We start from the raw sequence: 70188 nt of genomic DNA on the forward strand, positions 1-70188 counted from the left end.
TTCTTCACTCTGTCCCCACAGATCCCTGACCCCATAAATTCTACTCCACTATGCCTGGCACACATACGCCCAGGCACGCGCCATGGAGTCTGTCAGTGCTCTTAGTTTCTCCACTTCTGAAATACCAAGCTCTGTTCTCTGACCCCAATTCCTATTCTTCCAGCTCTGTCACTCTGTTACTTTAACTCAATTTTTTACCCCTTGGAAATGCCCAGTTTGGAGAGATCACAGTGTTCTCTTGCTCTAACTGTCTTAATCAGTCTTGGCCTGCATTTGAGGGGAAAGAGAAGAAGGAGTGAAGGAGGTCTTCCTCTTGATAGGCTGTGAGGGCCGTGGCTGCAGCTGGCACTGACCGAGGCCAGGCTGAGAAGGGGGAGGAAGGGAGGGAGTCGGCTGGGTTAGGGGCCCCACAAAGGAGCTGGCCAGGAACAATGGGGAACAAAGGCTGGACATTCTTCCGCTGAGCCTCCAGAGCCTGGCCTTGGCCTTCCGGGAACAGTTCCAGGAAATGTCTGAGATTCCAGATTTGGAAGGAAGAGACCTGTAAACAGGAGCTGGGCTCTGAGAGGGGAGAGCAGCATCTCTCTAGGCAGGGGGTGGGGAGCAGCGGGGTGAGCACTGACATTGCAGGCTCACAAGCGGAAAGGTATGTAATGCAGAACGCTGGGAGACGCCAAGGCGGGACCTGAATGTGTCCTGTCTGCTATAGACACGAGGTTTCAGGGCTGGAAAATTTCTTAAAGTACATGTACTCCAACCACCTTTCCAGGGCCTGAAAAATATCCCTGCCAAGGATGCTCAAATAGTTTCAATGATGGGATGTGCATAAAAATAAATATATCACAATATTGGCTAAGCTTTACTGATCACTTACAATGCATTAGGCACTGTACTAGGTGACTTTAGGCTTTATCTCCTCTCACTCTTACTCCAGCTCTCAGGTAGGAACTATTATTATTATTATTATTATTATTATTATTATTCTCACTTTACAAATAAGGAAACTGACTTTCAGGGGTTAAGTCACTTGCCCGAGGTCTCCCAGAAGCTTATCTCATCTGTCTCTGGGCTGACTAAGCGCACAGAGCAGACATCTCCAGACTGTCCAAGAGCCTGTGATCTTCCCTGTCTTCTGACCTACCACCCTGAGCTCTCCCCGGGAAATGGGCCGGGGCATGACAAGACACTCTTGCTCCCCGCACTTGGCTTCCGGGGCCTGCTTTCCTCTACCCTCAGCTTCAGAATGTTGTGCCCTGAGATTCCACCTCTGGGTTTTCATGGCACTGTAGCAGGGGGTCGCTTGGAAGCCAAAGGATTGGGATTGAGATTCAAGGGTCCAATGGAGGCTTGGGATAAAGGATCAAAACAGTGGTTGAAGTTATGGTTAGGCTGAGGATTACTTCTAAGAAATCCTAGACTAGATCACAAGATAAACCCTAGGGCGGGGCTTGGAGTCAGAGGTTATGACTAAAGGATCAGGGTCAGAGACTTTCTCTCCTCTGGTCTCCTCCCAATTCTCCAAGGCACTGAGGGCCAGGCAGGAAGCATCGGTTTCCTCAAAGCTGCTTCCCTCCTGGGGCAGAGTCTCGGTCACAAACAACCAGCACCGCCGCGCCCGCCCCTCCTTCCCTCCGCTGTGAGCTCAGAGCAGTAGGACAAAGTGCTACGGACAAGGACAGAGGCCTGAGGGCGGCCATGGGCTCTGGAGGAGGAGGCCTCCCTGGGGCCCGTCAGCCCCTGCCTCTCCTGCTTCTGCTCGTCACAGGTGAGTGTGGCCCTCCCCACTCCTAGCCCACGCTCCGCTCCGTTGATCTGAGGCCTGGCCAAGGCAGGGAGGAGACCCCCTTGCTCCTTTGCTTCTCTTTTGCAGTGGGGGGTACCAGAGACGATGGTGAGGATGATGATGATGGTGATGTTGAGTGTGAGACAGACAGAATGAGAGCTCCACCGGCCCTCACCTGGGTGCCACGCGCACACGCTGGCCTTCTCCCCTCCCAGCTAGCGTGTTATTTGGGAACTGATCTTCAGGCAAGGGGAGGAAGATGAGGCATGCAGGGATTTGGGGCCCTATTTGCAGTCAGACTGGGCTCCACCTCTTTTCCTCTCCCAGGAGGCATGGCTCAGGACTCCCCACCCCAGATCCTTGTCCACCCCGAGGACCAGCTGCTCCAGGGCCCTGGCCCGGCCAAGATGAGCTGCCAGGCCTCAGGCCAGCCACCTCCCACCATCCGCTGGCTGCTGAATGGGCATCCCCTGAGCATGGTGCCCCCAGACATTCACCACCTCCTACCTGACGGAACCCTCCTGCTGCTGCGGCCCCCTCCCCGGGGACGTGCCCACGAAGACCAGGCCCTGTCCACAGACCTGGGTGTCTACACGTGTGAGGCCAGCAACCGGCTGGGCACGGCAGTCAGCCGGGGCGCTCGGCTGTCTGTGGCTGGTGAGCCCTGGGCAGGGAGACCTGGGTTGGGGGTGGTCCTAGATGGGAGACCGGGGAGGTGGGGCTCTGAAGAGTGAGCTCAAGGCAGTGGAAAGGTAGGTAATGCAGAATGCTGGGAGATGCCAAAGTGGGACCTGGATGTAGGGACTGGGTCCCGCCCTCTGCGACCCTCCCTCCTCCCCACAGTCCTTCGGGAAGATTTCCAGGTCCAGCCTCGGGACGCGGTGGCCACGGTGGGCGAGCAGGTGATTCTGCAGTGTGGGCCGCCCTGGGGCCACCCAGAGCCCACAGTCTCATGGTGGAAGGATGGGAAACCCCTGGCCCTGCAGCCAGGGCGGCACTCGGTGAGTGTAACCCTCTTCCCCACGCCTCACCCTGTCCTGGCCACAGCTGTGCACACCCAAGGGACTGACCCGCCCCCTGGCCCAACGTCCCCTGCAGAATTTGAGGAAGGGGAGGCGGTGAGGCCTTATACTTCCCTCCGCACTCAGAGGCCCTCCCCTGCGGGGAGACTTCACAACGCACCTGGTCCTGACAGGTGTCCAGAGGTTCCCTGCTGATGACAAGAGCAGAGAAGAGTGACGCAGGGACCTACATGTGCGTGGCCACCAACAGTGCAGGACGACGGGAGAGCCGAGCAGCCAGGGTGTCTGTCCAAGGTAAGGGGAGGGCAGTCAGGGCCAAGGTCGGGGGCTCCAGTTAGGGTGGTGTGGTCTGGTTTTGGCTGGGGTTAGGGGAGGTGGGAGCGGAACCCGGGATCAGGTCAGAGCGGCGGGGACCCCGTGTAGGGGTGGTTCCCCCATCCTAGAATAGAAATCGAAGTGCTCTCCACCTGGGCGAGCTGCAAGTTCTGGTTCCTCTGGGGCCGAGGGATGTTCCACCCCTCAATTCCTTCGTTCTGGCCTATGGGCCCCATCCCAGCCCTGTGCTCCCCACAGAGCCCCAGGACCGCAAGGAGCCCCTGGAGCTTCTGGCTGTGCGCATTCAGCTGGAAAACGTGACCCTGCTGAACCCAGACCCTGCGAAGGGCACCAAGCCTGGTCCTGCTGTGTGGCTCAGCTGGAAGGTGAGGCCCAGGACCTGGGCTGGAGCCCGTCACAGTTCCAGAAAGGGCTGGTCACGAGAGCCCTGAGCCCTCCTCTCCCTCTGGGCTCTTTCCCAGGTGAGCGGCCCTGCTGCACCTGCTCAGTCCTACACAGCCCTGTTCAGGACCCAGGCTGCCCCCGGAGGCCAGGGAGCCCCGTGGGCAGAGGCCCTGCTGGCTGGCTGGCAGAGCGCAGAGCTTGAGGGCCTCCACTGGGGCCAAGACTACGAGTTCAAAGTGAGACCATCCTCCGGGCGGGCTCAAGGCCCCGACAGCAATGTGCTGCTCCTGAGGCTGCCTGAACAAGGTCAGGGACAGATGCCCCCCAAAACCCAACAATATACCCCCAGCCCCTTTTGGTCCCACTCTAGCGGGCGGATGGTGGGTCCCACCCCTGGGCTCCCTCCTGCCCTGGCTCAGCAAGCAGAGCTGAGAAAGGCTCTTAGTCTCATCAGTATGGCTCTGACCCTGTGTCCCATTCCAGCTCTTTTCCCTAGAGCCTTTTCCCTCAGCATCCCTTACAGCCTCTCTCCCTACCCCCTCCCCAGTGCCCAGTGCCCCTCCCCGGGAGGTGACCCTAAAACCTGGCAATGGCAGTGTCCTCGTGAGCTGGGTCCCACCACCTGCTGAAAACCACAATGGCGTCATCCGTGGCTACCAGGTACCCTGCACAAACTGACACACCCCTTCCTAGTGGTGCCAGGAGATACCTCTTCCCTGGTGTCCTGTAGACACTTGCTCTGGGCACTAAGAAATGGTACTTGGGCAGAGAAGCAAGGGAAACTTACTGTTGTTGGGCAAGGACCCTACTGTCTGCCAGACACTGCCGAGCACTTATTTACACTATCTCATTTCATCTCATAGTCCACCCTGGGTTATTGTCCCCAGTTTACGGACATGGAAAGTGAGGCTAAGGTCACAGGTGCGGGAAACAGAACAGGAATCAAACCAGGCCGTGTCTGACTCTCAGCTTCTAAGGCAGTGGTGTCAGAGGGTGGTTCCTGGGCCAGCAACGTTAGCATCACCTGAGAACTTGTTAGAATGCAAATCCTTAGGTCCTTTGCCAGGCCTTGTGAATCAGAAAGTCAGGGATGGACCCGGCAATCTGGATTTTAACAAATCCTCCAAGTGATCCTGAAGCACGCTGACGTTTGTGAACCACGGGTCTAACGCCTATTTCAGCAGATTACTTTTGTCCCTCGTCTGTCGGTCTAGAGAGAAGTCTCTCCCACTCTGTGGGGGGAGGAGGAAATAGGACGTGTGGGTGCATGCGAGGGGCGTCCCCAGGTGAACGGCAGGACAGGGTGGCCACACGCCCGGAGTCTGACCCGCAAGAGGAAGGGCTGAGCTGCTGGGATGGTGCCAGGGGGTGAGCTCCCCTCTGTTTGCGCCTCAGGTCTGGAGCCTGGGCAACACCTCGTTCCCCCCGGCCAACTGGACGGTGGCAGGCGAGCAGACCCGGCTGGAGATCGCCACCCGCATGCCAGGTTCCTACTGCGTACAAGTGGCCGCAGTCACTGGGGCTGGGGCTGGGAAGCCCAGCAGCCCTGTCTGCCTCCTTTTAGGTGAGGACAGTGCCCACCGGCCCCACCCAGACCCATTCAGGCCCCATCTCCGCCTTCCTCTCTCCCCACTCTCGCTTCCGGCTCCTCCCCCTCGTCTGCCCCACCCCCACTGCCTCGGCCGCCCCCTCCCCCTGAGCTCAAATTCCCATACAGAGCAGGCCATGGAGCAAGCTGCCCAGGAACCCAGTGCGCACGGCCCGTGGACCCTGGAGCAGCTGAGGGCGGCCTTGAGGCGGCCAGAGGTCATTGCCAGCGGGGGTGTTGTGCTCTGGCTGCTGCTGCTGGGCACCGCCGTGTGCATCCACCGCCGGCGCCGAGCTGGGGTGCACCTGGGCCCAGGTGAGAAGGTGAAGTGGACTCCCAGGTGATCAGGCCTTCCCTGGGTCCAGCCAGAACGCTACAGGGGTTTAGACCGCTAGCCAGGTGCTGGAGACTCTGGGCTGACCCTTCCTCCTGCCCTCTCCCAGGTCTGTACAGACATACCAGTGAGGACGCCATCCTAAAACACAGGTGAGATACGAAAGAGCCTGAGGCGAGGGAGGGGCCGAGGGGCCGAGGGACAGTGGAGCTGGGATGGAGAACGGGCCAGAGTACTGGTCTCCCCTACTGACAGGCAATTTGGCATCCAAGTACCTGAATTTCCCTTGAACTTCAAGTGAGAATTAATTTCTCTTTCATTAATGTTCCTATCACACCACTTGACAAGGTGAGTAAACTGAAGACTCATGACTCAAGTGACGGCCCAAGGCTACACAGCTAGTAGCTGCCTTCTGAATTCCTAATCCAGGGCTCTTGTTACCAAGCTCTCATTAATACTTACAGCACTCTCCTGCTGACTCATTCTGCTAGGTGGAGAATAACTAGCACAGGAGGGCCAGTCTGATTTCTAATTTGCTCTGTACACTCAGCATCTACCTAGTAGTCCCTTTGGGTACAGGAAATCACCTACCCACGGAGGCATCTTTCCTTCGCAATAGTCCACCCACAGTTCCAGCAGAGGGCGCTCTGCCCTCGCGTGATGGATTCTTACTCCTTGTTCTCAGCAAGGGAGCCCGCCTGCAGGTACATCTGCTCCAAGCGCGTTTGGTTGCCAGAGCAAGTCTCCCATGAGACACGACACCAAAAAAGAAAACATCCTTTTTTCTCCTACTGGCTGAATTTTACACTAAATAACCATTTCATCTCTGCCCACCTTCTCCTGCTCTTTATCTCATTAGATCTCCTCTGGGAGATTTCACATTCCAGGTCTGCATCTTTCAACAGGAATTTATCAAGCACCTACTATGTGTGAGACGCATCCAGCTCTACCATTTTGCTGTCCGTTTCTCAGCCCAGAGCAAGGTTCTGTGCTGGCTGGTGCTGTGTTCCTGCGTTGCTCTGTGCTCATTGGTCTTTCCTTCCAGCTACCTCCTGGGCTTAGTCTGCTCTGCCCCGAACTTTCTCTGGCTCCCCTGGGACTTCATCCCTTCTCTTTGAGGGAGATTCCACTCTGATCACTTTGTTGATTCATTCCTTTAGAACAGCTTCCATCTAGCAGAGACAGCCACGCAAGCATAAATGCAATCCAGAGTTGGGAGTGCAGAAACATGTACAAGTACAAGGAAGGGGCTTGCGGGGGGAATATGGGAGGAAGAAGATTTCACATTTACCCTGACAGTTAGAAGGGGAAGGGCAAAGGGAACAGCGAGAAATAGCCTGTTGCGTTCACAGGGAAAGACAAGCCTTTTGGTCTGGCTGGGGCATACTGTGTGGGATGGGTCAGAGCACAGACTGAGGAGCTGGAAGCCAGACCAAGGAGGGCCCTGTTAGCCACGCTAGGCAGCTGGGCTCTATCTTGGTAAATGGGAGCCACTGAATGTTTTGGGCAGGAAAGTGCTTTGGTCTGATCCCTGCCGCATGGTGTCCCATTCAAAGGGAACCAGGCTAGAGGTAGAGAAGCCAACATTCAGGTAGCAAACTCCTGCTCTGCTGGCTGAGTGATCTCACATTTCTTCATCTCAACTTACAGCATCAGCCTTGTAAGGAAGGCCTTACTGTTGCCATCTTACAGATGGAGAAACGGGGGCTTAGAGAGGCTAATAGACTGAGTGGCCCAGGGTTGCACAGCTAGGCTGCAGCAGATCTGGCTCCAGGTCTGTGTTCTTTCTGTCTCAGCCCATAGCTATCTCTCTTTGATACCTCCTAGCTCTGGGCAACTTGGACTTCCCCTGATCCCAGGATAAGAAAGCGGTGCTGAGTTTGGGACAGCAGATCAGAGACCTTAAGGAGGCTGTGAGGGGCTGAAAAGCAGTGAGAATAACACCCCACCCCTTCTGCTCCCCTCTGAGCTGGAGGTCTTGGCCAATCTTGTTCTCCCTCCACCCCACCCTCCATTGCCCAGGATGGATCACAGTGACTCCCCGTGGCTGGCAGACACTTGGCGCTCCACCTCTGGCTCTCGGGACCTCAGCAGCAGCAGCAGTCTCAGCAGCCGACTGGGAGTAGACCCCCGGGACCCACTAGACAGTCGTCGCTCCTGTGAGCATGTCCCGAGGGCGTGGGGTGGGCCTGGCAGTGGAGCAGGGGTCCCAGGGCTGGAGAAGGCGGGGGGCATGGGTGGGATGCGTTCACCATAATTCCTCCTGTCGTTTTTATTGCAGTGATCTCCTGGGATCCCCGAAGCCCCGGTGTGCCCCTGCTTCCCGACACCAGCACTTTTTATGGCTCCCTCATCAATGAGCTGCCTTCCAGCCCCCCAGCCCGGCCAAGTCCCCAGGCCCCAGCTGCCAGGCGGCTCACACCCCAGCTGGCCAGGCTCTCCAGTCCCTGGCCCAGTTCAGACAGCCTCTGCGGCCGCAGGGGCCTCTCTTCTCCGCGCTTGTCTCTGGCCCCTGCAGAGGCTTGGAAGGCCAAAAAAAAGCAGGGTAAGGATGGGAGGATGGACAGCCTGAATCGTGTGGTAGGGGGGACAGGAGAGAGCATGGGGTGGCCTCGACGCTGGGTGTGGGCCGCACCCCACTCACAGCCTGTCCTGATGGACGCCTATCGCCACGCACCCAGCCCAGAGTGTGCTGGCCTTAGCTTTTCTTTACACCGTGCTCTTGCTTGAGTTTTGCCACACCAGTAGTGAGCCTTGTTTCTGCAGCCAGCTCAACTCAGCAAACATTTAATAAGCACCACTGTATGCCAGACGGGGGACACAGAGACATAATCCTTGCTCTCTACGAGCTCAAAGTCTAATGAAAGTGCCTGACCAGTGCACAGATAATTCTAGAACCTGGAGGGGTGTAACCAGTGCTAGCCCGAAGCCTCAGGCACTCGTGATCTCTCTACTACGCACAGTGTCCATATGTACTATGTACGTGCACGATATATGGGTCTGCCCAGGTACCCACCTCCAACTGGCTTCCCAGAGAATGAGCATTTCCTTTCTGTCCAGATTTTTCTCCTGACTTCCGGCTACCTGCTTTGACTTTCTAGAGAGAAATAATTATAATCTCTGTTTCTTTAGCAACTACTCTATGTGAGGTGCTTTACTTATATTTGTTATTTCATTTAATCCTCACAACATATCAGCTAGGTGCTATTTCTCTAATTTTACAAGATTGGGAAAGAGGATCAGAATTGGGTAACTTGTTCAAAACTCCATGTCCATAAGCTGCAGATCTCACATTTGAAACCAGAATGGTCTGCTTCCAAAGGCTGCTCCGGGTCTCGCTGGGAGTGCCCTTGGGAAGTTCCGTTCTCTCGCTGACTCTTCTCTCCTGTTTCTGAATATTGTCTGCACTCTGCTGTCTTCCTGAGCCTGCTGTACTGATTAGTAAGATTTACAAATGTTCAACTCTAGCCAGTTTTGTTAAGTGGATATAATCCAACTTTCATTAAGACAAAGATGGATTCAGAGTAATTAAGAGCTTGTCCAATATCCAGAATTTTATGACTCAATATTAGCTGGCATCCTTTCCAGGTTTGCTTCAGAGCTATTGCATTAGAAATCATCTGTGATAATGAAATACCAGCTAAAAAGAGGTTACAGAAGTATCATTTAAAAACGAGCTTTTCCATGGATAACTACACTAATTTGAATATAATGTATACCCTGTCTGAGAACATTAACACTACCCCACAAAAGGTGAGCGATTTTCTACACTCAATTCTTAAGAAGGTTCCGATTCTTTTTTTTTTATTTTTTTATTTTTTTTATTAGTTTCTGCTTTATAACAAAGTGAATCAGTCATACATATACATCTGTTCCCACATCCCCTCCCTCATGCATCTCCCTCCCTCCCACCCTCCCCATCCCACCCCTCCAGGCGGTCACAAAGCACCGAGCTGATCTCCCCGTGCTCTGCGGCTGCTTCCCACTGTCTATCTACCTTACGTTTGGTAGTGTATATATGTCCATGCCTCTCTTTCCCTTTGTCACAGCTTACCCTTCCCCTTCCCCATATCCTCAAGTCCATTCTCAAGTAGGTCTGTGTCTTTATTCCCATTTTACCCCTAGGTTCTTCATGACATTTTTTTTTTAATTCCATATATATGTGTTAGCATACGGTATTTGTCTTTCTCTTTCTGACTTACTTCACTCTGTATGACAGACTCTAGGTCTATCCACCTCATTACAAATAGCTCAGTTTCGTTTCTTTTTATGGCTGAGTAATATTCCATTGTATATATGTGCCACATCTTCTTTATCCATTCATCCGATGATGGACACTTAGGTTGTTTCCAGCTCCGGGCTATTGTGAATAGAGCTGCAATGAACATTTTGGTACATGTCTCTTTTTGAATTATGGTTTTCTCAGGGTATATGCCTAGTAGTGGGATTGCTGGGTCATATGGTAGTTCTATTTTTAGTTTTTTAAGGAACCTCCATACTGTTCTCCATAGTGGCTGTACCAATTCACATTCCCACCAGCAGTGCAAGAGTGTTCCCTTTTCTCCACACCCTCTCCAGCATTTATTGTTTCTAGATTTCTTGATGATGGCCATTCTGACTGGTGTGAGATGATATCTCATTGTAGTTTTGATTTGCATTTCTCTAATGATTAATGATTTTGAGCATTCTTTCATGTGTTTGTTGGCAGTCTGTATATCTTCTTTGGAGAAATGCCTATTTAAGTCTTCTGCCCATTTTTGGATTGGGTTGTTTGTTTTTTTGCTATTGAGCTGCATGAGCTGTTTATAAATTTTGGAGATTAATCCTTTGTCAGTTGCTTCATTTGCAAATATTTTCTCCCATTCTGAGGGTTGTCTTTTGGTCTTGTTTATGGTTTCCTTTGCTGTGCAAAAGCTTTGAAGTTTCATTAGGTCCCATAAGAAGGTTCCGATTCTGAGATGAAGCTTCCTAACCTCACTCAGAGATTTAGGTCCTCGCTGCACCCCTTTTCTCCTCACCCGGCCCCCCCCCCACAACCACTGCCCAGGATGGCTGAGAACAGTGACTCCCCTGGGCTGGTGGACACTTGGCCTACCTCTGGCTCTTTGCACCAGCAGCAAGACCTCAGAGGCACGGAGCTCCTCTACTGCTGTCAGCTCGTCCGAAAGACTGCTGATTCCTTGTCTTCTAAAACTGGCAGGCTCTCTCAGTGTCCTCTACCCCCTTGACTTGCTTATTCTTTTTTCTTTTCTTTTTTTTAAATAAATCTATGTATTTATTTGTGGCTGCATTGGGTCTTCGTTGCTGCGCCCGGGTTTTCTCTAGTTGCAGCAAGCGGAGGTTACTCTTCGTTGCGGTGCACGGGCTTCTCATTGCGGTGGCTTCTCTTGTTGCAGAGCATGAGCTCTAGGCGCGTGGGCTTCAGTAGTTGTGGCACGCGGGCTCAGTAGTTGTGACTCACGGGCTCTAGAGCGCAGGCTAAGTTGTTGTAATGCACAGGCATAGTTGCTCCACGACATGTGGGATCTTCCTGGACCAGGGATCGAACCCGTGTGCCCTGCGCTGGCAGGCGGATTCTCAACCACTGTGCCACCTGGGAAGTCCCCTTTTTCTTATTATCTGACCTTAGTTGGGTTTTTTCCTCTGTGACTAATAATCTCACAACTGCTGTCTCCCATGTCTAATCCATTATATCTTATTCTCAGTTCACTTTGCTGATACATATCATCAATACATTGAATAGCCTCATTAAATAATTAATTCAAACAAATATTTATCACAATTCAGGTGTGCCCAACAAGATTCCACCTAACCCTGATAACATGTTTACTGTATAGTTTAATTCAAATAATATTGAAACTAAATTCAAGTAATTCCAAGCAAGGTGGAAGGAGGGGGTTTTTTGTTACCAGAATCCTTTAGAGGAAATGATAGGAGCAGGGATGAGTATGGCCTTTTTCCTTCCCTTTCCACACAACCCAACATAAACAACAGGTGCCCCCATTTCTGAGCTTAGTCAAGAAGCCAGGCACAAGAAAAGACAAAGGTGATGAGAGCAGGGTTGGAGCACCCAAAATTGCCCTCCAGGACTCCTTGGGTCATATGACAATTAAAGGAAATGAGTAAAAACCAAACCAGCCAAACTGGAAAAGGAAACTTTGATGGAGGAAGTCTAGCCATTGTGTGGCTTTTCATCCCAGTGGCTCAGAAGGTCTGGCTACTGTACATGGATTCCTAGGGTCCAGATGGATTCTTGATGAATGCCTTGTCCCTGCTTTGAACCTGTCCCAGATCTTTGAAATCAGACTGACTAGACAGCTCTGTCTTGAGAGTCCTGCCTGGTCTCCGGTCCCCTTTCCTAACTGGGCTTCTGATCATGTGACACTAACCTGAAGGCTGTTTCTTTTCTCCTTTGCTTGATGTTATCCTGTTCCTGGTCTTGGGAAAATCCTTTTCCCTTTATTATTCTGCTCCTCTCTGGTTTAAACTGAGATCCATTTTGGTTTTGGCCTGACCAAGTCATTGCACACAGCCAGGTCTTCTGTATTGTCACAGTTCACTCAGAGCCCTGTCTCCTAAGTGGCCACATGGGCCTGATGATAGCTGCCATCTTGTACATGATTCTTCTCACCTTGTGTTTAAACCTGCATCTCTGATATCATCCATCCATTCACTCATTCATTCAACACGTACTGAATATCCACGGGCAGGGCATTGCCTCCCTGGATGAGACCAACACATCTTCCTATTTTAAAGTTCCTCTTCCCATCAGCTGACTCTCTCCCTTCACACCTGACATGGTCTGGAGCTCCCTGGTTTTGTCTTCCTCATTCAGCTCAACTTGACAGCCCAACCCACCTCTCCAAGTGAGAGACACTTGGGTTTATCAGGGCAAGACTATCCAGAGCCATGTGAGATATTTGCAATGTGAGAAGTGGAAATTAACAGATTCTCTCCAAGAAAAGAAGGAGTATTTGCCTTCACGGAGCCAAAATTCATGAGAGTAGGTAGCAATGTGAGGGTATAGAGATGAGGAAATTGGAATGTGTACAGTAAAGAGAAATAAAGTTGTTTTTTAATATATCTATTAGGTGCTGGGAACTTTCCAATCTGTTTTTAGTTAACTGGCCAAACCATGCTTTGCAGTGGTTGTTTACAAATGAAACAGGCTCAGGAAGGTTAATGGATTTACCTGAGGTCACACAGCTAATACGTGGCTGAGCCAGGCTACGAGTGCAGGTGCTTTGACTCCAAGCTTAGTGCTCCTTCCATTATATCACAGCTGCCTGGATGGAGAGAGGTTCTTCCCTCTTCCCTCTGGGTTCAAGAACCCTAAAGCTTAACTGGATGACCAAGCTAAAGATATAGCCTGTGGTTGAGGTCTGCAAGGCACACCCAGGCTTGGCCTCCAGCCACCGACTCTTTGCTTTGCAGAGCTGCACCAGGCCAACAGCTCCCCGCTGCTCCGGGCCAGCCACCCTGTGGAGCTCTGGGCCTGTGAGTTGGGCAACAGAGGCTCCAAGAACCTTTCCCAAAGCCCAGGTGAGAGGAGGGCGCTGCGAGGCAGGTGAGGGACTGAGGCAGGGTGTGGGGCTTCTCCTGTCCCTGCGGAGGCTGGCTGGGTGCGGACAGGACTCTGAGGGGCTGGATAGACAGGCATACTGGGGCCCGGGGCTGACGGGGGTTCTGCTATCTCACGCCCAGCCTGTCGTTCCCCAGGAGCTGTGCCCTGGGCCCTGGTTGCCTGGCGGGCCCTGGGACCACAGCTCCTCGGCTCCCCCAGTGAGCTGGTGACTCACCCTCTCCCCGCAGCACCCCTCCCTCCTCGTGGATCCCCCACTCAGAGTCAACAGACCCAGTAAGAGGGCATGGGGTCAGGACGCAGGGTGGGGCACTGGGGGTGTGGGGTGTTTGCTGAGCGTAGACGGGGCTGGGGGAGGGGTGGCAGGGGCCAGGAGCACGGCACTAACCATCCTGCCATCTTACCCCAATCAGGCACTCGGTGGAGCCCCAAGCCCCCTCCTGCCTCCCACTGCCAGCAGCCCCCATCCCCGCCTTTATCCCCTCCGGCCCCCCCAGCCCCTCCAGTCCCCAGGCCTCTTCCCTCTCTGGTCCCAGCCCAGCATCCAGTCGCCTGTCCAGCTCATCACTGTCGTCCCTGGGGGAGGATCAGGACAGTGTGCTGACCCCTGAGGAGGTGGCCCTGTGCCTGGAGCTCAGTGAGGGTGAGGAGACCCCCAGGTGAGTGGCCAGAGGGGGAACCAGAGGATACAGATAGGAGCGCGAGACAGGAGTATGCCTACGTCTGCTGCCTCCACCCTCCTCAACGGGGCTGTTTCTGCCACTCCACGCCCCACCCCCCGCTGACCGCGTCCCATCCCCCGTTTCGCCTCTTCCTAGGAACAGTGTCTCTCCAATGCCAAGGGCTCCTTCACCCCCCATCACCTATGGCTACATCAGCGTCCCGACGGCCTCGGAGCTAGCGGACATGGGCAGGCCTGGAGCGGGGGTGGGGTCCGAGGTGAGGGGCTTGCTGTGCCCACCTCGGCCCTGCCCCACCCCCACCCCCAGCGAGGGCTCCTTGGCCAACGGCTGGGGCTCAGCCTCTGAGGACAACGCCCCCAGCGCCAGAGCCAGCCTGGTCAGCTCCTCCGACGGCTCCTTCCTCGCTGATGCCCACTTCGCCCGGGCCCTGGCCGTGGCTGCGGACAGCTTTGGCTTTGGTCTGGAGCCCAGGGAGGCAGACTGCGTCTTCACAGGTACGTGAGATCACTGTCTTACTCCTCATCCCCACCCCCTGGAGTGGACACAGCTTCTCCCCAACCAAGAGGCAAAGCATCCTAAGCATCGTCTTCGTCGTCGTCATCCCTAAAACAGCTAGTTTTTTTTGTTTTGTTTTGTTTTTTGCGGTACGCGGGCCTCTCACTGTTGTGGCCTCTCCGGTTGCGGAGCACAGGCTCCGGACGCGCAGGCTCAGCAGCCATGGCTCACGGGCCCAGCCGCTCCAGGGCATGTGGGATCTTCCCGGACCGGGGCACGAACCCGCGTCCCCTGCATCGGCAGGCAGACCCTCAACCACTGCGCCACCAGGGAAGCCCAAACAGCTAGTTTTTATAGAGGGATGACTATGTCCCAGGCACTGTGACAAGTGCTTTACATACACTCAACATTAACAGCAACTCTCTGAAGAATATTCTTTGTCATTCTTTTCCAAATGAAGAAACTGTAAGTCCAACAGCTTTATTAGCTTGCTCAAGGTCACCTACCAGAACAAGGATAAATTGTTCAAGTTACAATCCCAGAGGCAGCCAATTGTACAGTCCATTCTGCTACCTCCAGGACCCTCTTACTAGATGTGGGTCTCCAGGAAAGGTTGCTCCCCAGCCCAGTGACTCAGATTCGTCCCCACTGTGGGAAGTTCTGTTTTCTCGCATGCGTCCCCCTGTGCTTTCAAGGCCTTCTTCCTGTCCTGTGTGTGGCAGGGTGGGAAGTGACTGGGCTGCCTGTTTCACGTGTCTAGCAGGTGGGACCATCATCCCCAAGTCAACAGAAGGTAGTCAGGGCTCCCCATGGCCCTTTGGAGTGCCCTTCCTCAGACACTCTATTAGATCCCCTAGACCCATCTTATGAACCCTAACTCTACATTTTGCACCCCCCAAAAAAGCAGTCAGGCTTGTGGCAGATAGGAGAGCAAGGATTACCTAGGACAGAAGGCCAGGGCTGGGCTAGGAGGAAAGAGTTCAAGCTGTTCTCTCTGAAGAAACCAACGGACATCTTCCTTTTCCTGGGGCGGAGGCTCCTGTGGATGTGGCCACTGGGGGTGATGGACCGAGTGGGGCTGGGTTATGTCTAGGGTTGGGTGTATGCCTTAAGCAGCCCCAAGCTTTCTGCCCTAAACTGGTCCATAAAGGTGAAGGACAACCCTCCACAGATACCTCTACCCTCCCTGACAGATGCTTTGTCACCTCCCTCCCCCCGGGATGACCTCTTCCTGAACTCTGCCCTCTCCCTGCCCCCGTGGGAGTGGAGGTCAGACTGGTTGGAGGACATGGAGAAAAACCACACCCAGTGGCTGGGAAGGGGGCTGCCTCCCTGGCCCTCCACCTCTCGGATCTCGTCCCAGAGAAGTCAACTCAGCTGTCCTGCGCCCAACGCCGGCGGTAAGTGTCTGGCTGGCTAGCTGATGTGGTGATCTTGACTGCAGGGGTTCTTGGCAGTGCGGTGGGGTCCAAGAGGGCACCTGGGGTCTGGCAGGAGAGCTAAGGAGCTGGGGGATAAATCCACCCTCCTTCAACTTCTCCTACAGACTCCTCGTGAACTTTTCCCGAGACGGCCAACAGGAGAATCAGAACCCTCTCCCCTGTCAGCCATCAGCCTGGGCTGTGGACTGTGGGTCTTGACCTCTGCTTCTCTGCAGTTGGGGTCCATCCCTCCCAGCCTCCAGAGTTCTCCGTCCCGGATTGTGAAAACAAATGAAAGCAAGACAAAATATGAACAAAGCGGACCTGGAGCCCCCGGGGGGGAAAAATCATCTCCACCTGACTCCCAGCCCTTGCTTTTCCCTCTGCTTCATCCACGTCCACAGCCAGGTCATCTGGGCCTAAGAAGCAGCCCTAAATCCTGATCTCCCCAGCCACTTGGATCACGGGAAGTGGAGGGGCCAAATGTCTGCCTGGAGGACAACAGTGGCTCATGGGAGAGGGCTGTGGAGGAAGGAGCTTCTCATCTCAGGGCCTCCCCTCTCTGCCTTTTCTGGACCATTCCTAACTCTCTCCCCAAACACACCACGAAGGGACATAAAGAGAGACTCCACTGAGGCAGTGAGGCCCTGTCTCAGCACCAAGACAAAGGGTTCAAGATGAGTCTAGGGAGGAAGATGAAGAGTGACGAACGTGGGACAAATACACCCTCCCCATACTGTTGTCACTATAAGCTTAAGGAATTTGATACCATAAAGCTACGATGACTTGAGTTCTATGAGGTCACTCTGTGGGCCACCATCATGAGATCTCTCGGTGGAGCACCATCCTGGGGAGGGCTCCTGGGTTAGAAAGGGATCAAGTGTTCATTGACACTCTGGGTGTCACTCCTTTCTGTTCTGTTATGAAGGGGGGAATTACCTGCATCTTTCAGACTTTAAGCAGAATCCAGGAAAGGGAGGGGTGGGGGATTTTCAGGGTCTGCTGGTCTTAGCAACTTGTCCTGTGAAGACAACTCCTGCTTTCAGAGGTCCCAGCTGCCCTCCCCAAAGACCAGTCCCAGGTGGTTTCTTAAAATAGACAAAGTAGCTAAGTTTCACAAAAGGTAGAACCACTTGTAACGGTTGGCTAGTGGGCACCCTTCAGACAAAAACCAGAACAGAGAAATGGAGGAGCAGGACTTCCAGAGCCTGAGCCACAGAAAAACACTGGAGGGCAAGCAGGGCTGCATCCTTCTCATTTGGCGGGAAAGGTCAGGGGCAGAATCCACACGCTGGACGGTTGCTACTGAGCATGCCCATGGTCGTGATCTCAGGATGACGAGTCAGTGCTCTGGATACACATCCGTTCCTCTTTATTTGCTTTTCCTTTTTTGGATTTTATTTTTTCTTTTAGCTTCCTGGTAAAATTCCTTTTGAAAACATGCCAACCTCATTTGCCAGACCAAATGAGAAAAAAGGGATTTGTACACACTTAGGTCAAAGGGGCAGGAGAGGTCAGAGCCTGGGATTGGGGGGTCAGCGGCCATCCCCTGAGAGCCCGGAGCAGTCACTGGGCAAGTGAGAAGGAAACAGACCTCAGTGCCCAGTGAGTGGCGTGGGCTGTGGGTTCGGGAGTGATGGGGACTATGGCGTTCGTGGCCAAAATTAAAAAGAAATTCTCTGCCAGTCTAACCAACTACATCTGGGCCTAATCTGGCTAAGAGGTGCCCATCTACACACACCCTTTGTGAGGGGGTGTGGGTGGTTGTCTGAAAAAGCCTGTTTTTCCTTCTTGGCTGGGATTTCCCCCATCAGCTCCTCCTTTCTTTGAGTTTTTAAAAATTACTGTTATTGTAAGGGGTACATTTCCTGATAGGGGAGGAGGGCACCAGGGAGGGCCTGGCTCTGCTCTCGGAAGGCGGGACAAGATTCTCGCCGTTGGTTATTCGGAAAGTCCTTCTGCTTGTAACTGGGAAGACAGTGGCTTCAGCTCCTTCTGGAGGCAAAACAGGTGGCATCTCTTAGCCCTGCCCTCCCCTAGTGCTTTCAGCCGAAGAAGCTTAAATGATATACACACGCTCGCAGCCCCCTTCCTCCCCACATCCTGCACAAAACCAGACAAACAGGGCCCAGGGCTCTGATCAGACTCTTTTTATTGTCTTTTTTATGAATGGGTCCCAGATAGCAAGGGAAGAGCTGGCTCCTGGCTTCTAGGCCAATTTCTCAGGGAGCCCCATGCATCATTGCTGAGAGGGAAGAGACTTCTCCCTGCTCCTCTCAGCTCAGCCCTCATTCACCAGGGGGAGGGGCTCTTGCTCAGGCTCCTGGCCCAGGGACACGCCCTTCCCCATGGAATTTCTGGTATTTCATCAAAGGTCATCTTGGTTCCTAGAGACAGAGAGAGAGAGAGAGAGAGGCTGGTTTGCAAGGCGCTGGTCGGACAAACAGGACCCAGTAGGGATGCACCTCATTTCTGGTCAGCCTCTCTCCTGATCCAGCTCTCCTATAGAGCCTGGCCCCTCTGTTACGTCATCTGTCTTCATCCTTTGTCACCTGTGCTCCAGGAGTCCTCCCTTCCTCCTTACTCACGGGGTCCCCTCCTTTGGACACTTCCCCCAGAAGACCTCGCTGCCTTCCTAGCTTTAATCATCCCGTGGCCCATGCTCCCGAGCCCTCCACTCTCAGTTTTTGCCACCCCCAGCCCCTACCTCTCCACGCTTCTGTCCTGGCCTTTGGCTCTAGCTCCGGCTCTGGCTCCGGCTCCGGCCAGGGCCCCGGGAGCCCCGAGAGCTGCCGGAGCCTCTCGAAGAGTTGCTGCCGGCTGTGGAACAGGTGCTGGTGCCCTGGCCCCGGGACAGGAAGCTTGGTCGGCTGTAGGGGAGCCAGGCCTCTTCTGCAGCACGAGACAGAGGGGCATTTGGGTCCAGGCAGGGGGAGAACATCAGTGCTTGCCCCTGTGCCCCCGTAACCGCCATCCCAGCTCTGGGAGCGGAGTTGAGGGCAGACCATCCTGGGGGCTGAGGAGAAGCAAAGCGCACGGCCCATGGCCTTTACGTAACATGTGCTCAGAAACCCGTGGGGAACTCCCACGCAGAGAGGGCCACGGGAAAGAAAGGACAGAGCGCCCGGCCCCTCTCATTTCTCCTCTGGGCTTCAGTCCTGGGAAAGGATACAACGTGGGAACTTCAGGGGATTTTGCCCAAAGAGAGCTGGAGAGACAAGTGTCTTTGATGTTGATCAAATGTTGACCTCCTCCCAGCTGGAGGTCAGGGGTGAGCTGGGTTGAAAACGAGTGCATCAGTGGCACGGTCTGTACCACCCTGTTAGGCTCCAGTCCCAGCGCCCACCCTCTTGTGTAGCAGGGGCCCTCCTTACCATCCAGGTGCGGGCCCCGCCAGGCCCCCAGGGGCCCAGCCTGCGCCACTCTCCTCTCCCCACCGTGTTCCCGCTCCCGTTCCAAGGAGGACATGCTGCCTGCCACCCTCAGCCCCAAGGCCCAGCTTGCATCTTCCTCCGGCGGCGGCAAGGGAGGGGGCGGCAAGTCTGCGGAGAGACCTGTTTTCAGCGCTCTTCTGCTTCTCCCGATATGGGTCTTTCTCCCACTCCCACTCCCACTCCCACTCCCCGGCGTCAGAGGGCGCTGAACTAACAGCCCAAGGTTTGGGTCCACTCGCTCCCTCCTCCAGCCCGCAGAGCTCACCCTTGCTTATCTGCCTGCTTCCCCTACTGTCACCACCTCCCAGGTTCATGGCACCCTCACCCCCAGGACTGTGCTCCCGCCGGTAGGGAAGAGCCTTGGGTTTCTTCCGGATTCGGGCACGGGGCCCGTGAAGTGGAGGAGTCATCTCCCCAGGCGCCTGCCGGGTTCTCCCTGTGGCATTGGGAGATGGGGGGAGGACCGGGTAAGAGAGTGGATCAAGAAAGGGGCTTAGGGACTTCCCTGGTGGCGCAGTGGTTGAGAATCCGCCTGCCAATGCAGGGGACATGGGTTCGAGCCCTGGTCCGGGAAGATCCCACATGCCACGAAGCAACTGAGCCCGTGCGCCACAACTACTGAAGTCCGTGTGCCTAGAGCCTGTGCTCCACAAGAGAAGCCACTGCAACGAGAACCCCGCACACCGCGACGAAGAGTAGCCCCCGCTCGCCGCAACTATAGAAAGCCCACGCGTAGCAACAAAGACCCAGTGCAGCCATAAATAAATAAAGTTATTAAAAAAAAAGAAGAAGAAAGGGGCTTGAGGGTGAAGGGGAAACAAGCTTCCGGGGGATGGGGAGGTGGAGGCCAGTTGAGGGGTCTACAGACTCACCTGGGGCACTGCTGGCTGTACTAGCAGCAGGGGTGGGGCTGTGATGGAGGGCCGTGGGGTCAGCACCCAGGCCAGCAGGCCTCCCTTCATGGCTACTCAGCATGGGCTGGGATACACTGAGAGGGGAACTTGGCCCAAGGGGAGCCCTCCTGCAATGACATGAGGCTTCATTTGTTCGCTCAACAGACACTAAGTGCCTATTGGGTGCCAGGCACCGTGCTAAACAATCAACCTAACACTCAGATGAATAAGACACAGCTCGTCCTCCGCAAGGCTCCCATGCTGGTGGAATACGAGGAAAGCCAACTTTGAAATGCCCCGGGAAGCTTGCAGAGCAATGAGTGTTGGGAGTGAGAGACCTTGCCAGCCTCCACATTTCTCCCCAAATCACACTTCCACCCTGATACAGCCATGAGACCTCTGGGCCCCAGATTCATCCATCCATCTGGTCATCCACCCATTCACCCACTGAATAGATATGTACGGAGGGCCTGTAACATGCAAGGTACTATACACCTCCCTACCTGGGCGTCTGGTGGAGATGGGGAATGTCAGTGGGGGGCTGGGGAGGGTCAGGAGGTGAGGGGGTAAGAGTGGCTGTGGACTGCTGTCCATAGGAAGGTGTGGGAGAGGGTGTTTCCCCTCGGGACGGAGGGACCAAGCACCCCCCGCTGGTGCTGGGCTCCGCCACGTGGTTCCTCTCGGGCACTGGTGGGCCCCACTCTTCCGGCTCTGAGCTGGGGGCAAAGAGGCAGGAGGGCGGGGTGACTGAGTAGCTTCATACCCTCCCTTTGGCCTTCCGCTGCCCCCTTCCCTTCTTCTCCCAGCATCTTTGCCCTCTGCCGACAGGAGGCCCTGGGCTGGTCCCATGTGTACAGGGCATCTGCAGGCAAGGCGCATCCTTACCCGCCCTCCAGCTCCTCCTCAGGCCCCTCTAGGCAGCTCAGTTCACAGGAAGGGGGCGGGGGTGGCAGCGCTTCTGGCCAGTTGAGAGAGGGCATCTGTACAGGTTTTCCCAGAAGCTTTACTTTGCCTCCCCTGGCTCCTGAGGAGAGCAGGATGGGGCCACAGCAAGATACAGGCAGTAAAGGGGCAGAGGTGAGACGCGTCAGAAAGGAGTGCTGCTCTAGGTCCCAGAAGGGAGGGTGGAGGATACTCTTTGGGGAAGATGCTGCTCAGGGCTAAAATGGGGTTGTTGGGAACTGGAGTCCTACCACTGTCCCCCTGGCTCCATTCTGGAGGAGCATACTGGTTCCAGTCGCCTGGCTCCCCTGAGGGATGTGGAGGGAACCCCCCGTGGAAGGTCTGCAGCTCCTCGCCGGCCAGGTCAATGGTGCTGTAGACAGGACCCTCAGCAGAGGCGGCAGCTCCCCGGGCCGTCTGAGCCAGGTAAAGGGAGATCCCTGCTTCTGAGGGGGAGAAAGAGGGAGGCCCGGGGAGGAGACGGGGCAGAGACAGAAAAATAGAGGACAACAGGAGAATGGAGGGCCCAAGGGGATCCCACTTCTTCCCCTATCCCAATCCGGGGTAAAGGTAAGGCACGAGAGAGGCTCCCCCAACTCACAGCCTCCCAAGGATCACGCAGCCTCAGCAAGACTGGGACCCCTTGGCCCCCTTCAGTTTGCCCCAGCCGGTCGGGAGGAGAGAGGTTGCAGGGCCTCCTGGTGTACCCCTGAGGGAAGCAGAACTCACCATTGTAATATCTGTCGTCTGGGTCAGGATTGCTGGGGCAGCAGCTTCCCCTGGGTTCCTGGGCCGAGGGGCTGCGAGATGAGTGCGGCCACGAGTCTGCCAGCCACGGGTAAGGAGCAGGGCCGAGGCCCATTGGTGGCCTGAGGGACAACAGGTGAACGCTGGGGACAGAGAGCCTGAAGAGGCCAGCGAAGTAAGGGAGGCAGGGGTAATGGGAGCTGGAGGACAGTAACGGTGAGTGTGGCGGTGAGAGGAGGGCGGAGGTCAGCGCGGGGAGGCAGCTGGGCCTGGGACGAAGGGAGTGGTCTCATCTTGGGGAGATGAGCTAAGAGAATTACCTGGAACTGGCCGCCGACAGGCCCTCTGAGTGTGGGAAGGACACTGGGGAAGACGAAGGGGGAGAGTGTGAGAAGCGCAGCTACCTGGGGTCCGAACCCCGCCCCCCCCCCGGGGGCAGAGATGTGTTACCTGCAGGTGTGTAAGCAAAGGAGGCTTCCGAAAAGGAACCCGTGAGAGAAAGAAGAAGGGAAATGGGGAGAAAAGTCAGAAATATCCATATTCTGGTCCACTCCTTGGGCCTGGTCCTAATTCCACCACTCGGGTTGTACCCTGGACCAATGTCATCGGAATTCCTAGGGGTGCGACTCAGGCATCAGTATTTTTCTAAAGCTCCCCAAGTGATTCCTGCGTGTAGCGAAGATTGAGAACCTCTGAACTAAGAGACCTCACATCTCTCCGGACACGCCCCTTCCCAGGGAGAAGCAGAACTCAAGTCTCCCCCTTTCAGCGGGTCCCCCCTTTCCATCCAGACCCCGCCTGACAATTTATCGCCTGGGATCCTGGCCACACTCCCTCTGCCAGCCCCCGACCCGCAGGAAGTGAGTTTCCGCCCCCCGCCCCCCAGACTTGCCCCTTCTCTACTGAGGCTGACCGCAAAGCCTGCTCCTTCCCGAGGCGTTTTAGGACAAATCTCACTCCTCTCAGCAAACTCAGGTCCCGCCCCGCCCCCTCTGGGCCCCGATCTTCCCCGTCACCCCAACCCCCAGCCCAGGTCCCGACAGCTCCCGGTTCCACCTTGGGCACCCGGCCCCTGTCCAAGGGGCTGAGTTCCCGTGCGACCCCTCGCCCGACGCCGCTCCGGGAGCTGTTGAGCCCCTCCTCCTCTCTTTCCATCCTCCCCGCCTCCCTCCCTAGGTGGGGCGGGATCTCCAGGCTCCGCCCACTCCAAGGCCCTCCTTTCCATCTCCGCGACGTCCTTGTGCCCCCCGCACGCGCTGCCCCAGGGCCGGGCTCTCACCCGTGTAGTGACTGAGCTCCTTGCGCTGCCTCCGGCGCCGGTAGAGGGCGGCGCAGAGCCCGAGGAGCAGCGCCCCGCACGCGGCGCCGCTGCCCGCGAGGAAGGCGGGCTCCCGCAGCACCCTCGCCAGCCGCTCCGCCAGCCCCGGGCCCGCCTCGAGCCCAGGCTCCAGTTCCGGCGGAGACGCTGTGGGGGTCAGAGCGGTGAGGGGAGTAGAGGCACCGCTACCCCAGGACCCCCCTTAACTCCCAGCCCCGCCCTCCCACCCCCTCCGGACTCACGCAGCTGCACCGACACCGGGGCACTGGCCACGCCCACGCCCGCGCTGGTGGCCGCCGCGACCTGGGTCCGGTAGAGGAGACCGGGCAGCAGTCCCCGGAGCACCGCCGAGCGCGCCCAGCCTGCCGCGGACCGATTGAGGTGGAAGCGGCTCTCATTGCCCAGGCACCAGATCTGGGGAGGCCGAGACCCGGCTTTAGAGATTCAGAAGTGGCTTCTGGCCTCACGGGGAAACTTGAAGCTCTGAATGGTAGAAGGGGCTTAGCCGGGCGTTATTCAACTCAGAGCGGGCACTCTGAAACCTCTCTCCTCTTCCCCCCGCCTCGTCTCCAGTCCCAAAGCCAGTCCTAGGTTCCCTCCTCCCGAATCCTAACCCCGCCATCCGCCCTCTCCCTCCACTCCCCAGCCCGCCCACCTTCTCAACCCCTGCACCTGGTATTCCTTGATGACCCCATTTTGCTGGGAGGGGAGCGGAGGTTTCCAAGACACAGTGATACTGCTGTTGCCTTCACCCCCCAAGGCCACTGCCACTCCCTGGGGGGGACCACTGGGTGCTGGGCCAGGGTGGAGCATGGTGAGAAGGACACAGACAGTCATTGCAAGCTGCCCCTCCTGCCCCAACCTTCCTCATCCTCCCAGTTCTAACACCTTAGGGAAGTGAGATGCATCCCCCCTTCCCACCGGCTCCTTGCTCTCCACAGGCGAACCTTCATCCTCCCCCACTCCTTCTTCCCTCTTGTCCACCCATCAGCTCTGGGCCCCACCCCCTTACCCTCCTCAGGAATGCTGCTGGTCACCAAGGGGCTTTCAGCCCCCAGCCCCTCCTGGCCTTGAGCTTGCACCTTGATCTGAATTTGAGTCCCTGGGGGGAGTCCTCTTAGCACAGTACTTTGATGGCTTGGGGACTGTAGGTCCAGCACTGACCAGCTTCCCCCATCAGGACCTGCTACCCTCCAAGACACCCGGAAACCTTGTACCAGCTGGACTGGGCCATCTACCTGTGGGAGACAGGACAAAGCACACCAGGGGGAGAGCTGGAGCCACACAAGTCCTCCAGTCCCAGCCCCTCCTCCACTCACCCATCGTCCCCAGCCACTCACCTCGCACTCTCCCATACCCATTCTTGGAGGCCCCTTTGTCCCCCATCATCATCTCCGCCCTTAACCTCATCCCTAGGCCACACTCACAGTCCAGGACACCTGCAGGGTCCGGGGTCCAAGGACTACGGGCTCCTGCAGACGCACAGCCACTTCAGCCAGTCCCCGCTGGCCTCTCCACGGGTCCTCCTCCACTGGCCCGGATGGGTTGCTGTCTATTGACCCAAGAGCCCACTCAGCAGGGGCCACCGGGATAGGGAGTCAGGACTGAGAGCGTATGTTCCACCTCTGCCCTGCCCCACAGACCACTACTTAGTACTTCGGAGCACATCCCAGGGTCAGGAACAGGCTGGTCAGGGGAAGAGCTTCCAGAGGTGGGCCAGGGTGTCCAGCTAACATGAGTATTCTTTCTGCATGACTACATATGCGCCCTTTAAAGGCCCTGTCCCTCATCTCTCTCATGAAAATGACCCCCCAAGTTTCCTTCTACTTATAATCTGCGTTATCTGTGGGTAAAGCCTCAGAAGTGAGGAGTTACCAAGATGACTGAATCAATCTTCCTCTCTTTCTCTCTCTCCTCTTCTCTTGTTCCCTCAGTGAAAGGGAAGCATGACCTCCTATTCCAGGCTGGGCCACCAGGACAGACCTGGAACCAGGCAGGTGCCATGGTTTGCGGGGAGGGGGTGCTCTGCCATGTTGCACGTTATACCCGTGACCCAGAGACCCTGACCTTACTCACCTTGGGTGCGGACGGGCTTGGAGACGGGGCTGGGCTCACTGAGGCCCCAGGTTCCCACGGCTCGCACCAGGAACAGGTAGATGGTATTGGGCTGCAGGCCGCTGACGGTGTGTGTCTCCAGCTGCACGCCATCCGCCACCGTCCGCCACGTGTTGCCAGAGGCTTGGCTACAACAAGAATGAGGTGACAGAGCTATCCGAGCCCAACCTGTCTATTTCATTCATCCATTCTCTGTCACCCCCTACTACCTCCTCACCCTGGCAAACCTCTCGCCACAACAGCAAAGCCTTTAAGGACACAGGGGCCCCTCCTTGTAACTTTCCATGTTTGCATTCAAAATCTTCTCCTTACCTGAAGGCCTCTATCACATAAGAGGTGACTGTGGCCCCAGCTTGTGGGTTAGGCTTCCAGGTCAGGGTAATGCTGTTCTTGGTAATGTCAGTGACCACTGGTTGCGAGGGAGGCCCCGGAGGGGTACTGTGTTCTGTAGGGGGGGCTGGTGATACTCCCCAGTCTTCTGCAGTGAGGAGATAATCTTTGAGTAGAAGGATGGGGAAAAGATGGCCCCAGCATAACCTTCCTCCTTCCCAGAGGAGCTGTGGTGCTGTGACAGTGGTGATGGTGGAGGGGGGACATAGTGAACTAACCCCTGCTCACGTGTGCCTCCCAAGGGCACCACTTCTGTCCTCCTTCTCCCCACCACCATGGCCATGGCATTTGGAAGATAAAATCAGTCCTGGGGTTTGGGGAGGTACTGGCCACCTTTGAAGCAGGTTTGGAGAAGGGTGCTGGCAAAACAAGGGAACAAAGGAAAAACTCACCCCGCCTCCTAAGCCAGCCACTCCAGGTGGCCTCCCCTGTGGAACTCTTGGCCACACAGCTATAGAATCCCATGTGCATCTCCTGCAGGAGAGAGTGGAGGACTGGCAAACTGGGAGTGGAGCAAGGTAGGGCGAAGGAGTGGAGGTGGGTATACAGAAGGATGGGGAGGATGCTGTCCACTCTAGGTGGTCTGAGAGCAGAGGGGCAGAGGTGGAGTTCAAGTTGCAGCAGGTACTAGAGTTGGGCATGTGGACCACGTGGCCATTCTCAGTTACTTGGGCCCCAGGAGTGAGACTCACCTGCACACTGGTGATGTGCAGTGTACCGTTGGCCATTAGGTTGAGTTGGACGTCATCCCCTTGCAGCCACTGCCCATCCTTCTTCCACTGGACACTGGGTTGAGGGTTCCCAGTCACTCTGCATGGCAGCCACACAGAGGAGCCAAGTGCCAGTGTCTGATTGGCTGGTCCCTGGAGGATGATGGGAGGCAGCCCATCCAGGGAGGCTGAGAGAGGAAGAACTTGGGCACCTCAGGCGAGGGTCCTGGGTTCAGGCAACCAGCCCCTTGTCCTCATCTCTGCTCCTTCACTTCCCCTCCCCTGGATATTGCAGGGGGCTTCCATAACCATCTGTTGTCTCTGCGTGGGATCAGCCATCTATTAGTGGCTTCTGTACCTGATTTCCAAACTTCAAGGACATGTCTCAGGAACATGCCTCTCCCCTTGCAGACATATTACATAGAATCCAAGAAAAACAGATCTCTTTAAGCCATGATTTCCTTCCAGGCCATGAGTCCAGCCCTGTCTCCATGGGCACGTACCTCCTTTCACCTCCAACAGAGCCTTGGCCAGGATGCTGCCAGCCACACTGACAGCCTGGCACACGTAGTAGCCAGCATCCCCGCTCTGCACTTCAGTGATGTTGAGCTGGCCTCTGGGAGAGACTGAGAAGCGCCCCGTGGGCTGAAGTGACTGACTGGGGAATAGCAGGGCCTGGGGACAGAGCAAGCAACCAAGCCACCTGGCAGCTGGCAGGGAGGGTTCCCCATTCTCACCAACCCCAGAATCCAGAGAATTCCTAAGGTTCTAGTTCATACTCTGTCCCAAGGCAGTTCTGTGACCTTAGGCAAACTAGTTAACCCTATTCACAAGAATAAGGGAGTTTTTTTTAGATGATTTGGGGGTGCACATCCCAGCTGTACCAGTCAGGAAACTGAGCAAGCTATTTAACCTTCCTGAGCCCCAATTTCCCCAAATTTGACTCTTAGAGGATAGTTATGAGGATTAAATCGAGTGATTACCTGAAACTCTTTCAATACATTGGATGATAAATGTTAGTACTTTCCCTTCTTTCTGGCTTTAACATTTTACATTAGATGCACAGAAGGTAGGGAAGCAGGTTTTAATGGCACCATGCTGAGCCCCTGACTGATACTTATTCCCACCCTCTACTTCCATCAGCATTTTTATTCATTTAAGAATCTAATTAAAATGCAGCAGTCCCCAGTGCTAGAGAAGATGGAAAATTGTGGCTGTGGGTTTGCAACGAGGTAGTGGGTGGCCTGGTTTCCCAGTGGGATGGGGTTAATAAGACTTATTTTATTATACTGACCCTGTTTCCCAGTAGCAAAATTCCCACCCTTCCCTTGGAGGGAGTTACTTGTGTTGTAACTTTAGTTAATATTCATTCCAATTCTATATGCTGAGATTTGTTTGCTAAGGTTGAGGGGTGTCTGTGAGCTCCCCCTGGTGGAAGTCCTTTGTAATTAGAAAAGCGTGTAATGTTCTACCCTGAGCAGCTTTGGTACAGTACTGGCTTTCCAGAGCAGAATGTTAAAGCCCAGGCCCCAGGCGTGGGAAGGAGGAAGGATCTAATTGGATCTGCTACATCCTCAGGACAGCCTTGCCCAAAACAGAAAGATTCTCCAAGAAATTACCATACAGGACTGTTCCCTACCACCAAAACATATTATCATATGTTCCAGGCCTTTTATATTCATTATCTTATTTAATCCTCCCAAATAACTTGCACAGGTTTCTGGAAGGAAAGCTAAGACAGAACCCCAGAGAGAAGTTTGCAGAATGTAGAAGAAGGCTGAGACCCAGAGGAGAAGCTGGTGGGAAGGCCTGTGGAGCTGGCCACCTACTTGACTTCCCTCCTTTTGCCAGAAGATGGCAGGCGGGGGGTTTCCTTTGGTCTCGCACTGGAAAGCTATGCTCTCTCCAGGAGCCGCCATCTGGTCCTGGGGCTGGGTCACCAGCTGGGGTGGGACTGGGAAGGGGAGGGGAGATAAAAGAACAGGGAGTCAGGGGTACTAAGAAGGGAGACAGAGGGAACAGGAGAGAGAAGCCTGAGCTTGGCTTAAGCAGGAGCAGATGTCCGTCTCTTGCTCAAGCCTGCTTAGCTTTCCCATCCTTCCTCTCCTTCCAGAAGTCTCAGGGGATGCACTCATATCTCCTGCTCTGTCCTTTCTCCTCATTCTCCACCTCCACCCATCCTCCCGTCTTCCTCGTCTCATCCCTGCTGCAGGCAGTCCCAGGCGGGGCCCTCACCGTGAACACTGAGGGAGCCGGATGCTTCGGCGCGGCCCACGCTGTTCTCCGCCACACAGGTGTAAGTCCCCTCATCTTCAGTGCTCACATGCCCGATCCAAAGGCTGTGGTCGCTCCGGATCTCATACCTGCTCCACCCACCACCCCCGGGCTGGATTGGCCACAGCTACAGACACTTTCTCACCCACCCAGGACAGGCACCAGGATCAGGGCACATAAGGACAAGGTAGACCTCAACAGGGACAGAAGGTGGTACCCATGGACCCATGAACGGAGGTGGGGACTGGTTAGTGCAGGGGCCACAGGCTCTGGGGAACAGACTTCTCTGTGCCATCAAGTGAGAGGCATCTGCCTTCCTTTCCCCCCTCCCCCAGTTTTCTAGGGCTGGGTATGTTCTTGAGCTGATTGGGTCTCCTTACAGGCAGTAGGAGGGGGCTTCTCACCTGCCTGTGGGCAGTTCCCCATCCTCCTTGCGCCAGCGTAGACGAGGCGGGGGATCCCCCTGCGCCTCACATGGGAAGTCCACGGGGGCATCAGCCAGGACCACCTGATTCACTGGTCTACGCAGGAATGAGGGACGCTCTGTGCAGAGGGAGGGAGTGAGTAGTCAGGGGGTCTGCGCAGTTACTCACTCCCCAGGCTACACACTCCCATAACTCCAAAACCCCACGTGCCTACCCAGGACCACAAGTTTGGCTGCCCCACTCTCCCGTTCTCCTGCCAGGTTGGAGGCCACGCACACATACATCCCTGCGTCACTCTTGAGTGTATGTGACATCATCAGCTTCCCTCCACGGAGCTGCAGAGTAAAAATGGAAACTTTGATCCTTTATAGCCATCAAAGCATATTTGTTTATCTGATCCTCACAGCAAGCCAATGAAGAAAACCAGTGAATTTGACCCACTTATCAGATAAGGAATCCTTGAGTGATTTGCCCAAGGTGGGGCTCAAGTGTATAATTTCTCCCACAGCTCAGACCACCTCCCACCAGTCCCTGGGGCATCATAATCCCCACCTTCTTACACTGATTCCGTCCTACCTCCGCTGATGTATTCCCCACTCAGTAGCTGACTCTCAGCCTCTGGTTAGCTAATGCCCCAATTTCAAATCTCTTGTCTTATCGCCTCCAGATCATTTCCCCCCGCCCCTCCAAGACCTTTAGATTCAGGCCTTCCTCCTCTGACACATGTCCCAGACCCCTAGCCTAGGGCTTCGCCCCTCAGGATGTCCCTGGCCCCGACCCTGGCTCCCGGTCGGATCCCCAGCCGTGGCCCCGCCCCTCACCGTGATCCTTCCCTCCTCCTCCTTGAGTCTAGCACCGTCCTTCTTCCAGGACACGGAAGGCTCTGGGTGGCCGCGGGGGGGCACGCATTCCATTACCGCGGGCTCCCCCACGGCCGCCACCACGTTCCCAGGAGACTGCCGGAAATCATCGCGGAGGACTGGAGAGAGAGAGAGAGAGAGAGAAAGAGAGAATGAATGACCAGGGGAATAAATAGGGTGTGGGGTGACATAACTGGGTGAGGACACAGGAAAGTGTTTTGGGGAGAGGTGGATCACCGCAGACCGCAGACAGGAACTCTTCCCCGGTTGCGACAACACCAGGCCCACTTCCTCCTCCGGCCAAAGCGAGGGCTTTAGAGACCAAAGGTCTTAGTCCCAAAGGGAAGCTGCTGAATGGGTTGAGATTAGGCCTGGCTCTGGATGGGATTACCCGGTGCCCTCCCGCCTTCCCGAGGCTCTGGAAGCAACCAGGAGACTCCTACCTGCCACTTCTAGAGAGGCGTTTCTACTAGCCGCCGTTCCCAGGTAGTTGCGCGCCACGCAAGTGTAGACACCCTCGTCCGGCCGCGCGCGGCGCCCGTGCACGATGCGCGGGAAGAAGAGGGCGCCGCTGGGCAGAAGCAGGCGGTGTGCGCGCGGGTCCTCGCGCGCGGTGGCCACGCGCGCCCCATTCTTGTACCACTCGATGTTGGGCCGCGGCCGGCCCTCCGCGCGGCAGGGCAGCGTGGCCGGCTCGCCTCGGGAGACCAGCAGATCTGGCGGCTGCTCCACGATGCGCGGCATGGCGTCCTCCGGCCCGACCTTTGACCCTGAGGGGGGTGGGGGGCGCAGACCATTCAGACCCGGAAACCGGGAGAAAGATCGAATCTCCAGAGAGAAGAAAGATTCCCCTCCTGCCCACCCTCTCTGTGTGTAGGGTCGAGTATCTCCTTCAGGACAGGTGCCCCGCACGTTCTTAGGCTGGAAAGGAGATGCCTGCGGACAGGCAGATCAGTAGAGGAATCTGGACACCTGCTCCTAGGACGGCTTTCTAGGCTGGCTAAGGACGCCAGCCTCCTCTCCTGCCAAGTTGAAGTGCAGAGTGACTGGGCCACGGCTTGGCAAGTAGACCGCGCCTCTAGCCGACTGGTTTTCAGCCCCCCACCCGCGCTGGTTCACAGACCTGTGAACAACCATAAGCGGTGCACCAGCGCCGACAATTTGTTCTTCGCCTCCGCGCGGTCCCGGACCAGCGATATGGAGACTGTGGCCCAGCCTGGGGCCCCCCCTTAGGAAAGGGAAGAAGTGAATGATGGGCTGAGGGCTGGGACTCCTTATCCTGGGGCCCGTGAATGGGCACAGTGCCCTTCTTACTGACACCCCACAGATAATCACGTTTCTGGGTCCTGTGAAGTCACAGGAATTGAACGCAAATGATGGTGGAATAGTGAGTAACGCTCCTTTTCTAAGAGGGCATAGTTTTCAACAGATTATTCTACAGGTTGATATAGTTAAGAAAGGCTAAGAATCATTGAGAGGAATTCCCCTACTTTCCTTGGTCACTCAGATCCGTTCACCCGCATGTCTGCTCCTGCCCCTCACTTGGCCTACAGACTTCTCTGGTCGCTTCCTCTTCTGCAGTTTGGGATCCAGGATCCTCGAGCGGGTTGAGCTCAGACGCCCACCCCCAGATTCGTCAAAAGTGGATTTGTAACCTATGGCGGCCAGTAGGCGTCGCTGCCGCCTCGCGTAACCTGGTGTCCTTAAATAACCAGGGACAGCCCCGTGCTTCTGTTCTCTGCCTCCCCTCCCCCGCCCCCGCCCCCAACGCCCCATCCCACCCCCAGTTCCAAAATCCGCGGGGACCTCTTGCTTCCAGCCTCTGTACGGGATTGGGTTTCATTTCTCAGCCCCGGCTCTTAAGAAGTTCTAGTGGAGACAAAGCTGCACGGGTTGCCCCGTGCTGCTGCTATCCTGGGGAGAGGGTATCTAACTGGTTAGGGACAAGAAGATCGGTTTCCCTCCCACTTAGGGAAGGAAGGAATTTTTCTCGATTTCCTCCCTTTCAGATGGAAATCTCTGCTTCTCACTCGTTTCTTCTCCTCCATCCCATTCCAGTCCCCGTTTAGGCAGACCAGACCCCACGTGAGCGACCCTAGAGTGGATAAGAGCTCAAGGGGTGTTGTGGAACCGACCGGGGCTGGAATCTCAGACGCTGACACTTCCTAGCTGTCAGAACTAGGGCGAATTATTGAACTTGTCTGGGTCGAAGTTTCATTACAGGCATCTGTAATGTGGCAGTAGTGATAGGGTTGTCACAAGACCAGAGTGTATGTAAAGCACTTGGAAGAAGACTCCATGAATATGGCTATTCTACCATTAGTTAAGGGCTCTTCCTCCCTGGCCCACCTTACCTTATCTTGACCTCTACAGTATCTACCTGAATCATATTCTTCCAGGCCCCCAAATTCCCTTTACCCCCTTCACATGGCCTTTGGGTGTAATGGAAGTTGGTTTGTTATTGCCAAGCTTTACGTTGCTTTCGTGACCATTGGGATACTATTCATCCGCTCTGAGTTTGTTTTCTCAGTCATAAAATGTGACCATCAACACACCTCCTTAAATTTTCGAGTTTGAATGAGACAATGTGTGGTGAAAACACTGTAAGAGCGCTGGGGGAGCAGAGGCGTGTCTGGGGTGTCCGTGAGAAGGGCTCTGTGCTTAACCTCCTGGGAATCTAAGAGGGTCAGGAGGTTGGAGAATCCCATCTCATTCCCCATCTTCTTCCTCCTTGCTCCCTCCATATAAACCACACCCTTCTCATCGGCTCTTTCCCCCTAATTCCTGTAGACACAGCTGCAGGCGTCCTTTCCCTGGAATTTCTTCCCTGTCATTCCCGGTCTCAGGAGATGCTTCGACAGCAGCTAATGAATAGCTAATGGCCATGCTAATGGGGCTCTGGCGCTCCTCCCCCAGCACCTGGAGTACCCCACTCACAAACACACATCCATTGCCTGGGTCCCCTTTCTTGCCACCTTGGAGTCCCCAGCACAGTGCTGGTAGATTCGAGCGGGTAGAGGCGGAGGGATGAAGGCTGTGCCCAGAGGGAGATCAACAGCAAAGTCGTTCAGGGCTGCGGGAGTTCCCGATGCGGCCGGCAGGGGGCGCAATTGGCCCTCTCCCCAGGCTCCGGCAGATCTACTCTCGCCGCCTCCCCGCAGCGCTAGGGGAAAGCGCGCTGTCTCAATCATTTATTAATCACCTTAATTAGCGGTAATGACCCCGCCAGCGCTGCCCGCCCGCCGCAGCTCTGCCGGGGTGGGCCGGCGGTGAGTTCTACCTCTGAGGGGCAAACTTCTAAGTTTCCCTGAAATGGTCGCCTCCTCTGTCGCCTTCTGTAGCAAACACATCTAACATTTTGGCGTCATCACCCTCGTCCTAAGTGAGTTCTTGGAAAACTTAGGGTCCCGAACGGAAACCTGTTACCTGGGTGGGTCACCGGGTGGCCCGGCTTGGCCCAGGCCCTCCAGCGACCGCGCCCCCTCCTCTACCCTCCGTGCTGTGGGTCCCGGCCTCTCTTACTCCGGTTCTTCTCACCTGGGGTGGCCGTGGGCATCGGTTGGGGAGGAGAGGAGAGTGGTGGACTCAGCTGCCAAATCCTCTCAAGCCCTCGACCTCCCGCCGATATCCCCACTCAGGTGCTTTAAGCCCCAAACTATCCATTGGTCCCCACCACCCGGGAGGCGCGGGAGGGCGTAGCTGGGTCCCGGACCTTGGGGCAGGGGCGCTTTGCACTCCCCGTCCATGCCGCCCTCCAACCTTACCCCATCCCTGGATCCGAAGTCCCCGTGGGGCAGGGTCTCACCGTTGAGATAAGGATCGCCGGGGGTCAGCTGGCTTTGGTTGAGCGTCGCCACCGAGGAGTTGAAGCCGAAGAGCAGGTCGCTGGAGTTGGAGATGTCCCCGCCCAAGGAGTCCGCGAACAAGTTCATCTGCAGCAGCGTTTTAAGCAGGTAGCGCAGCATGGCGCGACCCGACTGGGACCGGGGCCGGGGGCTCGGGGCCCAGCCCCTGGGTCTGAGACCCGCGGGCCGGGAGCCGTAAGCCCCTCTACAGCCTCTGCGCTCTGTCCCAGCCACGGTGCCGCTCTCCTGCCGGCGCGCCTGGGTACCGCGCGTGCCTCCGCGTGCCCTCCTCCTTCCCTCGTCCTTCTCTCTCCACCCCCCCGTGCCCGGGTCCCCCGGGAGCTGGGCGGGCAGAAGGCAGGTGCCACGCGGATCACCGCGTAATTAAGGGATTAATCCGCCGCCTTTCACCCTCCCACCCCCACCCCGACGGCCACTAGCAGGGCCAGAGACTAGAGTCGCGTTGCGCGCGAGATGGAGTCCCCGCCCCGCGCCCCGAGTCCCGCGTCGGTTCTGGACACCTCGGGAGAGTTTCCCTCCTTTCTCAAAGCACCCAAAAGGAGAGATGAGGCTCTTTCGGACTCTGCCCTTCTGCCTGACTTCAAAGGAGGAATCCCTCCTCTCTTTTCCTCTTTTAGGAAACTGAGGCAAAGCGCCAGACCGTTCCTCTAGCTCTCCAAGTCCTGGCTTCCACTTCCTCCCAAGTCCCCGGGCTTGGCTGCAGGAGTTCGGACGGCTGGCGTGGTTTGGGGCGGGAGTTGGGAGTGGGTGGAGAATAATTCCGCGGTGCGGCCACCCCTTTGCCCAGCAGTCGCCTGGTTTGCAGCCGAGAGACCGGGGGATGAGGAGGCGCGTCTTGACCGGGGAGTCCTTGCCCCAGATGCACCACTAATCTAGTAGTTCCTGAGGATACTCAACAGGGATAAAACTGGAGGTGGAAAGCCCTGGGAAACCCAGGCATCTCGCATCTATCTGCATGCTTTTGCATTACTTTGCTCTGACATATTTTATTAAATTGTCTTACCTTTCGGAGGAGACTGAAGGGGAACCAGGGAGTCTGGGGCTAAGACAAAGAGAGCAATATTGTTCCTGTAAAGGCAAGTGCAAGAGAAGACATGGGGTTGATGGAAGCCTCGCTCAAATCTGTTCAAACTTGATAACGGTCCTCCTTAGGAGGAGGGGACACGACACCCCCCCACCCGACCCGCCTGCTTCTGGCTTTTCTGGAGTTCTTTGTACCTGAAGATCTCCCAGTCGCCCCCCTACACACACACACACACACACACACACACACACACACACACTTTCCTAGGCTAGGGGTGGCTTTGGGGTGTCAGGGGAAGAGAGACCCGGGCCTATCTGAGCTAAGGCCCTGCTGATGGTGGGGTTCTGGTTCAACCGGAGGGCTCCGTGTGAGGAGATCACCTTTGAAGGGTGGCTGCTTCCAAAGTGGGAGGAGGCAGGTGAACAGGTCAACATCCTGAGGGGTGGGTGCTACACAGACGTAGACCCCATCGTAAGCTAAGTCAGGAGTTGAGTATTTCAGGCAGGCAGCGCTCAAGTGAACTAGAGACTTAGTCAAGGGGTGGGGGCTTGTCCCCAAACTCCTCCCTCAATCCTCAGAGCAGCCCTCGGGGGCCTCAAACGAACGGACGTTTAGGTGCCTTCCTACGGTCCCCTGCCCCGACTCAGCTCTGCGCGTGACTTCGCCAGGCCAGAAGCAAGAAGGGCGGAGGCGGGGCGGGGCAGTGGGGCGGGGCAGTGGGGCCGGGCGTGCCCCACCGGAGGCTGCGCCCTAGGAGCTGTCCTTTCAGCACCCCGTCTGTCCTTGCAGGACTAGGAATCTGGCGCCCCACATACGACTTAAATCCCAGCGGGCCTTAAATTGGGGTAGGTGGGAGAGGAGCTGGTGACACATTCTTTCTCAAGGACCAGATACTAAGAGATAGGACCTGACGTCTGATCCTTGTTCCAGGACGAGGCTGCATTCAGATAAGAGAGGTGATAGGGGATAGATTTGCCCACCAGAAATCAATCCCTTCGGGAATGACGAACCCAGACGTCCCAATCTTATATTTGCCAGTGAGAAGATTTCACACTCTGGACCTGGTTGCCCATCCGTTAAGGAGAAATTGGACTACTTGCTCTGATCCGATGCTTCAGATTCCCGGTTCAGGAGCCCTCTCCTCCCCTCCCTGCTGACCCACCCGGGTCACCTGGGTTCCATCACGTCAGAGGATGAACCAGGACAGAAATCCGGAGTCCTGGCACCAGCCCTGCTCTGGGGCAGGGAGGGCTGCAGCAGACAGGAAACCGCATCCCACCATGTGGCTCCTGCCCCCTCCTAATCCCCTGATTTGCTCCCGGTGGGCCTCTCAGCAAACACAGGGCCTGCCAGCGTCTAGGGGCTTGTCACCCTGTTAGCGGATTTGTTCCCAGAGACAGCGCAGTTAATTGGCCCTTTATGTGGGGATCAGGGCTATTTGCTCAGGGTTCCCTGAGCGGAGGCTGCAACTCAGCCCATGGGCAAGGCTGCTTCCTAATCCCTGGCATCCTGGGTTTGGAGGCTGGACAAAGTAGGGCCACTCTCTTCCTTTCCGAGACTCTCCTGGCCCAAATCTCCTGTCCCTCTTCTACACCTCACTCCCTCTCAATGCTCTTTTCTCTCTCCCCACTTTTTGTTCTTGTTTCTTCTCTTTCCTTTTTTGTACTTCTCTGTATCTCTAGAATACTCTCCCTTTGAATCAACTCATCTCCAACACCAAAAGAGGGTGCAGTACTCAACTGGGGCGTATTGGAGAATAAACACCTCCCAACCACAGCCCAATTCCCAGCCCCCTCAGGGTCCCTGGAGCCCTGCATTTAGTAGAGCGTGGGGCAGAGAGTGGGCAGAAAAAGCCCAGCCTCCCTTTCTTAAGGTCCGATGGGCAGCCTGGACACCGGCCCTGCACCTTTTCCAGTCCGGCTTCTCTCCACGCTGTTCCCACAGGCAGTTCTGGAAGGAGTTTGCCTCCTATTCGTCTCCCCACTGCGTGCCCCACCTCACCCCACAAACGACCAACACAACTCTGGCTTCTACCTCTTGCTTAGAGAGAGTAGGTAACTCGCTGCATCTGTCTCCCTTTCCTAACCTGTAGACCACAGGCGCTGGTACCGCACCTAAAGCTGTGGTCCCCAGCTTTTTGGCACCAGGGACCGGTTTTGAGGAAGCCAATCTTTTCCACCGATGAGGGGTGGGTAGGGGAATGGTCCAGGAGTTAAGGCGAGTGATGGGGAGCAGCAGATGAAGCTTCACTCGCTCGCCCGCCACTCACCTCCTGCTGGGCAGCCCGGGTCCTAACAGGCCAGGGACTGCTACTGGTCCGAAGCCGAGGGGATTGGGGACCCCTGACCTAAAGCACTCAGTGGGTGGGTGCACTGGAATTGGAGGGTCCTTGTCTAACTTCCACCGTAGGCTGGAGAAAGAATTTGAGTTCCAGGCCCCTCCCTTCTGCTGCCTTAGAAGACTACTTCTTTCCCAGGGTTTTATCAGTAACAGTCTGCACTTCAGAAAGAGTAAAAAAGAGAAAAGGAAGTTGTGAGGGGAGTTGGCAAAAGAAGAGAGTAGCAAGAGGCAGAGAGGAGGGGGAGAGTTGAGTCTATGGAGAGAGAGGGTAAGTTTCTTCTGATAGGGTTTGGGCGTCTGGTGGGAAGAAATGTATGTCTGGGGTGTGGGCGTGGGTGTTTATGGAGAGAATAGCTACCCCAGGCCAACTTCCGTGGCCTAGAGCCATCACATAGGCCAGAGAACGTAGCTGGGAATTTTCAGTGGCCAAGCTGGGGGCTGTATGGGAAGCTTCTTGGTGGTTCAAAGCCTGCATGCCAGCTGGTAGTGGATGAGCTGCTGGCATGTAATTGCCCAGGAGGGCAGTCTGAGGACAACCCCCCTATCTCACACTGATTACTGCCCCGGCCTCTCCCTAGTACACACACACACACACCCAGTCCATTTACATCCCCCCAGAGCCTGTAGCCTCCCATCACTCTCTCTGCCTTGGTCCCTTCCCAGGGCACTGATACACACCGAGCATATGTGTGTGTGTTTGTTGGGGAGGGGGACAAGGAACTAACATCTGTCCCCCACCCCTACTAGGCTATGCCTGTGAATGGCCCAGCAGGGTTGCTGGCTTCAGAGCAATGATGCCAGGGGGCACTGACCCAGCCTGCAGGGGCCAGAGGGCCAAACAGGAGGGGGGATCAGAGAGCAAAGAATAGGCCCCCGGCTGGAAAGCAGACAGCAGGAGCCAGGGTCTGTTGGCTCAACCCCTGTAGCTGCTGAGATAATAGGCCAGAGCCCCTTGTCCTAGAGCGCACTTCCCCACCCCCCGCCCCGGCACCCCACCCCTGGGGTTCCAGTGGAGGAGCCTGGGGGGAGTTAGTGTGCAACACACACCGCCAAGTCTGGAAATTTGGAGGCAACTGGGCAGAACTGTCCACATCCCAGTACAGATGGAATAAAGGCTAGGGAGAACAAGAGCTTTCCTGATTCCTTTTATTAAACTTGGTACAGAGCAAGCACTCTGTACATATTGGTTTAGTGAATACACCCAATTAACCAGTCAGTCCTCACAACAACTGCCCCCGCAGAGCCCACTAGCCTTCCCTCTGTGCCTCCCATTCGTTCTTATTCTCTGTCTCTGTCTCTCTCCCCTTCTATATTATTTTCCTATGGCTGCTACAACAAAAAACCACAAACTAGGTGGACAAAAACAACACATATTTATTCCCTTTTGCAGGCTGCAAGTCTGAAGTCAAGGGCTATGCACTTTCTGAAGGCTCTAAGGAAAATTTCTTTCTTTTTTTTAGTATGTATTTATTTTTTTAAACATCTTTATTGGAGTATAATTGCTTTACAATGGTGTGTTAGTTTCTGCTTTATAACAAAGTGAATCAGTTATACATATACATACATCCCCATATCTCCTCCCTCTTGTGTCTCCCTCCCACCCTCCCTTTCCCACCCCTCTAGGTGGTCACAAAGCACCGAACTGATCTCCCTGCGCTATGCGGCTGCTTCCCACTAGCTATCTATTTTACATTTGGTAGTGTATATATGCCCATGCCACTCTCTGACTTTGTCCCAGCTTACCCTTCCCCCTCCCCATATCCTCAAGTCCATTCTCTAGTAGGTCTGCATCTTTATTCCCGTCTTGCCCCTAGGTTCTTCATGACCTTTTTTTTTTTTTTAGATTCCATATATATGTGTTAGCATACGGTATTTGTTTTTCTCTTTCTGACTTACTTCACTCTGAATGACAGACTCTAATTCCATCCACCTCACTACAAATAACTCAATTTCGTTTCTTTTTATGGCTGAGTAATATTCCATTGTATATTTGTGCCACATCTTCTTTCTTGTCTCTTCCAGGTCTGGTGGATGCCGGTAGTCCTCTGCATTCTTCGGCTTGTAGACACATCACTCCAATCCCTGCCTTTGTCTTCACATGGCATTCTTCCCTGTGTGTGTACATCTTATAAGGATACGAGGCATTGGATTAGGGCCCAACCCAATCCAATGTGGCCTCTTCTTAACCATCGAAAAGGTCCTACTTCCAAATAAGGTTACATTCTGAAACTTAACCCAGTACACCTTCTTCTTCTGTTTTTCTTCCTTCCCTTTCCCCCTCTATTATTACTGATACTCTGCTAGGGATCCTATTTTGTTAGTTTAAAAAATACTTTTATTATCCTAGGCATGATACACGCTCATGCAAGAATATCCAAGCAGAATAAAAGAGTATGAGATGAACAAAGTCCTCACACCATTCTTATCCTTCTGCAGCCTGGGGTAGCTACAGATGGTTTCTTGTGTATCCTTTCAAATTTAAAAAAAAAAACATGTATCTCTCTATCCTTCTTAAGACACAAATATGATCATATTAATTGTACTGTTTTGAAGCCTGCTTTTTTTTTTTTTTTTTTTTTTTTGCAGTAAGCGGGCCTCTCGCTGTTGTGGCCTCTCCCGTTGCGGAGCACAGGCTCCGGACGTGCAGGCTCAGCGGCCATGGCTCACGGGCCCAGCCGCTCCGCAGCATGTGGGATATTCACGGATCGGGGCACGAACCCGTGTCCCCTGCATCGGCAGGCGGACTCTCAACCACTGCGCCACCAGGGAAGCCCTGCAGCCTGTTTTTTGTTAACATCAATATGTTTAGGGGATCCTTTCACATCAGTATATATAAATAGAGCTGACAAGATTTTACTGGTATGGGGAAACCTAAACATATTGTAGATTTTATGGTTAATATTAGTAAATTAGTTTGGGGCATGTTAAGTTCGAGATGCCTGTTAGAAATCTCAGTGGTGTCATCAAAAGGGCAGTGGGATGAACTAGTCTTGAAGTTCAGAGGAGCAGTCTAGGCTAGAGATGTAAATTTGAGAGCCCTTCAGCTCTATTATTTTAAGATATTGTTGGTCATTTTTATGTACCTTTTAGGTTCAAGCATCATTTGGGGGGGGGATTGTTTCCAAAGTAATTAAATAAACTTGTATTGCTTATTAAAAATTTTTTGAGAGCCTTCATCATATAAATGCTATAGAAAGCCACAAAACTAGATGAGATCATCAAGGGAGATAGAAAAAAAAGTAAACAGGTCCAAGGACTGGAGCTTTGGTTACTTTAATATTTAGAATTTAGGGAGTTGAGGAGGAAGCATAAAGAAAACTTAGAAGGGGCCAGAGAGATAAGAGGAAATCTGGGAGAGTGTGGTATCCTGACAACCAAGTGAAGGAGGAGGGAGGGATCTATAGTAAATGGAATAAGAAGAGCTAGAATGAAGACTGAGATGAGTCATTAAATTCAGTAATGTGGATGCCACTGTGACCTTGTTAAAGGCAGTTCTGGTGGTTGGGTGGAAGCAAACTCTGACTGGGGTGGCATGACAAAATAGAAGCAAAGGAATGAGAGTTTTGCTGAAATGGGAAGATTTGTGGGGAGAAAGTTGAAAAAGAAGTGGGATCAGAAATCTCTTTTAATAAAATGGGAGGGAGAGCCTCCTGCTTCTGTGCTGACTGAAATTACCTAATAGAGAAGGGACATCCACAATTCAGAGAAGAGAGGGAAGAGTGGCTGGAGCAACGTCCTTGACTGGAGAGACGACGGGGTCTTGTGCACACGTGAACAGCTTCACTTAGGACACGGATCGTTCTTCCACAATAAAAGGAAGAAGAGGGTACAGCGTCCAGACACAGACACGAGTAGGTGGTAAGATGTGATGGTGGGAGCCAGTGGGAGTTATCTTCTTTTTGACTTAATTTAATTAATTTAATATAATTTAATTTAATTTGGCTGCACCGGGTCTTAGTTGCGGCATGCGAATTCTTAGCTGCAGCATACATGCAGGATCTAGTTCCCCAACCAGGGATCGAACCCAGGCCCCCTGAATTGCAAGCGTGAACGTGGAGTCTTACCCACTGGACCACCAGGGAAGTCCCGGGAGTTATCTTCTGATTGCTTCTCTATTCCCCATGAAATAGGAAGTAAAGTTATCAGCTAAGAGTGGGATAGGGGAAGAGATGTTGACGGTTTGAGGAGGGAGGTGTGTGTATGACATATTCATATAAGAGAGCAGTAGAGTTAACAACTACGGAAATGCAACATAATCACCAGACAGTGTTAGAGGCCTGCTTGGGGTTAGTGATCATGAATTTAAAGTGTGACCATTGTGCATAGTTTTGCATGTTTTCCAGGTATGTTCAGTGGCTTGGGTGCAGGTTCAGAAGAGGTGGAGAGTTGGATTTATTCAACTTTGTGGGTTAGTCAAACACACTCAGAGAAGTGAGGGTCAGATAGGAAAGCTGAGAATGTCTACAAGAAACTGATTCTGATGATTGACCATGGGAATTTAAGCTGAGTCAGGAGGGAAGTAGGGCCACGAGTTGAAAAACTGGAGTGATTGTGAAAAGGAATTGAGATCAATGGGAAAAAATAAGATTCATGGATTATCCTGGTGGCGGTCTAAGGTTTGTTGGAATTGAAACATCAGAAGAAGCCAATGGGAAAAAATAGGAGATGACGATTGGAAATGAGGTTGCTTGAAATTAAGATCATGGAGTAGTTCAGTTACTGGTTATGACAAGGTCTACTAGGGTATGACCACAGGAATTAATGGCTAAGGTAGAGCAGACAACAAGGTTGTGAGAGGAGAGGTCAAGAAACTGAGCAGCAAAGATATTGTTTGGTGTTTTGTTTTGTTTTTTGATTTTTGGGGTTTTTTTTGGCTGAGCTGCCAGCATGTGGGATCTTAATTCCCTGACCAGGTATCAAACCCGTGCCCCCTGCAGTAGAAGCTTGTAGTCCTAACCACTGGACCACCAGAGAATTTCCGAGCAGTGAGGATATTGGATGGATCATCTGAATGGTTATTAGAACCATCAAGAATTAGAGCAGGGCAAGAGTTGGTGAAAAACATTGAGCTGGAAGCTAAAATCTGCAAGGAATGAGGTGGTAGGACACAGGAGTCGGCAGTAGGTAGTACTGAGATGGTGGATAATAGAGTCTTATGACATTAGACTCAAATATGGGGCATTTTCATCAACGAGGAGCAAGCAGTATATTGTTCCCCTTTAGGACCAGTGATACATGTTTGTGGCAGAAAACATCTGCCTCATTTTTATGTCCTTTAACAATTTTAAAGTTTCCATGATGTAGATCTTGAGTACTTCTCATTTGTTTATTCCTATGTTTATTACTGTTGTGTTACAATTATAAACAGAACCTTTCTTTTGGACTCTTTCTAAATTCTTTATACCTCCCCCCCTTAAACCCTGAACCTGAGGATGCCAGTCCAGTGAGTCTCTGAGAGCTATTTCATCAGCTCTGTACCTCCTGCCCATCTCCACAGCCACTGCCTTAGTTTAGATTCTCACCATCTTTCACTCTGACTATTGGAAACTAACTCCCTGCATTCAGTCTCCCACTGCGAATCCATCCCCTACTCTGCTGCTTCAAGGAGTTGTCATATATTTGTTCAAACCCCATTTAGTAAGCAACTGCCAAGTGCCAGACACTGAGCTACATGCTTGTCTCTGCTGTTCAAATCTGATCATGTCACTCACCTACTTAAAAATGATAATGGCTTCTCAATTCCTAGAGGAAGTGCATACGAGTATCACCACAGATCATGCATGCCTTTCCCAGATCTTCTCCATTACCCCACCTCTCACCCCATCCCTCTGGCCATCTACATCCCACCACCAAGCTGCCTTTTTTCTTTCACGTGTGGTGCTCTCTCTACTTCTTTACCTTAGCTCTTGCCATTCTCCACTTCCTTTTCCTGAAATGCCCTCTCCCTTCCGTTCTCCACCTGCCAGGATTCCATGCATCCTGGCAATCCAGTCACCTGATTAGTGAAGCCCGCCCTGACTCTCCCAGACCACCTGATTTATTCCCCTAGTGTATAACTTAACATGTGATGTTTAAATTTTTTGCTCCATGATTAGCTTCCCCATGAGCTCCAAGTTCCCCTTAGGGAGCTGGAACTTATATCTGACTCATCTTTGAACGCTGGGTGCCTGACATAATGTGTAGCATAGCATTTATTGTGAACTTACTATTTGCAGGGCTGTTCTAGGTGCTTTTCTCATTTAATTCTCCTAATAACTCAACAAATAGGTACTGTTACTACCCTCATTTTACAGATGGGGAGATGTAGGCACTGAGTGGTTAAGTAACTTGCCCAAAGTTACTTAAGTGGCTACTAAATGGAGGATCCAGGATTTAAACTCAGGCTGATCATACACCTGTGTGCTTGGTATACCACCTCTCTGTGAAAGACCTGCATCTGAGGATATCAGAAGGAAGATTCCCCTGCCCCCACCCCACCATTCTTATGTATAATTCATACTTCTAGTAGCAGAATGACTTCTACAATCACATTGCTGAATGTAATCCACTGAGAGCTCCAGATCTTTTTCTACCATTCTGTTTTTAGTTCCGAAATCCCATATAGTACCTGGTACCTATCAGTATTAAACCTGCTGCTCTTTCCATCTGCTCATTTCTATAATTCCTGGAACTTTTGCAGTTTCAGGGAAGTCAGAAATGGACTATGTTTTTTGTCACTCTTTGTCTCAATTTCCCAGCCTCAGCCTCTCTCTCTCTCTCTCCCCCTCTCCTCCTCCCTCTCCCTCTCTCTCTCTCTGAGCATAAAATTCACAAAGGAAGAGACCAATTAAGATCTTCAAATCCCCTGCATCCAACAGAGGATGTCTCATTTTTCAATTAAAGAGAAATATTCCCGTGCCTCTAATGATTTACATTCAGAGGGAAATGTTTTTGCATTAAATACATATGTGAAAGGTTTTCCACCTTACGTCACTGAGTCTTTAGTTTCTGTGTTCTTTGAGTTGCTACTTGTGTTCACAGATTTATTTGTATTCACCTTGAGTACTGGACCTATCTCCAGTGTCTTTAGGGACCCCTCTGCCCTGGAGTCCTTCCTTCCACTGCTCTACATTGATCTTTGGTTTTCTACACCATAAGGGGCTCCGTTTAACCGACATATCCTGGAGCTCAATTCCTGGGAGTGAAGATGACTCCAAGATCTCTCTGGGCTTCTGACCTCATCTGACCTGGAAAAGCCAGCATCATTGAGACCTCATTCCCCATCCACACATGTAGAGAAGTCATTATTCTGACAAGTCACGAGAACCTACTCTTCTTCTTCCTTCCATTCATGTGTCCCTCTCCTTTCCCCATGGCTTTTCTTCCATGTCTCTCTCTCTCCTTCCATCTTCCCTACCCCCATCCTGCTGCCTGTTTATTTTAAAGCCTTACCTCCTAGGTCCTGATTGCAAGGCTCATAAATATTCAACATTTCCTAGAAACAACCTCTGAACGTTATTTCACCACTCAGTGTTGTTACCACATCCAATCAGAAATGGAGCTAGACTTCACTCAAGGTCACTTGCCTCCACCCCCTGAGCCCTGCACTATCAGCATGGGGGCCTTATTTTCCTCTCCAAGATCTTAATCATAAAGGGATGGCCCACTGTGACTTTGGAGCCCTTTATGGATTCCAACCTTGACAGGTGCTGAGACCCCCATCTCAAATGTGAGAATTTCCAAATATTCCATCATGAGAGGGTTTACCTATTCCAGAGCAATAACCCTGGCATTAAAAGAGGAGAAGGATGGGCTTCCCTGGTGGCGCAGTGGTTGAGAGTCCGCCTGCTGATGCAGGGGACACGGGTTCGTGCCCCGGTCCGGGAAGATCCCACATGCCGCGGAGCAGCTGGGCCCGTGAGCCATGGCCGCTGAGTCTGCATGTCCAGAGCCTGTGCTCTGCAACGGGAGAGGCCACAACAGTGAGAGGCCCGTGTACCGCAAAAAAAAAAAAAGAGGAGAAGGAAAGATAGGAACAGGTCTGGAGTTATAATCCAGGTAGAAAAACTATAAGCACTCTGCCTGATGCATAGAAGACATTCGGTAAATACTTTAGTTGTGTTGAATGATTTCTAAGCATACGATAAAAGAAAAAAAGGAAAGAAAAATAAACCAAAATCTAAGCAATGGTTGGTTAGTTATGAGGGACTATATGCAATTTTTTCACCTTTCCTCCATTTAAAAATATTTTGGTAATTAATAATGAAAAATATAAAATTATCATTTTAAAGGTTTAAATAGAGGCAGGAGGGCAGGCAGATTACAGGTCGAGGACTCTCCTCAGGACAAAGTGTTCCTGCCTCGATGGGCACCCAAGCCCAGGCAGCAGCCAATCTCTTCTTTCCTCCATTGGTTTGGAAAAAGGGTCAGCAAACCCACAGCTCTTTATATCGGAGGGAAGGAAGGAAGAGAGATGTAGGGACAGGAAGCAAGTGCAGGGAATCAGAGAATGGTAGGTCCCTTTGCAAATATCCTCCCCAAACCTTTCTTCTCATCCAGGCTCGGCTTGAATCCTTCCAGAAACAGGGAGCTCAAAACCTGGTGGGATGCCTAGGACAAGATGGGCAGCTCCAACAGAGAGAATGGCTCTGGTCTGTAGATACCTGCCTCACCTTTGGGGCTTGGTTCTAGTTCTGCCTCTAAAGAATTGGTTGGGAAGTGGGTAGGAAGAGAAGTAGAATCAAAAAACAGAGATGGAGTCCAAGAATTAAGGAAGAGAAAATCACTTGGTGAGATTCCAACATTAGTTGAGTCATTGGAAACTGAAGGCCAAGCTCATCTTTTAACACAGCCTTGAGCCGTCTCTGCCCAAAACCCACACGGGGACTTAGGTTGGCAGAGGTTGAGGGTAGAGTGGGCGGCAATGACTTGCGCCAGCATCCAAAGAAACAGCTTTCCAGCTCCCATTTCAGCACAGCTTAGGTGGGAGATGGAAGTGGGGAATATTCCATGGGGCTATTTCAAAAGGCCAGGGCTGCTGTCAGAGGAAGCTGTAAAAGTGTGTGTGTGTGTGTGTGTGTGAGGGGGAGGGGGAGGGTCGGTGTGGGGACAGGGCCCATGTGTTTTGGGCTCTATTAACTAACTCTCTCCCATCCATCACAGCCTCCCCCCGGGCCTCCGAAGCCCTGGCAGCTGGGTCACCCCGGGGAGGCTGGGCTGAGGGTCCCTAAAGGGAACCAGGCTTCAGGCAGAGCAGCGGAGACACATGTGTGCCTGGCTGGGTTGGGGCTGGCGCCTCATTGAGAAGGGGGCTCTCCAAGCTGGGCTTCATTAGGGCAGTGGTGCTAATAGGGGAGGGGGTGCAGGGGGCCGGGCTGACAGCCAATTACTTGCTCGTCTGCATTATGGATTAACCCATCTGGGTCTGGGAGATTGGCTCCGAAAGAGGCACAAAAGGGGGGGCGTGACCACAATCACACACTGAATTATCCAGTCTGAGCACAATTGTCCACCAACAACCGGGGCCTCAGGATGGGTGACCCCCTTGGGTTCTCTCCATCCTCCACCCTTCGCCCCACAGGAAGAGCCAGAGATAAACTGCCGCCTGGTTAAAAGGCAGGGTCTGGGATGAGGAGAACAAGGATGCCATTCCAGAGAGGCAGGGAATTTAGGGAACGGGGGCTGGGTTTGAGGTTAAGCCAGAGAAGTCAGGAGCCAAGCAAAAGTTCTCCCAACAGACTTTTTAACTTCAGGCCTCTACTTCAGATGCAAAACATGACTTAAACTTGCCCATCTGAAATACCAGACAGAGTCAGAGAGCAGAGGGTCTCAGCTGAGTCTAGGGGAAAGGAATGGAAGGACTCTCAGAATCGGGGGTCTCACATCTCACCCATCACCCTTTCTGAGGTTAATTGATTCCAGAAGCGAATAAGGGGCTTTCAGATGGGGTCCTGCAGGACCCCTGCCCTGCTCTGGCATCTCTGATGCTTTCCCAGTGGGAGTGCCCTGCACCCTCCCCCATACCTCCTCCTCTAGGAATAAGCCCACCGTGCAGGGTGATGGAGGAAGAATGGGAGGGGGCGGCAGGCAGGGGGCTTCTCTCCTCTGGCTAATCCCCTCATTACCATCTCATAATCAGAATCACGCTTTCAATGTAAATGGGGTTGTTAAATATTGGTTTCTCTAGACACAAGCTCCTTTGGAGAAAATTATTTATGCTCCCTCTTTTGCCATCCCTGGCTGGCTCCCACAGTGAGGGTGGGTTGTATGAAGTGTTAGTGAGGGCTGGGGGCTTCAGATGTTGGTTGGTGGGGAAGGTGAAGGTGTCTGACAAGCAGGGGCAGACTGATTTGTTTCTAGTTGGCCTGGGCAGCCTCAGTTTCCCTGGTTCAGCAGAAGAAACTCATCTGGAGAAAACTGGCTCATCTTGAAGTCCAGAACTTCTTGACTTCAAGAAGTCAAGCTGATTGGCTTCTGGTACCAAATCACTTTAGACTGGAGATCAACATGGAGCTGTAGATCCCAAAGTGAGATTCCTGGGAGAATGGAGCTGTATTCATTGGGCAGCTCTGGCATCTTGCCCTTTGCCCATTGCTAGAAACCCCTGGCACGCCCCAGGGCAGTGACCTGGACTCCCTGGCCAGCCATTTCTAGATACAAAGCACAACATAAAGTTACAATGACTCTTCACATGCAAAGCTTCATGCTTGTCCTGTTACAGCAGTCCTGTGAGACAGCTACGGTGGTTATCATCCCAACCGGTGGATGAAGCTCAGGGTCGTCAAGTGACTCACCCAGGTCCACACGGCTGGTCAATGGCAGATTCATATTGGAACATGGTTCTTCCGAGTCCAAACTCAGCCCCATCCCTTTGTGCCAAGCTCTGTCCTTTAAAATTGAGGCTACTACCCCTATGCCACTGTGCGGACATGGAGACCATTTGGTGTGTGTGCCTTGAGAGGTGGGTATGTAGAGCAGAGTAGGTCATTTTCTGCTCTGTTCTCCCACTATGGTTAAGACACAAGGCTGCAGACGGTTGGTGAGGCCACCACACCGCCTGTTGTCTCTCTCTGTTCAGGGGCCACATCCTTCCCAGCCCTGTCTCTACCCTGGGTCCAAAACTGAGTATGAAAATAATAATAATAATGACAACAACAACAGTGGCTTCTCACATTTGCTTAGCACTTAACAGTTTACAAAGTCTTTTTCATGTGTTATATGATTAAATCCTCACAACCACCTTGCAAACTAGCACTGTTGCTTACTGCTAAGGACATGAGCTCTGGAATCACACTGTAGGTTGACGTCTCAGCGCCACTTAGTAGCTGGGTGGCCTTGGGTAAGTTACCTCAGGTTCCCTGCTTCTATGTCCTTCTCTATGTAATAAAGATGGTAAGAATAGAGCCTGCCTCCTAGAGTTTTGGGGAGCAATTAAGGAGATTATACATGCCAGCTGCTTACAGGAGTGTCTGGTACGTACTAAGTTCTCAGTCAACCTTAGCCATTTTGAGGTGGGGGGGCGGTAAGGACTATGATCCCATTTTACAGATGCAGAAACTGAGGCTTAAAGGACTAAGTAGCTTGTCTAAGTTTAGTCGGTTGGTAACGACAGAGCTGTTTATTAATTCGGGTCGGGAATGAAATCTGCAGGGGGTCTGGGACTCCTGCCCGACAATGAAGAAGGCGGTCTCCTGAGGTCTTTTGTTGGGTTTTAGACGGGAAGGGCGGGTGCTCTCTCTGTTTAGCGAGTTTGGGCACACACGGAGGAAGGAGAAGCAAGTTCTCCACGGCGGCGAGTGTGAGGTGACCCCTCTTCTCCCGGGCCGGAGGCAGCTTAGTGGAGCCCGGGCACCACGTGGCTCTCGCAGAGCCTCGGCTGAAAAGAGAGGATGGGAGATGCCGTCGGAGGCCCCTCCCCCCCAGGGCCTGAGAGTGCTTCCGCTGCTCGGCTCCCTCCGTTTAGCTTTCTCCTCATTAACTCCCCGGCCTCATTAATCAGCCGCGATGAAATGCGCCCCCGGGAACACTGCCCGCCCGCTCCGCCGTTTGGCGCTTTAATTATCGTCCCAGCGGGAGGAGGAGGGGTGGGCAACGTGCACGCGCGTACACACACACACACACACACACACACACACACACACACGTCCTCGGCACACACACACACACACACACACACACACACACACACGTCCTCGGATGGACAAGACCAAGCCGGGCCCGGGTCGTGGCTCAGCCAGGGCAGCAGACACAGGCTTGGTCCCCAAGATGCTGCATCAGCCCCAGGCAATCCTAGCCAATACTTGGCATCTGTCAGTGAGTTTACTGTAGTGGTGTCATTCGTATGAAGCCCCCTCACTACAACGGAAGGGAGAACTTCCTTCTGTCCAAAAAAGTCCACAAAGCTTCATCTCTCTGATGTAATTTCATTTACTAACCAAAATCCTCGCTGACCCGCCTACTGTGTGCTGCGCTTCTAGGTGTTGGATATACAGACATAGCACCTCAGGCCTCAGGAAGCTCCCACATTGTCCAGGTGGGAGACAAGTGGAAGAAAAAAACGAACCTAACTTGAAAAAAGAGAATACAAGAGCCAAAACCCACACAGGAGGCCACAGAAGTGCAGAACAGGGCAGAGAATGCAGCCAGGGCCTGCCCAAAGCAGTTTTCCTAAGAAGATCAAAGCTTGAAGGGGACTTAAGCTATAAGTGAGAGTTAGCTGGGGAAGGAGTGGGTGCTTAAAGAAGTAAATAGAAAGTACAGAGGACAAAATATAGACAGCACTGTGTGTGCAGAGTCCTGTGGGTAATTCAGTCTGGCTGGAGGACAAGATCATGACAAGGGGACAGCATGTGGTTAAGATGCAGGTCATGGGGAGCCTTGTCTGACGTGTAAAGGAGGCTGACTTAGATCTAACCTAAAGGCAATGAGAAGTTACTGACAGATTTTTAAGCCAGAGAGTGACATGATTAGACTTATGGTTTGGAACACCTCTTCTTGATGAGGAGGATGAATTGGAGGGGACAGGAATGGAGGCAGGGAGGCTAATTAGCAGGTAGGTGACTGGGCGTAGAAGGCAAGAAAGAGAGAGAGAGGAATTTGGGATAGCCTCAAGTTTCCTCTGCAAAGAGTGTTTTGGGAACTGGGAGGAAGGTTGTCTCGAGGTGTTTCAAGGTCTCTGACTCAGCTCAAATTAAAGGTAAGGCAGAGTCCAGCTGGTTCTCTCCTCTGAGGAGGAAACCAGGAGACTTGTCTTCTAGTCCCAGGTAGGTAAATTACTTCACCAGTCCTCTCATCTGTAAGATGAAATACGGATTGAATCTGGTTTACGAACTCACACCTGCAGTGTCCAGGGAGGTAACAGAAAAGATCTGAGCGCACCAGGAGAAGAATAAATGCCCACTAACGAGGGCAGTGCCTTTCAACAACAGACTGCTCTAGCCATGTTGGAAAAGGGCTCAGGATTGCCAGATCATCTGCAGGAGAAACCAGAACTCAGAATTTTTAATATGGTGCCTCCTAATTTAAGAATACCCATGTAGGGCTTCCCTGGTGGTGCAGTGGTTGAGAGTCCGCCTGCCGGTGCAGGGGACACGGGTTCGTGCCCCGGTCCGGGAGGATCCCACATGCCGCAGGGCGGCTGGGCCCGTGGGCCAATGGCCGCTGAGCCTGTGCGTCCGGAGCCTGTGCTCCGCAATGGGAGAGGCCACAACAGTGAGAGGCCCGCGTACCCCAAAGGAAAAAAAAACCCCATGTAATCAAAACATACTTGGTGTGAAACATATCAAATATATTTAAATCCATGAGTTCATAATGATTTTTTAAAAAAAATCATTGCTTACCTTTAGAGGATGCTAAGGAATTGGTTCATTATTTTGGGAAATAATAGGTAAAGGAAAAGAATCAAGCCTTTATTCTACCTTTTCTATTTGGATGTACCTAAGTGTAAACAAATAGTTGATGACAGGTTTTCTTTAGAAAAGTATTCCAGCTAATAAATGAAGATGGAATCACAGAAGCAGAATGCCACTATTTGGCAATCCCTAATGAAATAATGGATCCAGGCAATGATCTTTACTGGATACTGGATGCTGATATAACAACAACAAAAAACAGACAAGCAGACATTACTCCTGATACAATTACACGATATTGCCTATGAAGTACTCTTGCAAAAAAATATCAAGCATTAATTGATCAAGCCTTTATATCTAATAACCAATTTACGGGAAATATAGGGGAAGAAGAACATGTTAAATGACCCCATGGGGATACATTCAACAAGATTCAGACTGTGGAAAATTCTACGGAACAAATGACCCAGTTTTTCTTTTGCAAAGAAACAAAAAGAGAAAGATTAGAGGGGAACATCCAGTTAAAAGAGACATTGCACTGTATAGATTCATTTGAATCCTAATCTGAACAACAACAATGAAGAAAAATCATTGAAACAACTGGGGAAGTTTGAATATTGATTATATATTGGGAGATATATTTTAGGTGTGACAATGTTATTACTCTTATTATGTTATTTAATGAGACCTTACCTTTTAGGACTACTTTGAAATATTTACAGAAGAAATATGATTTCTGACATTTGCTTCAGAATCACGAGGGGGGAGAGGTGGGGATAGATGAAAGAAGATTGTTTTTGAATGGACAAGTGCTGAAGCTGAGTGATGGATCCATGGGGCTCATTCTATTACTCTCTCTAATTTTGTATATGTTTATTATCCAGAATATGCTATTATCCATAATAGAATGCTTAAAAATACTTAACGGGCCAAAATGTGTCTGTCGCCAAATTTGGTCCACGAGCTGCCAGATTCTGGCCTCTGGATCTGATGAGCTTCAGCTTCCACTCAACACTACCCCTCCCACCCCACCATGAGTCCGAACCCTCAGTGGTGGGCGCTTTATCTCTAGACCTCGCTGTCCCTTTTCAGGTCCTTTCCCAGAGGTGCCCATCTCCCAGGGAACGTAAGAGTGTGGCAAAGAGGAGCATGAAACAAAGCCATAAAGACCAGCGTGACTTCCCTGGGACAGAAGACACCCCAGGATTAGGGAGCAGGGAGCTGGGTGTCAGGGGCCGTCACAACCTAGCACACTTCGTTTAGTTCCCTCCACCCACCCCTCCCCTCTCCAAGTCTTCTACCTCAACGTCAAAGGTACACACACCTGTCCAGCCGTCCCAGCTTTTATCTCAGCATTCCAAAGCCCAGACAAAGGCTTCCACTGCCCAGGAAAATAAAATAAAATAAAAAGAGGCCATCCCTCCCGGAACAGTTCGGGTTAGAGAAGAGAGTCGTCAACCTGGGGAGACGAAGCATTTGGGGCGCGGGAGGGGAGCGAGTGAAAGTCCCGTGATCCGCAGGCACGAGTGAGGGACGGTGTTGGAGGCCGGCTAGTGCCTTTCTGTGCAGCCTCTGCTTCCTGCCTCCCCTTCCTCTCCTCCCCGCAGGCTCCCTCCTTGAAAGACCCTTTCCCCGGCACGCGCCGCCGGCGCTAGCTGCTCTTTTCGAACGGACGGGGCCAGCAGGGAGAAGGAGTTAAAGCCAGGCGAGCGCGCGGGGCGGCGGCCGGGCGCGGGGCGCGGAGGGGACGCGGACAATAGGCAATCAGTGGCCCAGCAGGGCGCGCGCTCCCCGTGCGCCGCCCGTCCCTCCCCAGCCCCCTTGGGCCTCTTGTTGTTCCCTGGCTCCTCCTCCCGCCCGGCCTTGGGGGCCCAGATTGGCCCGGGCTTTGGGGGCTTGGCGAGGCTCGGAGCTCGGCCGCAACTGGACCGGTGTCCGCGGTGCAGGCCTCGCCCCTCCACCCTCGCGCGCTCCGGCCCCGGGGTCTGCGCGCAGCGATCTGGAGGCCGGCCCTCCCCCTCTCCCCCATCCTTCAACATCCGCTCCCCGGCCCATCGGGGTAATGAGCCGCCCTCGGCCAGGCCCCGGCCCCATTGTGTGCACGTAGGGAACGAAACCGGGTCTCCGCGGTGCGATGGAGAGTGACCACGCGCGCGGCTGCGACCCCCGCTTCACACCTGCTCCCCGCCCCCAGCCCGGGGCGGGCGCGGGTGTGTCCTTTCCCTCCCCGCGGGAGGGGTCTCAGCTGGGGCTGCACTTGGTAAAGAGGCCGTGGAGAGGCCGGCGGCGGCCCGAGGAGGAGCTATAAATTTGGAGCAGATGCGGCCTGACAGGCCCCGAGCCCGGGGAGGTGGGGGGAAGGCTCCGTTCCCGGCCCAGGCCCCATCTTCCCGTCTGCAGCGGAGTTAGACGGACTCCGGGAGAGGTGACTCGGGACTCTGGACGTACAGAGCCCGTCCCCGGCCCCACTGCCACCTCCGCTTCGGCTCTTTGTGTACCCAAGTGTGGGGAGGAGGAATGGAAGGCAGCGAGGTGCCGGAATAAGCTTATTGCTTTCCCTTTAAAAAGACTGGTTTCTTTGGAAGAGACTGGAAAAGTCTGAGCCCCTGGCTCTGGCCTGACACTTCTGGGCAGCAGCTAGAGAAAAAATAAAAGCAGATAGTAGAAGCATGCTTCGGCTGTTCATTCCACACCATTTAAATGCCCATTTTGTGCTAAAAATGCAAGGTAGGGAGACACAGGCAGACGGGATGGGGGGAGGATGGGAACGGGTGGCAGAAAAATACTAAGGAATAATGCCTGCCATGCTGTAAGTACTGTAGGTGCTTCGATACTGTACATTTAAATAGCATTTCCCTTTAGTAAGTACAGTCCTCCCTGGGTATCCTCTGGGGATTGGTTCCAGGACCCCCATACCAAAAATCGGATACTCAAGTCCCTTATCTAAAATGTCCTAGTATTTGCATATAACCTATGCACATCCTCTCATATACTTTAAATCATCTCTAGATTACTTACAACTCCTAATACAGTGTAAACACTATATAAGTACATAGTTGCTCTCCCGCAGCAAATTCAAGTTCTGCTTTCTGGAATTTTTTTTTTCTCAGTATTTTCGATCCACAACTGGTGGAATGTGTGATTGCAGAACCAACTGGACCCAGAGGGCCCACTGTAGTATTCTCTCCGTCCAACAGAGGAGGGAGCGAGGTGCTGAGTGCTGCCAGGGCTTTGATGGAGTTAGTATTCAATCCAGGTATCCCAACCCCAAGTGGGAGGAGGTGGGAGGGTGTGCTAAGGGGGCTTCCCAATACACTACACTGCCAAGGAGGTGAGGCGGGCCTGTCATGGATCTGGAAGGGAGTGGAGAGAGTTGAAACTGAGTGTCAAGAGCAGTTGACACAGCCCTGATTGACCTTACCTGGACTCGACACTATGCAGCTACTTCTCTGGTGTGGCACGAATTGAAGGCTGAGTCCGTGTCCCAAGTCTGAAGTTCGTGGTACGGTCACCATTCTCACCGTGAACGGGGGGTTAGTGTCTACAACACTGGTGCCAAGCTGAGTTGGCAAAATCCACTGTGTGCAGTGTCATCTCCGTTTACAGCTGTTCTCTGCTTCCTCTGCTTCTAACACGCCATGGGGCTAACCAGATCGGCCTGCAGGAACCATTGCTTCTTCCCTTCCCTTCCCTTCCATTCCTACCAGTCTCCCTGGTCCATACCCACATAGTTTTGTAGACTAATGGTTCTCAAACTTCAGCATGCATCAAAATTGCCTGGAGGGCTTGTTAAAAACACTCCCTCCCAGGGTTTCTGATTTATTTAGTCTGGGAAGTCGTAGGGCCCGAGAATTTGCATTTCTAAAAGTTTCCCAAGTGATGGCGGTGCTGATGGCCACAATTTGAGAGAGCTGACCTAGATGGAAGGAGAAATAAGGGCTGATGTGTGTGCAGTGCTGGAGAAGGTTATTGGAAGTTCAAGCTCCCCAGGGTCCTGGGGTATCTTCACTCTCTGTGAGGGACAGATAGGCTGTATCCCCAAGCAATTGTGGGCATAGTCCAGAATTAGCCCAGTGTGTGTGTGTTTCTTGTCTGGAGAGTTAGCACTCCCCCTAATGGACTCAAATGATTCTGCGCTCTCCTCAGCCTCCTAATGGAAACAAGAATTACCCTAATTTATTTTCCCAACCTATCTTGGTCATCCATTCATCTCTTTGTCACTAAAGGTGCAGGGTTGTTGTCTTACACATTTCTGTTTGCAAATTGATTAGCATGTGTTTTTTTTCCCAAGGAAAGGCATTTTATTCTGATTAGCATGGTTTTGGGTGCTCAGTGGTGACTCCGTGAATGAATGAATGCTTTCTTCTTTAGGAGAACCCTAACACCTACCAGTCCCCTCCTCATCACCTTTGCTTCTCCCAGCTGCTCTAAAATACTCTACAGGTGATTTAAGATCCAGATATTTGCTGAAAAATTCTCCTCGACATGTCAGCATCATTATCACCAGTTACAAGACTTTGGCTGTGGGCAAGCAAGCCCAAGTCAGAGGCTGAGGATGGGTTTTGTAAAAATGTGACAAAAAAATATAGCAAGAGATTAGATGAGAAAAGCAGGTGGCATTTTATTTCCTACCACCAGGTGGCAGACCTTGCCCCATTAATGAGAATTAACCCTGGACTTGAAGCCTGGCCTACTTTTTTCAAATCAGAGCCAGGACAAAAGGCTGTTTCTCTACTTAAATGACTTGGGAGTTGAGGCAGGGAGAGCAGTTACTTGAAAATACCTTTGTAACTGCTGCTACTCAAGGTACTTGAGTAGATCCCTTGAGTTTCCTCAAGGGCTCGCTGAGACATGCTAGTTTTTCCTTCCGGAAAAGAGGTTCACCCTCTTGTAGATGGAAGAAAATGGGTTACTTAACTAAGAAAAATGCAAAAAATGTAACTTCAAACCAGAGGTTTCTGGCGCCGCATACACACATGGCAGCCCTGAACGGCTTTAAGCCCCAGTGCTTGGCTTCTTTTTCCCAGCCTCCATCTGGCAGTCAACCTCTATTTCCTACCACCCGACAGTTCTTTGTTCTCTTGTTCATACTGAATCTTCCTCAAACTAAAAATGAACGCTTTATTTTAACTCCGCTCCAGGGTGAAATAGAGTCCAGTCTAGGGCCTTCTTACTAAATTCCAGTTTGCAATCTAATGGACACATGGATGGTCTCTAATCTACCCCTCCCTCAGAGAAGCCTCAGTATGTTACAAAACCTAAATCATACAGCAACTTGAGCAAGAGTTACAGACTCACAGCAAGAATATACATACAGGGCTTCCCTGGTGGCGCAGTGGTTGAGAGTCCGCCTGCCGATGCAGGGGACACGGGTTTGTGCCCCGGTCCGGGAGGATCCCACATGCCGCGGAGCGGTGCGATGGCCGCTGAGCCTGCGCGTCCGGAGCCTGTGCTCCGCAACGGGAGAGGCCACAACAGTGACAGGCCGGCGTGCCGCAAAAAAAAAAAAAAAAAGAATATACATACATATGTGTTTGTGTGAAAAAAAAAATATGTGTATATATAATGTCTTACAGGAAGGCTCAATGAATGTTTTGGGAGACAAGCAGGTGAAGATTCGGTTTTATGCAACTTTTTTTTATCTTAGTTGTATGTGCAACAGATATTGAGAATAGAGTAGTATCCACCACAGTGCCAGGGTCAGAGCAGATCTATACCTTACACAGAAAACAGGAAGTTGTCTATACCATTGTTAAGGGTCTCTAACACAGGTGAGCTATTACCCTCAGCTCATCAGCTTGCAGCTTCCTCCCTCCCTTGGCGATGTGCAAATCTCAGGTAATACTGACCATCTTAGATTAAGTAAAACTCACAGCCCAGAGCGCTTCACTGGGCAGTTCCCTACCACTGCAGCAGCTCCCTTGGTGGCCTAAAATGTTTATAGATATCTGTGCTAAAGACAGAGACTATGAGAAAAAAATAATTGAAACAGTACATATTTGGTTGTTTTGGGGTTTTTTCTATGTGAATTGTTAACAGAGTCAGTCAAAACATATTTATGGCATGCCTGCAGGGCACATAGCATGGTACTTCACCCCTCATTGAAAATCCATTAAAACAATTACCAGGCCATGCTAGGAAACTTTTTTTCACAAAGGAATTTGCTTTAGTTGCTGGGTTAGCAGGAACTAATTTGAGACGCAAAACTAACAACCCCCTTTGTACTAGAAGTCCTTATGTAAACTGTCACATACTACAAATAATGTATGTGTATTTATTCGTACCTGTGTCTGAGTATATGGACTTAAAAGCTACAAACCTAATGGGATAGTGATATAAGGGGAAAATAATTTTAAAAGTTAGTGAATCATCTTCTACTAATGCTGCAAAGTTAAATGTTTACCTGGGAGGTTGTGCCCTGGTTATAGGCCATTAACGACCATCAAAAAATAAAATCACGTTCACATCTATCACACTTACGGGATGTCATATTGTCTTGACTCTCATACGAAGAAGCTAGGTTCAAAAAACCCCACTTTTATTGAGATACTGTTGATCAATGCAAATAGTGAGACTCATTCAAACCAACATTTGGTCTTTGAAATTAATTTATAAACATAAGGAGATTTCATAAGTTTGTTTATTGCTTTTCCCCACTACTAACTGTAACAACCTTTATTAGCACATGTACATACACACAGTTGGTTCTGTCTTCTTTCAATTATTTGTTCAACAAGGAATCTTCATTACCTACTTAAGGCACTGAAACAGAACTTACCCCCATATCTTGCAAAGCCCAGGTTATCTAGTAGAGAGATGCAGTTTGAGGGAGTTGCGGGGTCTTGTTAATGGTGCCCAGTTGTAGTGGGTGCCCCACCATTGCTATTCCTGTCCCATGTTTCTAGTTCCAAATCTTCTCTGCAACCAGTGTCCAACCCAAGACCCTCTATTGAATCCCCTCCCTACTTTAGGGCAGAAGGAGAGAGAAAGAGTAGACTTGGGCAGAGGGCCTTACTCTTAAGAGAAGAACACACTTTCTATCAAATGGTAGAACGGTGGTGACTGACACAAGGAAAGTAATATAGGTTTAAAGCATAAGCTGAGGTCATACAGTCCCAGCATCAAAGTTTAGATTCATCATTTACCAGTGATCAGGTTTGGGAAAGTAACTTAACTGCTCTGAGCTAAGGCTAAATATCTCACTTATAACGTGACAATAAGATAATGCATGTAGAATGCTTAGTATAGTGTCTACCAGAATGCATCAGTGAATGGAAGTTCTTGGTAGCCACCAAAGCTCTGTGAGAGTAGAAAACTACTTCACCTCTGATGCTTCAGGTGGCTTCTGGCCGACCTTCTCCTGTGATCAAGAGATTATGTATGGGGAATTCCCTGGTGGTCCAGTGGTTAGGACTTGGCGCTTTCATTGCTGGGGCCTGGGTTCAGTCCCTGGTCAGGGAACTAAGATCCTGCAAGCTGCGTGGCCAAATTAAAAAATAATAATAAAATGTAAAAAGAGAGTGAGAGAGAGAGAGAGAAAATGTATGCACTTGCAATACAGCAGAAAGCTCACTGATCTGTCAGTAAGCCAGGGTACTGAGTGGGAACATTCTCTTTGGGGAAAAGCTCTGTTTGGGGCTAGGAGTCATAGATGAGCAAGACTCTTTTCTTTTTTTCTAATTATTTTTCTAATTATTTTGGTAGGTTAGTTTGGAACTTCCAGAGATAGACGCTGAGACAAGGATTAGAGTGCAAGGAGTTTACCTGGGGAAGAGGACCACCAGTAGGGAAATAGAGGTGTTTAAAAAAAAGGAAGGAGGGCAATAAAGGGTGAGTGTGGGCAACTGGGGTTTCATCCCGTCAGAGAGCCCTGGGAGACGGTGTAGGACACACCTCAGAGCAACCCCACAGGGAAGAGCAAGGCTGTTGGGATATTTATTTACCAACTCTCCATCATTGGTTAAGATCTGCTTCTGGGAACATTAACTGTTGCAGGCACAGCCATGCAGCAGAATCCTGGAGGTCTACACTACAGTTTTCCCAGTGGAGCTTGCAAAAACTCTACATGGCATACACATGTACAACTAACACCGCTAGCACCAAGGAATCTACTGGTCATAGGGCCAGGCAGCAAGGCCACTTAAATGGTACCCAGAACCTGCTACAGAGTCTGCTCTTGCTCTGGCCCCCCTCATAATGTGTGACCTTTAAAGTCACTAATACATGGATTGGAGTGGTATTCCCTAACGTGGTATATGCTGTCTCCAAAATCCCAAGAAGCCTACCAGATCTACACCTCCATGTGGTAGGCGGAGCAAGGTACAGGAACTTGTCCTCAAGCTTGGAGTGGACCTCTTGGGCGTGCCCCAGCCAACCGGACTCTAATAACTACTGATATGGCAGGCACCCCCCAATCATTTTAGGGTGTATATCCTCCCTGCTGGTATTCAAGTGATCCAATTAACTCAATGCTATCAAAGTAGGGGAACTTTATTTTTTTATTTTTTTGCGGTACGCAGACCTCTCACTGCTGTGGCCTCTCCCGTTGCGGAGCGCAGGCTCCGGATGTGCAGGCTCAGCAGCCATGGCTCACGGGCCCAGCCGCTCCTCCGCGGCATTTGGGATCTTCCCGGACTGGGACATGAACCCGTGTCCCCTGCATCAGCAGGCAGACTCTCAACCACTGCACCACCAGGGAAGCCCAAAATAGGGGAACTTTGTGGTGTTTCGTGTCACATATACCAAGACAATCAAGGTCTCTGGGGGCAATAATTTGGAGCTACTGTGGGAAAGCATCCTTAAGAATCTCAGAAGCCCTTGCTGAGAGTCCTTTAGGCATTAACCTTAAATCATTCAGGATTCTTAACAAAGGTTCTCACAGCCACACCCTTGATTTGATTTTTGGCCTCGGATTCTTTTAATGCTGAGAAATATTAGTGAGCTGGGAAAACAGGGGATAAGAGACAGTTATATCAGCCAAACCAGCAAATCCTTGTGCTTCTGCATCTCCTCCAGATTCTGCTTGTACATTGCATGGTGCCTTCTTTCACTCACCCTTCTCTTCCTGTGCGTTATTATACTCCGATAGAAGAAACCAAATGACACTTTCAACATTCTGTCTGGAGATCTCTTTATCGTATATTTTAAAGTTTATTAGGTATATTTCTTATCTTTCAAGTTTCCACGGGCAACATTTTGCCAATTATTCCATCACACATAACACGTGTTGTCCTTTCTCTAGCCTCTAATAACTATTTTCTTGCTGCTTTCTCAGCCTCCAGCAACTCTTTGTTCACCATTCCTCCAGGCTTTGCTAACAGCGTCTTTGGTGTTTTTCCAGCTTCTAACCACCAACTGGTCCAAGGGCAGAATTCCAAGGGCATGAGAGGTTAGGCTCTGGAACCCTTCTGCTACATTTTATTGCAAGCAAGCCCCAGGGCCATTCCAGATTCAAAGAGTGGGGGAAACAGATTCATCTCTTAATGGAAAGCATTGTAAAATATTGTGACAGTGTTTTTCAATATACAGCAGACATCTTTACACTAACCAATGGATACATTTTTAGAATAAATTCCTGAAAGTGAACTTGCTGAGTCAAATGCAAATATGCATTTGTAAAATGTTGCCAAGCCCCCTTCACAGAGGTTATACCAATTTTGAATCTCCCCAGCAACCTAAGAGGGTGCCAGATGAGGTTTCCCCAGATCTCACAACACAATGTGTTATCCAAATATTTTTCTCTGCCAATCTGACAGGTAAAAATGACATCTTCTTGTAGTTTTAATTTGTATTTTGCATATTATGAGTGAGATTGGGAATATTTTATTTACTTAAGAGCCAATTGGATTTTTTTCTTGAAACTGACTATTCGTATGTTTGCCATTTTCCATTTGGTTTGTAGGCTTGGCTTATCATCTTTCAATGCACTCAAGAACTTGGGTATGTTAGTAGTGTGATACAATTCTGGGACAGGCTCTCTCAAGTCTTTGAACTGAAAGTTTCCTTACATACCTAATTTTGGTCTTTCTGAGGGTAACGAATTCTCTCCTCCCCTGGGAAAGGCCAATAGTATGAGACCATTATGAGCTCTAAGGGAATATGTGGTTCTCTAACTGGCGAAGACCTGGGTTTCTAGAGATGTTTCCCCAAATTTCACTACCCCCAGAGAAGAAAGTCACATATGTTGAAGAGGATCCTGAGTCCTAAGTCTGGAGGAACCTAGCTGCTTCAATTTCCTAACAAGGGCTTAGGCAGAACTGACCATAAAGATAACCCTGCTTATGTGTTATAATTGGCTTATGTGTTATAATTGACTAGTTTGTGGGTCCTACTGTAAAGAGTTCTGTGTTGAAGTAGAACATCTGTGTTTGAGTCTAGTGACCTTGGACAAGTGTCTCCCTTTCACTTCAGTTTCTTTGCTTCTAAAAGGAGGATGATATTACCTGTTTAGAAACTCAGATTTGAAATTTGCCAAGGCAAGTTGTACAAATATGTGGTGTTATGATGTTTACCTAGAGCCACTGGGTACCATCCAGGATCTAATGCAGGCTGTGGAAACTCAGTAGTTCTAAACCATCATTGCCTGCAGGACACCACTATTTCTCGCCACCTGAGATACTAGATATTGTTGCCTAAATTCTTCTGATGCTACTGTTAGAGCCAACTGAGGTTAAGAGCAAAAACCTCCAGACTGCCAAGTGTGCCTGAGACTAGGCACCAACTGCAAGTTCAGGGATCCCTAGGGCCACCCTTACTTCAGACCAGCTGGCTACAAATTAGGAAGCTTCCATGACCACCTTCAGGTTCCATCCTTTGCTACAATGACTCACTGGACTCAGGACTTATGACGGTAGTTTTGTTATAATAAAAGGATACAAATTAGAACCAGTCAAAGGAAGAGATACATATGGCAGAATGTAGAACTGAGAGGGTTCCAAATACAAACATTTGTGTCCTCAAGAATGAGTTTCTCTCATGGCTTCAATGTGTGGTAATATGCAGAATATTGCCAACATAAGAAGCTCATCCACACCAGTCCCTCCCATCAGGAAGCTTGCACAAGCCTCTTAGATAGCCTCATCCACCAGAGAGCAGACAGCAGAAGCAAGAAGAACTACAATTCTGCAGCCTGTGGAAGGGAAACCACATTCACAGAAAGACAGACAAAATGAAAAGGCAGAGGACTTTGTACCAGATGAAGGAACAAGATAAAACCCCAGAAAAACAATGAAATGAAGTGGAGATAGGCAGCTTTCCAAAAAAAAAATTCAGAATAATGATAGTGAAGATGATCCAGGACCTCGGAAAAGGAATGGAGGCAAAGATCGAGAAGAAGCAAGAAATGTTTAACAAAGAACTACTAGAATTAAAGAACAAACAAATAGAGTTGAACAATACAATAACTGAAATGAAAAATACACTAGAAGGAATCAATACCAGAATAACTGAAGCAGAAGAACGGATAAGAGACCTGGAAGACAGAATGATGGAATTCACTGCTACGGAACAGAATAAAAAAAAAGAATGAAAAGAAATGAAGACAGCCTAAGAGACCTCTGGGACAACATTAAACACAGCAACATTCGCATTATAAGGGTCCCAGAAGGAGGAGAGAGAGAGAGAAAGGACCTGAGAAAATATTTGAAGAGATTATAGTCGAAAACTTCCCTAACATGGGAAAGGAAGTAGCCACCCAAGTCCAGGAAGTGCAGAGAGACCCAGGCAGGATAAACCCAAGGAGAAACACACCAAGAGACATAGTAATCAAATCGACAAAAATTAAAGACAAAGAAAAATTATTGCAAGCAACAAGGGAAAAATGACAAATAACATACAAGGGAACTCCCATAAGGTTAACAGCTGATTTCTCAGCAGAAACTCTACAAACCAGAAGGGAGTGGCATGATATATTTAAAGTGATGAAAGGGAAGAACCTACAACCAAGATTACTCTACCCAGCAAGGATTTCATTCAGATTTGATGGAGAAATCAAAAGCTTTACAGACAAGCAAAAGCTAAGAGACTTCAGCACCACCAAACCAGCTCTACTACAAATGCTAAAGGAACTTCTCTAAGTGGGAAACACAAGAGAAGAAAAGGACCTACAAAATAAACCCGTAAAATTAAGCAAATGGTAATAGGAACATATATATCGATAATTACTTTTAACATGAATGGATTAAATTCTCCAACCAAAAGACACAGGCTTGCTGAATGGATACAAAAACAAGCCCCATATATATATGCTGTCTACAAGAGACCCACTTCAGACCTAGGGACACATACAGACTGAAAGTGAGGGGCTGGAAAAAGATATTCCATGCAAAAGGAAATCAAAAGAAAGCTGGAGTAACAATATCCATATCAGATAAAATAGGCTTTAAAATAAAGACTGTTATAGGGCTTCCCTGGTGGCGCAATGGTTGAGAGTCTGCCTGCCGATGCAGGCCATGCGGGTTCGTGCCCCGGGCCAGGAAGATCCCACATACCGCGGAGCGGCTGGGCCCGTGAGCCATGGCCGCCGAGCCTGCACGTCCAGAGCCTGTGCTCCGCAACGGGAGAGGCCACAACAGTGAGAGGCCCGTGTACCGCAAAAAAAAAAAATAAATAAAAAAAATAAATAAAATAAAGACTGTTACAATAGACAAGTAAGGACAATACATAATGATCAAGGGATCAATCCAAGAAGAAGATATAACAATTATAAATATATATGTACACAAGATAGGAACACCTCAATACATAAGGCAACTGCTAACAGCTATAAAAGAGGAAATCAACAGTAACACAATAATAGTGGGGGACTTTAACACCTCACTTACACCAATGGACAGATCATCCAAAATGAAAATAAAAAAGGAAACAGAAGCTTTAAATGACACAATGGACCAGATAGATTTAATTGATATTTATAGGACATTCCATCCAAAAACAGCAGATTACACTTTCTTCTCAAGTGCGCATGGAACATTCTCCAGGATAGATCACTTCTTGGGTCACAGATCAAACCTCAGTAAATTTAAGAAAATTGAATCATATCTAGCATCTCTTCTGACCACAATGCTGTGAGATTAGAAATCAATTACAGGAAAAAAAAGTAAAAAACACAAACACATGGAGGCTAAACAATACATTACTAAATAACCAACAGATCACTGAAGAAATCAAAGAGAAAATCAAAAAATACCTAGAGACAAATTATAATGAAAACACGATGATCCAAACCTATGGGATGCAGCAAAAGCCGTTCTAAGAGGGAAGTTTATAGCAGTACAAGCCTACCTCAAGAAACAAGAAAACTCTCAAATAAACAATCTAAAGGAACTAGAGAAAAGAGAACAAACAAAACCCAAAGTTAGTAGAAGGAAAGAAATCATAAAGATCAGAGCACAAATAAATGAAATAGAAACAAAGAAAACAATAGCAAAGATCAATAAAATTAAAAGCTGGTTCTTTGAGAATAAGCAAAATTGATAAAACTTTAGCTGGACTCATCAAGAAAAGAGGGAGATGACTCAAATCAATAAAATTAGAAATGAAAAAGGAGAAGTTACAATGGACACCGCAGAAATACAAAGCATCCTAAGAGACTACTACAAGCAACTCTATGCCAACAAAATGGAAAACCTGGGCTTCCCTGGTGGTGCAGTGGTTGAGAGTCTGCCTGCCGATGCAGGGGACATGGGTTCATGGCCCGGTCCGGGAAGATCCCACATGCCACGGAGTGGCTAGGCCTGTGAGCCATGGCCGCTGAGCCAGCGCGTCCGGAGCCTGTGCTCTGCAATGGGAGAGGCCACAACAGTGAGAGACCCGTGTACTGCAAAAAAAAAAAAAAAAAAAAAAGGACAACCTGGAAGAAATGGACAAATTCTTAGAAGGTATAAACTTCCAAGACTGAACCAGGAAGAAACAGAAAATATGAACAGACCAATCACAAGTAATGAAATTGAAACTGTGATTTAAAATCTTCCAACAAACAAAAGTCCAGGACCAGATGGCTTCACAGGTGAATTCTATCAAACATTTAGAGAAGCGCTAACACCCATCTTTCTCAAACTCTTCCAAAAATTTACAGTGGAAGGAACACCCAAACTCATTCTATGAGGCCACCATCACCCTGATACCAATACCAGACAAAGATACTACAAAAAAGAAAATTACAGACCAATATCACTGATGAATATAGATGCAAAACTAGTCAACAAAATACTAGCAAACAGAATCCAACAATGCATTAAAAGGATGGTACACCATGATCAAGTGGGATTCATCCCAGGGATGCAAGGATTCTTCAATTTACGCAAATCAATTAATGTGATACACTATGTTAACACATTGAAGAATAAAAACAATATGATCAGGCTTTCCTGGTGATGCAGTGGTTAAGAATCCTCCTGCCAATGCAGGAGACAAGGGTTCGAGCCCTGGTCCAGGAAGATCCCACATGCTGCAGAGCAGCTAAGCCTGTGTGCCACAACTACTGAGCCTGTGCTCTAGAGCCCTCGAGCCACAACTACTGAGCCCGTGTGCCAGAACTACTGAAGCCTGTGTGCCTAGAGCCCATGCTCCACAGCAAGAGAAGCCACCGCAATGAGAAGCCTGTGTACCACAAACGAAGAATAGGCCCCCACTTGCCGCAACTAGAGAAAAGCCTGCAAGCAGCAGCGAAGACAGAATGCAGCCAAAAATAAATTTAAAAATTTATTAAAAAAAACAGCAACATATGATCATCTCAATAGATGCAGAAAAAGCTTTTGACAAAATTCAACACCCATTTATGATAAAAACTCTCCAGAAAATGGGCATAGAGGGAACCTACCTCTACATAATAATGGCCATATATGACAAACCCACAGCAAACATCATTCTCAATGGTGAAAAACTGAAAGCATTTCCTCTAAGTTCAGGAACAAGACAAGGATGTCCACTCTTGCCACTATTATTCAACATACTTTTGGAAGTCCTAGCCATGGAAATCAGAGAAGAAAAAGAAATAAAAAGAATACAAATTGGAAAAGAAGAAGTAAAACTGTCACTGTTTTACTATACATAGAGAATGACATGATACTATACATAGAGAATCCTAAAGATGTCACTAGAAAATTACTAGAGCTAATCAATGAATCTGGTAAAGTTGCAGGATACAAAATTAATGCACAGAAATCTCTTGCATTCCTATACACTAATGATGAAAAATCTGAAAGAGAAATTAAGGTAACACTCCCATTTACCATTGCAACAAAAAGAATAAAATACCAAGGAATAAACCTACCTAAGGAGACAAAAGACCTGTATGCAGAAAACTATAAGACACTATGAAAGAAATTAAAGATGATACCAAGAGATGGAGAGATATACCAACAGATGGAGAGATATACCATGTTCTTGGATTGGAAGAATCAATATTGTGAAAATGAGTGTACTACCCAAACCAATCTACAGATTCAATGCAGTCACTATCAAATTACCAATGGCATTTTTTACAGAACTAGAACAAAAAATCTTAAAATTTGTATGGAGACACAAAAGACCCCGAATAGCCAAAGCAGTCTTGAGGGAAAAAAACGGAGCTGGAGGAATCAGACTCGCTGACTTCAGACTATACTACAAAGTTACAGTAATCAAGACAATATAGTACTGGCAGAAAAACAGGAATATAGATCAATGGAACAGGATAGATAGCCCAGAGATAAAACCACACACCTATGCTCAACTAATCTACGACAAAGGAGGCAAGGATATCAATGGAGAAAAGACAGTCTCTTCAATAAGTGGTGCTGGGAAAACTGGACAGCTACGTGTAAAAGAATGAAATTAGAACACTCCCTAACACCATACACAAAAATAAACTCAAAATGGATTAGAGGCCTAAATATAAGACTGGACACTGTAAAACTCTTAGAGGAAAACATAGGAAGAACACTCTTTGACATAAATCACAGCAAGATCTTTTTTGATCCACCTCCTAGAGTAATGGAAATAAAAACAAAAATAAACAAATGGGACCTAATGAAACTTAAAAGCTTTTGCAAAGCAAAGGAAACTACAAACAACACGAAAAGACAACCCTCAGAATGGGAAAAGATATTTGTAAATGAATCAATGGACAAAGGATTGATCTCCAAAATATATAAACAGCTCATGCAGCTCAATATTAAAAAAACAAACAGCGCAGTCCAAAAATGGGCAGAAGACCTAAATAGACATTTCTCCAAAGAAGACATACAGATGGACAAGAAGCACATGAAAGCTGCTCAACATCACTAATTATTAGAGAAATGCAAATCAAAACTACAGTGAGGTATCACCTCACACCAGGTAGAATGGGCATCATCAGAAAATCTACAAACAACAAATGCTGGAGAGGGTGTGGAGAAAAGGGAACCCTCTTGCACTGTTGGTGGGAATGTAAATTGATACAGCCACTATGGAGAACAGTATGGAGGTTTCTTAAAGACCTAAAAATAGAATTACCATATGACCCAGCAATCCCACTACTGGGCTTATACCCAGAGAAAACCATAATTCAAAAAGACACATGCACCCCAATGTTCATTGCAGCACCGTTTAAAATAGCCAGGTCATGGAAGCAACCTAAATGCTCATCAACAGACGAATGTATAAAGAAGATGAGGTACACATATACAATGGACTATTACTCAGCCATAAAGAGGAACGAAATTGGGTCATTTTTAGAGATGTGGATGTATCTAGAGAGTGTCATACAGAGTGAAATAAGTCAGAAAGAGAAAAAGAAATATGTATATTAATGCATATATGTGGAATCTAGAAAAATGGTACAGATGAACTGGTTTGCAAGGCAGAAACAGTGACATAGATGTAGAGAACAAACATATGGACACCAAGGGGGGAAAGACAGGGGGATGAACTGGGAGATTGGAATTGACATATATACACTAATATGTATAAAATAGATAAGTAATAAGAACCTGCTGTATAAAAAAAATAAATAAAATAAAAGTCAAAAAAACATTCAGAGAAAAAAGAAGTTCATCCACATGCTTTGTATATTCAAGAAACAGGAAGAAGGTTGGTGTGACCGGAGCTGGGAGCAGCAATAGGAGATGAGGTCAGAGAGGTAACTGGATGGAAGCAGGAAGACCACTTAAGCAGTTCTCTAAATAATCTAGGCAAGAGATAATGGTGACTTGGAACTAATATTACTGATATATTATTTCACTAAAGTCCATAGTTTACTTTAGCATTGGTTCTTTGTGCTGTAGAGCTGTATGGGTATTGACAAATGTATAATGTCATGTATCCATGTGTGTATGTCAGTATCATACAGAATAGTTTCACTGCCCTAAAAATCCCCCCTGCTCCACGTATTCTTCCTCCTTCCCTTCCCGCCCAACCTCTGGCTGCCACTGATTTTTTTTTTTTTTTACTGCTTCCATAGTTTTTCCTTTTCCAAAATATCATATAGTTGGAATCACACAGTATGTAGCCTTTCTGATTGGCTTCTCTCACTTAGCAATATGCATTCCTCCATGCCTTTTCATGGCTTGATAATTCATTTCCTTTATTCGTTGAATAGTATTCCATTGCATGGATGTACCATGGTTTGTTTTTCCATTAACCTATTGAAGGACTTTCTGGGTGCTTCCTGTTTTTGACAATTATGAATAAGGCTATTATAAACATTCATTTGCAGGTTTTTGTGTGGACATAAGCACTATTGCTGGATTGTGTGGTAAGACTATGTTTAGCTTTGTAAGTGGTTGAACAATTTTGCATTTCCACCAGCAATGAATCAGAGTTCTGTTGCCCCACAGCCTTGTCAGCATTTGGCCTTGTCAGTGTTTTAGATTTTAGCCATTTTAATAGTTGTGTGGTAGTATGTCATTGTTGTTTCAATTTGCAATTCCTCAATAACATATGACATTAAGCATATTTTAATATGCATATTTCCATCAATATATCTTCTGTAGTGAAGTGTCCATTCAGATCTTTTGTCTATTTTTTAATTGGGTTGTTTTCTTTTTGTTAAGTTTTAAGTGATCATTGTATATTTTAGATATGAGTCCTTTATCAAATATTTGTTTTGCAAATATTTTCTCCCAGTCTGTGGCTTGTCATTTCATTCTCTTAAAAGTCTATTCTTCTTCTTTTTTTTAATGTCTGATCTTATTTATGTGTTACTCTTAGAGCATCTCATTTTTGACTGGACTCAGACTTAGAAGTAGAAGCTCTCAGGGCGGACAGCCTCTGTCTCGTGACAATCTGTTCCTGGCGTTTTTCTTTGGCCTCCTTCATTCTTTTTTTTTTGGGTGGGGGGCGCCCAGCCGCTCTGCGGCATGTGGGATCTTCCCGGACCGGGGCACGAACCCGCGTCCCCTGCATCGGCAGGCGGACTCTCAACCACTGCGCCACCAGGGGAGCCCTCCTTCATTCTTTAGGCCAAAAGTTTAGCATATTCTGTAGCCTCTTCCTTATTCTTCTTAGTACGCTGTTTCTTCAGAGCAATACACCTATGATTATGTTGCAGAACACGTGGAGTAACAAGACGCTGAATTTTAGGTGCTTTGGTCCTAGGTTTCTTACCTTCTTTGTTTAGGGGCTTTCTCAAAACATACGGGTGGACATCATGTTCTTTAGAGAGATTGAAAAGTTTGCAGATTCTGCAAGTTCTTCTGGGCCCCAGGCGACGAGGCACAGTAGTATCAGTGAGTCCAAGAATATCCTTCTCCCCTTTTTTTACGATGACCAAATTGAGAATACTCAGATTGGCATCCACAATGCAACCCCATACAGATTTGTGCTTTCTTTCTCCAGTCCTCCTCGGTCTGTAACAGGAATGCCCCTTATTCAGTAGCAGGCAGACTTGGCCATTGGTCAAGACACCCTGCTTCATGGGGGAACCTTGTTTGTCGTACCCACCACTGATTCGGAACACATAACCCTTCCATTCTTCACCCAGAGCGTCAGCAGCAACTTCCGTGGCCATATGCTTCTCATAAAAGGTACGAAGTTTTCGTTCATCATCCACTTCAATGAGTTTCCGGCAGTCAGTGGCCGGAAAAGAGATGTTCAGCTTCATCCTGAAGCAGCCGACTGCCTCCAAGGTGCCACGAAAAAGAGCAGTCTATTATTCTTGATTAACAAAAAATAGTGTAAACATCTCTCTAAGTTAATTCATTTACTACATCATTTTTCTTGTCAGAATAATATTTCATGGAATGAATATAGCAGTGTTCATTTAACCGGTATCTTACTGCTGGGTTTATAGATCCATTCTAATTGTTGGTATTGCACACAGTGTAGAGGTGAACCATCTTGTAACTGAATCTTTGTGTGCAATCTTGTTTTCTCAGTATACATTTCTAGAAGTGGAATAGCTAGATCAAGGGGTTCTTATGTTTTTTGAAGATTT

General features: G+C 50.6%; 3 protein-coding genes across 3 annotated transcripts; 1 reads left to right on the plus strand and 2 right to left on the minus strand.

The window, feature by feature from the left end:
- Nucleotides 1-1695: 1695 nt before the first annotated feature.
- On the plus strand, nucleotides 1696-16418 carry ROBO4 (roundabout guidance receptor 4; the record flags this gene model as incomplete). Its single annotated transcript, XM_079708863.1, has 18 exons — nucleotides 1696-1765; nucleotides 2111-2440; nucleotides 2627-2784; nucleotides 2979-3099; nucleotides 3379-3506; nucleotides 3603-3831; nucleotides 4073-4185; nucleotides 4921-5089; nucleotides 5243-5428; nucleotides 5557-5599; nucleotides 7470-7606; nucleotides 7729-7992; nucleotides 12882-12989; nucleotides 13167-13305; nucleotides 13443-13688; nucleotides 13848-14206; nucleotides 15401-15607; nucleotides 15754-16418. The coding sequence occupies 18 exons, from the start codon at nucleotides 1696-1698 to the stop codon at nucleotides 15762-15764; spliced, it is 3018 nt and encodes a 1005-aa protein (XP_079564989.1). The 3' UTR covers nucleotides 15765-16418.
- Nucleotides 16419-18002: 1584 nt separating this feature from the next.
- ROBO3 (roundabout guidance receptor 3) lies at nucleotides 18003-33701 on the minus strand (the record flags this gene model as incomplete). Its single annotated transcript, XM_079708924.1, has 28 exons — nucleotides 18003-18015; nucleotides 18336-18520; nucleotides 19003-19170; nucleotides 19388-19498; nucleotides 19935-20083; nucleotides 20459-20671; nucleotides 20841-20979; nucleotides 21149-21343; nucleotides 21627-21766; nucleotides 21965-22007; nucleotides 22095-22118; nucleotides 22924-23109; nucleotides 23205-23376; nucleotides 23635-23756; nucleotides 23975-24200; nucleotides 24390-24514; nucleotides 25039-25205; nucleotides 25390-25555; nucleotides 25860-25941; nucleotides 26160-26365; nucleotides 26681-26852; nucleotides 28007-28131; nucleotides 28413-28540; nucleotides 28856-28994; nucleotides 29091-29211; nucleotides 29698-29855; nucleotides 30180-30506; nucleotides 33542-33701. 27 exons carry the CDS (start codon nucleotides 33699-33701, stop codon nucleotides 18366-18368), a joined length of 4119 nt encoding a protein of 1372 aa, XP_079565050.1. The 3' UTR covers nucleotides 18003-18015; nucleotides 18336-18365.
- Nucleotides 33702-68940: 35239 nt separating this feature from the next.
- Nucleotides 68941-69888, minus strand: LOC307056137 (small ribosomal subunit protein eS6-like). The gene is made up of 2 exons (XM_079708667.1): nucleotides 69217-69888; nucleotides 68941-69080 (listed from the first exon to the last, which is right to left on the minus strand). The coding sequence occupies exons 1-2, from the start codon at nucleotides 69853-69855 to the stop codon at nucleotides 68970-68972; spliced, it is 750 nt and encodes a 249-aa protein (XP_079564793.1). The 5' UTR covers nucleotides 69856-69888; the 3' UTR covers nucleotides 68941-68969.
- Nucleotides 69889-70188: the final 300 nt, after the last annotated feature.

The sequence above is a fragment of the Hyperoodon ampullatus genome (genome assembly GCF_949752795.1).
Source record: "Hyperoodon ampullatus genome assembly, chromosome: 7".
Lineage (NCBI taxonomy): Eukaryota > Metazoa > Chordata > Mammalia > Artiodactyla > Ziphiidae > Hyperoodon > Hyperoodon ampullatus.

What these genes read in the sequence shown, in the direction of transcription:
- LOC307056137 (XM_079708667.1), bottom strand. Translation starts at nt 69,855, where the DNA reads ATGAAGCTGAACATCTCTTTTCCGGCCACTGACTGCCGGAAACTCATT. An exon ending in CAGAATATGCTAAACTTTTG is followed by an intron (nt 69,081 to 69,216) that starts GCCTAAAGAATG and finishes CCCCCACCCAAA; the next exon opens with AAAAAAAGAATGAAGGAGGC.